The 62,258-nt window shown below is 45.7% G+C and overlaps 1 protein-coding gene across 2 annotated transcripts; it reads right to left on the bottom strand.

Moving 5' to 3' along the window:
* Positions 1–37,857: 37,857 nt before the first annotated feature.
* Positions 37,858–52,874, bottom strand: TRIM65 (tripartite motif containing 65). 2 transcript variants are annotated; one of them, XM_063960571.1, is made up of 6 exons: positions 52,133–52,873; positions 49,642–49,737; positions 44,224–44,454; positions 41,155–41,326; positions 40,943–41,083; positions 37,858–39,066 (listed from the first exon to the last, which is right to left on the bottom strand). In XM_063960571.1, exons 1-6 carry the CDS (start codon positions 52,565–52,567, stop codon positions 38,504–38,506), a joined length of 1,638 nt encoding a protein of 545 aa, XP_063816641.1. In that variant the 5' UTR covers positions 52,568–52,873; the 3' UTR covers positions 37,858–38,503. The 2 variants fall into 2 exon arrangements, with proteins under 2 accessions (XP_063816641.1, XP_063816642.1); XM_063960572.1 differs by lacking the exon at positions 44,224–44,454 and having other exon boundaries at positions 52,133–52,874.
* Positions 52,875–62,258: the final 9,384 nt, after the last annotated feature.

Here is a 62,258-nt window from a genome sequence, read left to right as displayed (position 1 = left end):
GAAGGGCTATTATTATTATCATTATTATCATTATTATTATTAGTACTGGAAATGGGTCTGGGGTGCGGTTCCCCCTGATTGGAGTGGCTGGGCTGCTGTGGGGTAGCACACTATTATATTTATTTAGCACCCCCCTTAACACTGTTATTAATCCTTTAGGTCTTTTAATTACACCGTCACTAGTGTATCACTTTTTGTATACAGATTTTGCGTTCCCTTTAATTAACACATACTAACACTTTACCTTCTCACATGTGTGCTGCCCTGGGGTGGCTGGCCTATGCCGGTTTGTGGGGTTCTGCACCCCAGGCCCAGATATAGTATTAGGTTTAGGACCACCAGCATCAGAGGAGCCTTGTCGAGGCCTGGTGGCTTTGCCATATTTCTGCAGATATATGTAACGAAGACCTCTGGATTTCTATTATATGTAGGTTTTCAAGTCATGTTACCCATATAGTTTGGTGTGCTGGGGGACACCAGGGGTTAATCCCCATCCTGTCTCTTGACACCCAGAAACGTCCACTTCATGTCAATCACTCTGCGGCAGCCAGTGCGACTGAAATGCATCGCTAGACCTGGTGTGAAACTGCATAGGCCGTTGTGAAAGTACGTCGTGCGTGCGCAGTGCGCCGCATACGTATGCGCAGAAGTGCTGCTTTTTTGCCTGATCGCTGCGCAGCGACCGACAGCTAGCGAACAACTCAGAATGACCCCCATTGTGTCCAGACAGTTGTATATGTACGGTATTGAAAAAGTGGTAAAAGTAACATCTAAACAGAATATATCCTATAAAGCAGTGGTTCTCAAACTGGGTGCCTCAGGGCAGCGGTGCCTTGGATTGATGGTCTAAGACCAATTCAAATTATTTATGGTCGGTATAACAGGCAAAACCAGTACTGGTGGTTGTCAATCAGAATTATGTGGACAAACCGAAGCAAATCTTGTCCCTTACCACACAATTGTACCTAAGGAGGGCATATAAACACAATTTCTCATACGTCCTAGAGGATGCTGGGGACACCATAAGAACCATGGGGTATAGACGGGATCCGCAGGAGACATGGGCACTTTAAGACTTTCAAAAGGGGTGTGCACTGGCTCCTCCCTCTATGCCCCTCCTCCAGACTCCAGTTTTAGAATTGTGCCCAGTGAGACTGGACGCACTACAGGGGAGCTCTACTAAGTTTCTCTGAAAAAGACTTATTGTTAGGTTTTTTTTATGTTCAGGGAGGCTGCTGGCAACAGTCTCCCTGCTCCGTGGGACTTAGGGGAGAGAAGTATGACCAACTTCCAGTAAGTTAATGGCTCTGCTTCTGGCTACTGGACATCATTAGCTCCTGAGGGTGCTTATCGCTGGGTACTCCTAGATGCTCACTCCTGCAGCCGGCCGTCACCCCCTTACAGAGCCAGAAGTCAGGTAAGTAGACAGAAGAAAAGAAGACTTCAGTGACGGCATTTTCTGAGGTACCGCACAGCTCCCACATACACACAGCACTGCAGGGCGCGGGGGGGGGGGGGGGGGCGCCCTGGGCAGCTTAAAATCCTCAGCAGACACTGGCAAAAGGGGACATTAGTGCTAAGGCACTGTCCTAACCCCCCGCCAGTATAATCATATTGGAAAAGAAGCGGGACAGAAGTGCGCCATTAAAGGGACGGAGCTTCGTCCTCACAGCTCACTTGGCGCCATTTCCTCTCCACAGGCTGCAGAGACGCTGGTCCTTCCTTCACACTGACAAGTATCAGGGTGCAAAACGGGGGGGCGGGGGGGGGGGCACTGGCTAATTTGGTGCAATATACTTTATATTAAAAGCGCTGCAGGTCTGGGGCATTTATTAGGCGCTTCAGAGCCGCTGATTGAGTGCTGAGGTGTGAGCTGGCAAATTCCCTCTGTCTCTCTGACAGGCTTTCCTGGCAAAGAGCATTCAGTACATAATTGTCGAGGTTAAAGAGGTATTGCATATCACTGAGGACCCTGCTGTTCCAGATAAAAGGGTCGGTATGTATAAGGAGAAGAAACCTGAGATAACGTTTCCTCTCTCTCATGAACTGAACACTCTATTTGAAAAAGTCTGGAAAAGCCCTGACAAAGTTTCAGATTCCCAAAAGAATTTAGATGGCTTATCCGTTTCCCTCTGGGGATAGGGAAAAGTGGGAGTCACCCCCCATTGTAGACAAGGGCCTATCGAGGTTGTCTAAAAAGGTGTCTCTCCCGTCACCTGGCACGGCAGCCCTTATGGACCCTGCGAATCGTAAGCAGGAATCTACGTTAAAATCCATTTATACGACCACAGGCACACTACTCAGACCGGTCATTGCCTCTGCGTGGGTGAGTAGTGCTAATGAAAAATGGGCAGATAACTTGTCATCTGATATAGATACCCTAGATAGGGATAGCATCCTCTTAACGCTGGGTTATATCAAGGACGCTGCAGCTTACCTAAAGGAAACTGCGAGGGATATTGGTCTTTTGGGATCAAAGGCCAATGCCATGGCAGTCTCAGCTAGGCGAGCATTGTGGATTCATCAGTGGAATGCTGATGCTGACTCTTAAGAAAAATATGGAATCCCTGCCATATAAAGGTGGTGTCATGTTTGGTGACGGCCTCGCTGATTTGGTATCTACGGCTACTGCGGGTAAGTCATAATTTTTGCCTTATGTGGCTTTGCAACAAAAGAATAAACACAACACTATCAAATGCAGTCCTTTCGGCCAAATAAATACAAGAAAGGGCGAGGTTCTTCCTTCCTTGCTACTAGAGGAAGGGGAAGAGGTAAAAGATCACCAGCTGTGGCGGGTTCCCAGGAAGTCCTCCCCGACTTCTGCCAAATCCAGCGCATGACGCTGGGGCTCCTCTGCGGGAGTCCCCCCCCCCCCCTGTGGGGGCACGTCTCAAACTCTTCACTCAGTTCTGGGTTCGCTCGGACCTGGACCCTTGGGTTTTACAAATAGTATCCCAAGGGTACAAACTCGAGTTTCAAGACGTTCCCCTCGCAGATTTTTCAAATCGGCCTTACCAGCTTCTCTTCTGGACAGGGATGTAGTATGCAACGCAATACAAAAGTTGTGTCTAAATCAGGTCATTGTCATGGTTCCCCCGTCACAACAGGAAGAAGGCTTTTATTCAAGCCTGTTCGTGGTCCCGAAGCCGGACGGCTCGGTCAGACCGATCCTAAACCTGAAATCCCTCAATTTCTACCTAAAAAAAATTCAAATTCAAGATGGAGTCTCTCCGAGCAGTGATCTCCAGTCTGGAGGAAGGGAATTTTATGGTGTCGGTGGACATAAAGGATGCCTACTTACATGTTTCCATTTATCCTCCACATCAGGCTTACCTGGGGTTTGCAATTCAGGACTGTCATTACCAATTTCAGACATTGCCGTTTGGTCTGTCCACGGCTCCGAGGATTTTCACCAAAGTGATGGCGGAGATGATGGTTCTCCTTCGCAAGCAAGGAGTCCCGATTATCTCGTACTTGGACGATCTCCTGATAAAGGCGAGATCCAGGGACCAGTGGGTGAGAAACATTGCACTGTCCCTGACAGTTCTTCAACAACATGGGGGTAAATTTACTAAGATGGGAGTTCTATTTAAGATGGGATGTTGCCCATAGCAACCAATCAGATTCCAGGTATTATCTTCTAGAAGGTGCTAGATAAATGAGAAGAAGAATATGATTGGTTGCTATGGGCAACATCCCTTCTTAAAGAGAACTCCCATCTTGGTAAATTTACCCCATGGTTGGCTCCTAAACTTGCCAAAATCACAGTTGATTCCGGTGACACGGTTGTAGTTTTTAGTAATGATACTGGACACAGAACTACAGAGAGATTTTCTTCCAGTGGAAAAGGCTCAGGAACTTCAGACTCTGGTCAAGCAAATTCTGAGACCATCAAGAGTGTCAATCCATCAATGCACTCGGTTGCTGGGGAAGATGGTTGCGGCCTACAAAGCCATTCAGTTTGGCAGATTCCATGCCAGAGTGTTTCAGTGGGACCTGTTGGGCAAGTGGTCCGGATCCCACCTGCACATGCACCGGAGGATAATCCTGTCTCCCAGGACCAGAATATCACTCCTGTGGTGGCTGCACAGCTCTCACCTCCTAGAGGGGCGCAGGTTCGGGATCCAGGACTGGATCCTAGTAACCACGGATGCAAGTCTCCGAGGCTGGGGAGCAGTCACAGAGGAGGAAAACTTCCAAGGAAGATGGTCAAGCCTGGAAACTTGTCTCCACATAAACGTTCTGGAGTTAAGGGCCATTTACAACTGCCTTCTACAAGCGGAACATCATCTTCGCAACCTGCCCATACAGATCCAGTCGGACAATGTAACAGCAGTAGCGTACATAAACCGCCAGGGCAGAACGAAAAGCAGAGCGGCAATGGCAGAAGCCACAAAGGTTCTCCACTGGGCAGAAAAGCATACAAGCGCTCTATCAGCGATCTTCATTCCAGGAGTTAACAACTGGGAAGCAGATTTTCTCAGCAGACACGATCTCCATCCAGGAGAGTGGAGCCTCCATCAGGAGGTCTTCACAGAAGTGACAAGTCATTGGGGAATTCCTCAAATAGACATGATGGCGTCTCGTATCAACAAGAAGCTTCAGAGATATTGTTCCAGGTCGTGGGACCCTCAAGCAATGGCAGTGGATGCACTGGTGACACCATGGGTGTTTCCGTCGGTGTATGTATTCCCTCCACTGCCTCTCATTCCAAAAGTTCTAAAGATCATAAGAAGAACAAAGGTTCAAGCGACTGGCCAAGGAGGGCTTGGTATCCTGATCTTCAGGAATTACTCATAGGAGATCCCTGGCCTCTTCCTCTACGCGAGGACCTGTTACAGCAGGGGCCGTGCGTATACCAAGACTTACCGCGGCTGCGTTTGACGGCTTGGCGGTTGAACGCCAAATCCTAGCCAGAAAAGGTATTCCCAGTGAAGTCATTCCCACGCTTCTTCAGGCCAGGAAAGGAGTAACGTCTAGACATTACCACCGCATTTAGAGAAAATATATGTCTTGGTGTGAATCCAAGAAGGCTCCTGAAGAAGTTTCAGCTAGGACATTTTCTCCATTTTCTACAAGCAGGTGTGGAGGCAGGCCTAAAGTTGGGCTCAATTAAGGTGCAGATTTCAGCCTTATCGGTTTTCTTTCAAAAACAGTTGGCCTCCCTTCCAGAAGTTCAGACCTTCATGAAAGGTGTGTTGCACATCCAACCTCCATTTGTGCTCCCAGTGGCACCATGGGATCTTTATGTGGTGTTGCAGTCCCTTCAATCACATTGGTTCGAACCTTTACAGAAGGTGGAGTTGAAGTTCCTCACTTGGAAAGTGGTCATCCTGTTGGCTTTGGCATCCGCAAGGAGGGTGTCTGAGTTAGCGGCCTTGTCTCACAAGAGTCCTTATTTAATCTTTCATGAGGATAGAGCAGAGTTGAGGACTCGTCAGCATTTTCTGCCGAAAGTGGTTTCATCTTTCCACATGAACCAACCTATTGTGGTGCCAGTGGCTACTGACGCTTTAGTTGAGTCAAAGTCTCTGGATGTGGTCAGAGCTCTGAAAATCTATGTCGCCAGAACGGCTCAGGTTAGGAAAACCGAGGCTCTGTTTGTCCTGTATGCTCCCAACAAGATTGGGTGTTCTGCTTCCAAACAGACCATTGCACGCTGGATATGTAACACGATTCAGCATGCTCATTCCACGGCTGGATTGCCGTTGCCGAAATCGGTGAAGGCCTATTCTACTAGAAAGGTGGGCTCGTCCTGGGCGGCTGCCCGGGGGTCTCGGCATTGCAACTTTGCCGAGCTGCTACTTGGTCGGGTTCAAACACTTTTGCGAAGTTTTACAAGTTTGATACCCTGGCCGATGACGACTACCTCAAGTTTGGTCAATCGGTGCTGCAGAGTCATCCGCACTCTCCCGCCCGTTCTAGAGCTTTGGTATAACCCCATGGTTCTAATGGTGTCCCCAGCATCCTCTAGGACGTATGAGAAAATAGGATTTTAATACCTACCGGTAGATCCTTTTCTCTAAGTCCGTAGAGGATGCTGGGCGCCCGTCCCAGTGCGTACTGTTTCTGCAGTTATTAAATTGTGTTACACGCATGTTATGTTAAGTTATTGTCAGCATGTTGCTGAAATCGTTCATGCCGTTGGCTTGTATTCTGTTGAATGCCACGTTGTGCGGCATGCTTGAGGTGTGTGCTGGTATGAATATCACCTTAGTTTAACAATAAATCCTTTCCTCAAAATATGTCCGTCTCCCTGGGCACAGCTCCTATAACTGGAGTCTGGAGGAGGGGCATAGAGGGAGGAGCCAGTGCACACCCCTTTTGAATGTCTTAAAGTGCCCATGTCGCCTGCGGATCCTGTCTATACCCCATGGTTCTAATGGTGTCCCCAGCATCCTCTACGGACTAAGAGAAAAGGATTTACCGGTAGGTATTAAAATCCTATTTTACTTAATTTAATATTTCTTTCTAAATTTCTGAGTAAGAAACTTGGCCTAGGGGTGCCGTGCAAAGAATACTGACACTCTTAGGCTAGGCAGCGGGACCCGCTTGGCAGGGAGGGGGGTTTTGTGTGCACATGGATCCTGTACAGGATCTGGCCAGTGCCACACGCGATTTCAATAGAACACATACCTGTACATTGAAATCCCGCTGTCCTGTCATCTGGCCCAACCGCTGTGCTGTGCAGATGGTGGCGCCCATGTGCAGTCTTCTTCCGGCCAAGCGGAACCTGCTTGGCTGCTATGTGTGACCCTAGCCTAAGGTGCCGTGATTCAAAAAAGTTTGAGAAACACTGTTATAGAGTGTAAGCTTGTGAGTAGGGCATACTTACCTTTTGTCTGTTATTTCCCAGCCTTGTGTGTTATTACTGTGTCGTGTTCCCAATATAAAGCGCAATGTAATATACTGGTGCTGTATAAGTAAATGTTAATAAAGTCAGAACCTTTGGAACATTTACATGCAGTTCACAGCATTCGTCTACCATCCTTTCATTTCTGCACACAGTAAAGTGTAACTGTTGCCACATTAGTTGTGGTTTCTGCAGGGGCAAGTGTGTATTGCTATTATGTAGTGTTAGGACTGCTGATATCGGAGAAGCCGTGAAGTAGCTCAGCAGCTAAACATGCGTTTGCAAACGTGTGACTAATTCTCTGAATTTCTATTACCAGATAGGTTCAGGTATGGTTACAGGTAATTTTTAGTGTCCTTGGGGGATACCCGGGGAAGGGGGGGGGGGAGAGAGAGAACACCCCCCCTCTCTGTCTGCTGTTTGTGACCCCTTCCCTATTCTAGCACCTGATATATAATTATCTCCAGGAATGACCGAGCAACTGCCATTGCTTGTGTGTAAGAGGCATTGAATGAGAGCAATATTTGGAAGGCATGCTGTTCCTTGTACTGCCAATGGGCGATCCTGGGGGTGGCTCCCGGGTAAGTTAGCTCTCTGTCTGGATGTGTTTTAGTAATAGCCTTTATCATGAGGCCTACTGTAGACAAATTACATGGTCCTATGTGGGCACTGCTATTATGTAGTGTTAGGACTGCTGATCTCAAAGAAGCCGTGAAGTGGCTCAGCAGCTAACCATGTGTTTGCAAACGTGTGACTAATTCTCTGAAATTCTATTACCAGATAGGTTTAGATATGGTTACAGGTAACTTTTAGTGTGCTGGGGGGATACCCAGTTGGGGAAAGAGCACCCCCTCTCTCTGGGGCAAGTGTGTAGGCACAGATTTAGAGTTGGACAGAAATGGAAAATGCACTTGCACAAAAAGTCTAATTTCTGCAGTGGGGTACACTGGTATTCCACAGGGAATAACATCGGGGTGTAGAGTTGGATCTTGATCCGAGGCACCAACAGGCTAAAGCTTTGACTGTTCCCAGGATGCACTGCACCGCCTCCTCTATATTCCTGCCTCCAGGCACTGGAGCTTAGTTTGTAAGTTGGTGCCTGCAGTGCAGGCAGCTAACAGGGATGGCTGTGCTAGACAGCCCTGAAAAGAGCTTTTCTGACAAGAAAGAAGACTTCAAGGGCCGCGGCATAGGCACTTGGTGCTATGTCATACTGACATATCGTGCTGCGGCTCCCTCACCTCTCCCAGCGGCGCTGTATACTCCCGCGACCTGGTCGCCGGGTACTTACAGCGGAGGTGCTCCGGTCTCATCAGGCACACATACCGCTGCTCCTCTCCTGAATCGCGTGGCCGCACGATAGGGAGGAGGTAAGAGGGTCCCCCAGGCGGGACCCGCCGAAATTGTGATCTGGCCGCGGTCTCCGGAGACGAACCGCGCCGCTGGCGTGGACACTGTGACCGTGCAGGGACCCCACTATATCCACCAGGGCAAGGAGCGCAGGTCGGATTTACTAAAACCCATTTAGTACAGGCTCCATAGTACCCGGTGGTGAAGTCCAGCAAAGGGGATAAGGCTCTGACCTGTAGACCCTCCCCCAGGCGCCATCTACAGCAGATGTTCCCGCCCTGGAGCTGCATCTCTCTCCCTCACTCCCTGTCAGCGTTTGGGTGCCATTACACAGAGCTGCGCTGATTCTGGGATTGCTGGGCACTGTCTTCTCTGTAAAGCCGCCTGCCTCCTCAGCGCTGTGCATTTACAGGACACTTAAGTATTCTACATGTTGTTTAGACAGTGTTAGTTAAGAACAAGTGTATAACTACAGGGATATTTAGTAAAACTATCCTGTGATATACATCCAGTATTTACTGTGCGTTGTTATATATGTATACATATATAGCTTTACTTAGTATTGCTAGTCCAGTGCAGTTTTATTGTGTGTAATAATTTCTGCATTGTACATTTGACTGTGTGTGCCAATAGCTGCTGTGTGGTTCCTATTCCGTGTATCTCTCACACATTGCTATCCCTATATTCTGTACCCTGACAGGGGCTAAGTGCATCAGGGTCTTATATATAGTGTTTCACAGGATATACTGTTTGGTAGTTTCCTCTGTGTATTTCAGTCACCTAATACCACTTAAATCCTCTGTTTGTGATCTGCATTGCAGTCACACTCCACAGGGAATTTTTGTCAGGTACTGTGTCTGGCTATTTTGTACTGTTACACCCTAGAGCTACATTCTCCAATAATGTCTGCATCACAGGGTGGGAGATCTGTGGCTGATCCTGTGTCATGCAGTGCTGACGCCGCGGATTTATCTGAGGAAAATATTCCAGCTGAGAGTCCAGGTGCTGGGGGCTCTGTACCCCTCGGTCAGCCTGCAGCACCGGTGGCACACCAAGACCCACCTTGGGCTTCTTTTTCTAATTTACTGACTATGCTAGTAACTAGACTTGTGCCCCCTGTGGGACCTCCTGTGCCTGTACAATCACATATTGTCCCTGTTGTAAATCTACCATGGGTGGATTCTCTGTCGACTCAGTTACAGCAGTTAAATCAGTCTGTCACGGTCCGGCAGGTCGAGTTCCGGGAGCAGCGGTACTTACCTGTCCGGACGCTCTGGCGCGGTCCCTCCGGTGGGGGTGCGGGCTGCTGGCGAGGGGCATGACTCTGGGAAGAGAGGTCTCAGAAGCAGCAGCAAGCGTTTGTGCCAATTCCATCTGCAGAGGTCCGGGATGGGCGTCGCCGCCTTCGAAGGGTCAGCTAATCACTCAGGCACCTGCAAGGTTTGCAAAACCAATGGGAAACAGTCTGCAGGTATAAATCTGGGGATTTCTGGGTAAGCAATCGCCAGTGCAACGTCTCTCACACAGCCTTGTGTGTGCTAGTTCTCTGTGCTCCACAGCATTGCTTCTAAAGCATCCTGTTTCCTGAGTTCTCACCTGAATTGCTGGATTTACACCCGGTTATTTCTCCTCGCATGCTGACCTCTCCGAGTCACCATCTCTCTCAGTGAGTCTCAGTTACCCCAGTCTACAGTCTTCCTATCCGGGTTTCCGCCAGACGTTCGTCCACAGATGTACAGGTCCCACCGACGCAACCGCTCTGACGAGTAAACAGCTAGGGCACCCATGGAACCACCTTAGAAGATCTATGAAAAAGACCTTCATTCAGCCTGCTCAGCTAATCCTGCCTAAAGTCACCGATACCAAGCCGCAAATCCGGATTCACAAAACCCAGTCCCCGTGACACAGTCTTTGGTTAAACAAAAGCCTGACCCTCGCCACCCCAGAACCAAACGGCCATCTAAGCGGGCCCTTTCTTCCTCACAGTCCACGCATGTTTCGGATACTTCATCCGATGAAGATGGCTTATATACTGACCCATCAGACACTGATACAGATGTTTCTTGTTAAGTTCGTTTAACTTTCAGGGAAATGCAGTACCTTATTACACAAAGGCTCGGGCCGCTAAGCATATACGATAAACCTCTATAATGTGTATGCACGTTACGTAAACACGCGACACGCTGTGCGCACAATGCAGCGACACGTGTGGCTGGATACACCTTATACCCTGAACAGGAATGGAATGCGACACCAGTAGTTATGTTATGTTGTGGCCCAATGCACCAACAGTATTTACTCAAAATATATACACAGAAGATACAATATTACAGAGAAGAAGCTACAACCAACAGTACATACGTTTGTTCGCCAGCGCTTCCCGGATCCGGCCCTCAGTCAGTCTTAGCAAGATGACCTTCAGAGAATAGACTGAGGCCGGCCAGGAGGCCTTTCTTTTATACAATGGTCCAAAACACAATACAAAGGGAACTGTAAGCTCTTCTTCCATAGGTCAAGGGGCAGGTCATTTACAGTACATGAGGGGTCATAGGTTGGTTTGAATAGGTGGGCGATGCTTGGTCCAGGTGTACTTGCAGAGGTCCGCACTGGGTTCCCGCCGAATATCACGAGTACAGTAATTACAGTAGGTTATGAATATTGTATTCCTGTGCATATCTATGTGCAGGAGCATGCTATAATCTGCAAACTGCGTTTGGAATGTAGCCCTTGAAATACTGTACATCTAGATACCAAACACTATGTCCTAACCTAGTTCTGTCCTCTCACATCCTGTAAAGCTGGATATCTCTATTGTTCTGCCCTTTTGAGTAAACGTAACTTGCTGGCAATGTGTGTGGAGACTATGGGGTATATGCAATTCCGGGCGAATTGCGGCAATTTTTCGCCCGTTTTTAAATTCGACCGTCGAATTCCATCCGGCGGGTGCCGGAATTCGACATATTCAATAGAAAACGGATTCGACAGTCCCGCTGTCGAAAAACGGACCAATTGACGGATTTTGAAACGACTTTTCAGATGGCACAAAAAACGGTAAAAAACCCGAAAAAAAATTGCGTGGGGTCCCCCCTCCTAAGCATAACCAGCCTCGGGCTCTTTGAGCCGGTCCTGGTTGCAAAAATACGGGGGGGGGGAAATGACAGGGGATCCCCCGTATTTTAACAACCAGCACCGGGCTCTGCGCCTGGTCCAAAATATAAGGGGGACAAAAAGAGTAGGGGTCCCCCGTATTTTTTGTACCAGCACCAGGCTCCACTAGCTGGACAGATAATGCCACAGCCGGGGGACACTTTTATACCGCTCCCTGCGGCCGTGGCATTAAATACCCAACTAGTCACCCCTGGCCGGGGTACCCTGGAGGAGTGGGGACACCTTAAATCAAGGGGTCCCCCCCCAGCCACCCAAGGGCCAGGGGTGAAGCCCGAGGCTGTGTCCCCCCCCCCCCCCCCCCACCCAAGGGCTGCGGATGGGGGGCTGATAGCCTTGTTGAAAATGAAAGAATATTGTTTTTTGCAGAACTACAAGTCCCAGCAAGCCTCCTCCGCAAGCTGGTACTTGGAGAACCACAAGTACCAGCATGCGGGGGGGGGGGGGGGGGGAACGGGCCCGCTGGTACCTGTAGTTCTTCTGCAAAAAAAATACCCAAATAAAAACAGGACACGCACACCGTGAAATTACAACTTTATTTCACACATGCCGACACACACATACTTACCTAAGTTGACATGCCGGCTGCCATGTCTCCAATGTCGAAGAATCCGGGGTACCTGAAAATAAAAGTATATACTCGCCTAAATCCAGTGTCCTGTGATATTTGTAATCCACGTACTTGGCCAAAAAAAAAACCGCATACCCGATCCACACGGACTGAAACGGGTCCCATGTTTACACATGGGACCCCTTTCCCCGAATGCAGAGACCCCCCGTGACTGCTGTCACAGAAGGTCCCTTCAGCCAATCAGGGAGCGCCACGTCGTGGCACTCTCCTGATTGGCTGTATGCGCGTCTGAGCTGTCAGACGCGCATCGCACAGCCCCCTCCATTATCTTCAATGGTGGGAACTTTGCGGTCAGCAGTGAGGTCAGCCGCTGACCGCGGGTAACCCCACCGCTTACTGCAAAGTTCCCACCATTGAAACTAATGGAGGTGCTGTGCGATGCGCTGTCTGACAGCTCAGACGCGCATAGGGAATCAGGAGAGTGCCAGGACGTGGCGCTCCCTGATTGCCTGAAGGGACCCTCTGTGACAGGAGTCACAGGGGGTCTCAGCATTCGGGGAAAGGGGTCCCATGTGTAAACATGGGACCCCTTTCAGTCCGTGTGGATCGGGTATGCGTTTTTTGTGTGCGCCAAGTACGTGGATTACAAATATCACTGGACACTGGATTTAGGTGAGTAGAATTATCTTTTCTTTTCAGGTACCCTATGGATTCTACTTGGAGAAGTGGACCGAACATTGTGTCAACATAGGTAAGTATGTATGTGTCGGCATGTGTGAAATAAAGTTGTATTTTCACGGTATGTGTGTCCTGTTTTTATTTGGGTATTTTTTTTGCAGAAGAACTACAGGTACCAGCGGGCCCGTTTCCCCCCCGTATGCTGGTACTTGTGGTTCTCCAAGTACCAGCTTGCGGAGGAGGCTTGCTGGGACTTGTAGTTATGCAAAAAACAATATTCTTTCATTTTCAACAAGGCTTTCAGCCCCCCATCCGCAGCCCTTGGATGGGGGGGACAGCCTCGGGCTTCACCCCTGGCCCTTGGGTGGCTGGGGGGGGACCCCTTGATTTAAGGTGTCCCCACTCCTCCAGGGTACCCCGGCCAGGGGTGACTAGTTGGGTATTTAATGCCACGGCCGCAGGGAGTGTCCCCTGGCTGTGGCATTATCTGTCCAGTTAGTGGAGCCCGGTGCTGGTACAAAAAATACGGGGGACCCCTACTCCTTTTGTCCCCCGTATTTTTTGCACCAGGACCAGGCGCAGAGCCCGGTGCTGGTTGTTAAAATACGGGGGATCCCCTGTCATTCCCCCCCCCCCCCCCCCCCCGTATTTTTGCAACAAGGACCGGCTCAAAGAGCCCGAGGCTGGTTATGCTTAGGAGGGGGGACCCAACGCAATTTTTTTTTCGGGTTTTTAACCCATTCCATTAAAAAAAAAAAAAAAAAAAATATATATATATAATTTTTTTTTTTTTAAATATATAAATAATACTTGTGCCTCTTAAATAGACAAACCAAGTACCTAATCCCTTCTAATATAAATAGATATGCTATTAGCAATAAAAAAAACAACATGTTTTTAAAAATTTTTATTACATTCCACCAGCAAAGTGAGGCGGATTAAAAATGACAAATTTACTGTCAAAAAGCACTGTTGTCGAATTTATATTCTTCAATTGAATATACTTTTGTCGAAAAGCCGCATTTGTACCATTGCAGAAATGTCGAATTTGTCAAATGTCGAATTTCAAAAAGTCGAATTTGAAAAGTCATTTTTTTTTTGACGAAAAGTACTGTATTGCATTGTCGAAAAAAAAATTTGGGCGAAAAAGTCCCATTTTTCGACATTTTCGGGAATTCGACAGCAATTGCATATACCCCTATGTGTAAATTGTGCACTATATGAATTTCATATTGAATATGTCTTTGTAGTGTTTCTGTGCGAATGCGTATGCTACCGTATATACTCATACCACGTGCCAATACGCACGGCTCGTGAACCATTGTACGTAGTGTGCGTGTATGCGTACGCACGGCGAGAACGCGCCCGCACAGAGGCCAACCTGTGTGGTGTTTGCACGTGGTGAGTGTAGGTGTAATATTTTCGACTTCGACAGTCCACCCTTTGGCAGTAAACAATAACTGCCATAAATTACTAACAAACAGAAAATATTTCAAAAACGCATAATGGGTGACCTAGACACATGTATGTACTTATTTCGCAAATCAGACATCGACTATGATGGGGGGAAGACTGGGAGGAGTACGAGACATCCTCTATATGCACTCGGAGGTCAAGGGACCACTGGTTGGGTGTGGGACAACATTCAACCTATAAAGTATGTTGGGGGTAGTGCTATAGCCTAAGATGTCTGATTTGGACGAACGTTGCATACATACATGTACCTATGTCATTGCACACTGATGTCCGGAATCGTGGAAGTTTCGCTGGGTAGAGGGAGAGAACACAGAGATGATGAAAGAAACAGGCCATGAAATTCATTTACATTCCTATCATACCACTGTCTCTATCGACGGATCGTATACCAAATCTGCCGCATTTACAACATACCCGCTCCTTAGACTCATCAAATTTGTATTATGCCTTTTTCGCGTCAAAATCCGAACACATCAAAATATCAGGCCAATAATTATGACGACACCCAGGATACAGAGGAGAAACTTTCCCACACTTGCAATCACACCTTGTGCCCACTCTCCTAACCCTGAGAACCATTTGAGTGGGTTCAACCATGAGGCCCATCCGGTCAATTCATTACCCACAGCCGCTAAAGTGAGATTGTGTTTCCTTCTGAACTCCCACTTCAAGGACATCATGACAGCAGTTCAACAGACTATGGTCATAGACAGATCAACACTCATAGATGAGCATGTCAAACCCCCTCTACATCTTCCAAGGACACACAGTGGGCATTTCTTTCGGGCTTTGATTCCAACCACAAACTCTTTGAACAAATCATAAGAAAAAATTGGCACATTTTATTAGGTGACCCCATATTGAAGGACATTATTCCACCCAAACCGAAATTTATTTATCGCAAAGCCCCGAATTTAAGAAATCATTTAGTACGGAGTGCTCTACCTTTCAAAAAAATCTAACCCCATAAGGACATCAGGCTTCCACCGCTGCGGCATCTGCCTGGGGTGTAGAAATATTAAATCTGAGAATTCAAAGTACATCGAAGTAACTGTTAACGGAACTGTCATGAAAATGTGTGACTTTATCACGTGTAACACCACCAATGTTGTATACATGATCACATGTAAATGTGGTAAAAGTTATATTGGTAAGACATCCAGATCGCTAAAGACCCGAATAGGTGAACACCGCCGAAATATCCGCAAAGGTTTAACACATCATCTTTCCGAACATTTTAGAACAGAACATCAATGCTCCACGAATTCTATATCATATCCTTGGTCTAATTCACATTAAAGCTACCTGGAAGAATCGAAATCTCGATATCAATCTTGCAAAAGCAGAAATAAACTATTTTTAATCTGCAAACCCTCTCATCCATAGGTCTTAACCAAGACTTTGAAATTAATTGTTTTTTATAAACCTCAATATCCTCACATAATTTTCATCTTCCTTCTCATTACCCGACATATCACGTTATTAATGATTTTTATCTTATCTAATTTTTCACCTATTTTACTTTATTTTATTTTACTGAATAAAATGTTTATCTTTTTATCTTTATGGTACAGGTTGAGTATCCCATATCCAAATATTCCGAAATACGGAATATTCTGAAATACGGACTTTTTTGAGTGAGATAGTGAAACCTTTGTTTTCTGTTGCTCAATGTACACAAACTTTGTTTAATACACAAAGTTATTAAAAATATTGTATTAAATGACTACAGGCTGTGTGTATAAGGTGTATGTGAAACATAAATGAATTGTGTGAATGTACACACACTTTGTTTAATGCACAAAGTTATAAAAAATATTGGCTAAAACTACCTTCTGGCTGTGTGTACAAGGTGTATATGTAACATAAATGCATTCTGTGCTTAGATTTAGGTAACATCACCATGATATCTCATTTTGGTATGCATTTATTCCAAAATACGGAAAAATCCGATATCCAAAATACCTCTGGTCCCAAGCATTTTGGAGATAATCAACCTGTATTACGTCGGGAGCAAGATACCCTGGAAGAAGTTTAATCATTTAAAGAACTATATTCGCCTTCCAGGAACTAATCTACTTAATCTGAGATAAGATCAGTTCCCCCAGCATCAGCAGGAGCTATATGCGGCCAACTTCCGGTCAATGGAACGCACATCCCTTCCGGTCGGCGGGTGGAATGCAAACAGACGTCACTTCCGGTTCCGGTAGATGGCGGACAGGAAGTTTCATTTTTGGGACATGTGATGAGCTGCTGGACAATATAAGGGGACACATTCTGTACTGGAGGTACACAGCCTTTAAAAAGGGACCTTGACGCCCCATAACGCGTCAGCGTTTTTGCCTTCCATTGCCTCCGGACATTTAGGACATTTGGACTGAGGAAAGGACCATTGGGAAACACACCTGAAGGAGCCACATGCAGGGTATGTTTCCCAGGAATACCTTGCACATTACACCTGCGACTCCTATTGTCATCTTGGTAGGATTTGTTTCCCATTTGGGGTCATTCTCTGTCCTGTATTTTAGTGTTTGTACAGAATTTAAACATTTGTTTTTAACATATTATGTTGGTATATATCATATCCATATTTTATTGTGAAAACTGAAGTCTATCACGCTTTGTAGCACAGGACTAGCGCCAAGTGGGAGGAGCTATCTCAAGTTTTATAGTTTCTTCAACCATTTGGAATTTTTAGGGAACTCGACTCCCCCCCAGGCTTGCATAAGTCCTTACAGCGCAGTCATCGACCCCTGTTCTTTTTACTAGTATTTGAATGGCGTCTTGTAAGGTTATTCTTGCCTCTTGTGAAACTGGTAAGCCTGATTTGAAGAATCTGTGAGGTGGGAGATCCTGGAACTCCAGCCTGTAGCCCTGGGATAATAAGATTTTAAACCTACCGGTAAATCTTTTTCTCGTAGTCCGTAGAGGATGCTGGGGTCTCCGTAAGGACCATGGGGATAGACGGGCTCCGCAGGAGACATGGGCACTTTAAGAAAGACTTTAGGTCTGGGTGTGCACTGGCTCCTCCCTCTATGCCCCTCCTCTAGACCTCGGTTAGAGAAACTGTGCCCAGAGGAGATGGACAGTACGAGGAAAGGATTTTTGTTAATCCAAGGGCAAGATTCATACCAGCCACACCAATCACACCGTATAACTTGTGTATCAAGTAAACGGTTAACAGTATGAAAAAATAACGTAGCATCAGTCCAACCTGATGGAACTATAACATAACCCTTATGTAAGCAAAACTATATACAAGTCTCGCAGAAGTAGTCCGAACTTGGGACGAGCGCCCAGCATCCTCTACGGACTACGAGAAAAAGATTTACCGGTAGGTTTAAAATCTTATTTTCTCTAACGTCCTAGAGGATGCTGGGGACTCCGTAAGGACCATGGGGATAATACCAAAGCTCCAAAACGGGCGGGAGAGTGCGGATGACTCTGCAGCACCGATTGAGCAAACAGGAGGTCCTCCTCAGCCAGGGTATCAAACTTATAGAACTTTGCAAAGGTGTTTGACCCCGACCAAGTAGCAGCTCGGCACAGCTGTAGTGCCGAGACCCTTCGGGCAGCCGCCCAAGACGAGCCCACCTCCCTAGTGGAATGGGCCTTAACCGATTTCGGTAACTGCAATCCTGCCGTAGAATGCGCCTGCTGAATCGTGTTACAGATCCAGCGAGCAATAGTCTGCTTTGAAGCAGGGCCGCCAACCTTGTTGGCTGCATACAGGACAAACAGTGCTTCTGTTTTTCTGATCCTAGCCGTTCTGGCCACGTAAATTTTCAAAGCCCTGACCACATCCAGGGACTCGGAATCCTCCAAGTCACGTGTAGCCACAGGCAAGACAATAGGTTGGTTCATATGAAAGGATGAGACCACCTTAGGTAGGAATTGAGAACGGGTCCGCAATTCCACTCTATCCATATGGAAAACCAGATAGGGGCTTTTATGTGATAAAGCCGCCAATTCCGAAACTCGCCTAGCCGAAGCCAAGGCTAACAACATGACCACCTTCCTAGTGAGATATTTAAACTCCACCGTTTTAAGTGGTTCAAACCAAGGTGACTTAAGGAAACTTAACACCACGTTAAGGTCCCAAGGCGCCACCCGAGGTACAAAAGGAGGCTGAATATGCAGTACTCCCTTCACAAAAGTCTGTACTTCAGGTAAAGAGGCCAATTCCTTTTGAAAGAAAATGGATAAGGCCGAAATCTGAACTTTAATGGAGCCTAATTTTAGGCCCAAATTCACTCCAGTTTGTAGGAAGTAAAGGAGACGGCCCAGATGGAATTCTTCCGTAGGAGCATTCCTGGCCTCACACCAAGAAACATACTTTCGCCATATTCGGTGATGATGTTTAGATGTCACCTCCTTCCTAGCCATTATCAGCGTAGGAATGACCTCATCCGGAATTCCCTTTCCCGCTAGGATCCGGCGTTCAACCGCCATGCCGTCAAACGCAGCCGCGGTAAGTCTTGGAACAGACATGGCCCCTGTTGTAACAGGTCCTGTTGTAGAGGAAGAGGCCACGGATCTTCTGTGAGCAGTTCCAGCAGATCCGGATACCAGGTCCTTCTTGGCCAATCTGGAACAATTAGAATTGCTCTCACTCCTTTTTCTTATTATTTTCAACACCTTGGGTATGAGAGGAAGAAACACATAAACCGACTGGAACACCCACAGTGTCACCATGGCGTCCACTGCTACCGCCTGAGGATCTTTTGATCTGGCGCAATACCTCTGTAGCTTTTTGTTGAGACGGGATGCCATCATATCTATCTGGGGCAGTCCCCACCGACTTGCAATCTGTGCGAAGACTTCCCGATGAAGTCCCCACTCCCCTGGATGCAGGTCGTGTCTGCTGAGGAAGTCTGCTTCCCAGTTGTCCACTCCCGGAATGAACACAGCCGACAGTGTGCTTACATGATTTTCCACCCAGCGAAGAATCTTAGTGGCCTCCACCATTGCCACCCTGCTCCTTGTGCCACCTTGGCGGTTTACGTGAGCCACTGCGGTGATGTTGTCTGACTGGATCAGAACTGGTTGGTCGCGAAGTAAGTTCTCCGCCTGACGTAGGGCGTTGTATATGGCCCTCAGTTCCAGGATGTTGATGTGAAGACAAGTCTCTTGACTTGTCCAGAGTCCTTGGAAGTTTCTTCCCCTTGTGACTGCTCCCCACCCTCTGAGGCTCGCGTCCGTGGTCACCAGGATCCAATCCTGAATGCCGAACCTGCAACCTTCCAAAAGGTGAGCACTCTGCAGCCACCACAGGAGAGATACCCTGGCCCTGGGGGACAGGGTGATCCGCTGATGAATTTGTAGATGTGATCCGGACAACTTGTCCAATAGGTCCCATTGGAAAGTCCTTGCATGGAACCTGCCGAATGGAATGGCCTCATATGTTGCCACCATTTTTCCCAGGACTTGAGTGCAATGACGCACAGACACTTGTTTTGGCTTCAATAGGTTCTTGACTAGAATCATGAATTCCTGAGCTTTTTCTATCGGGAGAAAAACCTTTTTCTGGTCTGTGTCCAGAACCATGCCCAAGAAGCTCAGACAAGTCGTAGGAACCAGCTGCGACTTGGGGATATTGAGAATCCAGCCATGTTGCTGTAACACCTTCACTGAAAGTGACACACTGTTCAGTAGCTTCTCTCGTGATCTCGCTTTTATGAGGAGATCGTCCAAGTACGGGATAATTGTGACACCCTGCTTGCGCAGGAGCACCATTTCCGCCATTAGCTTGGTGAAAATTTCGGGGCCGTGGAAAGCCCAAACGGCAACGTCTGAAATTGGTAATGACAATCCTGTACCGCAAATCTCAGGTACGCCTGATGAGGTGGATATATGGGAACATGAAGGTATGCATCCTTTATGTCCAGAGATACCATAAAATGCCCCCCTTCCAGGCTGGCGATGACCGCTCTGAGCGATTCCATTTTGAACTTGAACCGTTTTAAGTATAGGTTCAGGGATTTTAAATTCAATATGGGTCTGACCAAACCGTCCGGTTTCGGAACTATAAACAGGGTGGAGTAGTATCCTTTCCCTCTCTGAAGTAGGGGAACTTCGACCACCACCTGTTGAAGACCACTATCTCCCTTTCCAGGGGAGAAGTCGGTAGAGCCGATTTGAAAAATCGGAGAGGAGGCACCTCTTCGAATTCCAGCTTGTATCCCTGAGAAACAATTTCTATTGCCCAGGGATCCACCTGTGAGTGAACCCAGATGTGGCTGAAAAGTCGAAGACGTGCCCCCACTGGGGTGGACTCCCCCAGCGGAGCCCCAGCGTCATGCGGTGGATTTTGCAGAGGCCGGGACGCCGGCTTAGTACTCACCACACTTCTGTCTTCTGGCTCTGATAGGGGTGGCGGCGTGCTGCGGGAATGTATGCTCGCCGTGGTGGGGCTTGCGAATAGTTCCCTCAGGAGCTAGCGTCCTGTCAACGGGGAATGGAACTATTAACCCTTAGTGCCATCCAGTCCTGCCTGAAAATAACAAACAATTCAAATAAATGCAGAAAACTCTTCAGGAGCTTCCACAGATCGGGCACATTTTCTAAATTGAGTCTGGTAGGAGGGGCATAGAGGGAGGAGCCAACACACATTCTCAAACTTCTATAGTGCCCATGGCTCCAAGTGGACCTGTCTATACCCCATGGTACCAAATAGATTCCCAGTATCCACTAGGACGTAAGATAATTAAAGTAAAATAAAGATACATGAAACGTTGAAAACATGCTATACTAACAGAGCCGGCCATAGGCATAGGCAAACTAGGCAATTGCCTAGGGCATTTGATATGTCTAGGGGCATCAGCAGCTTCTGCTGATTAAAATTATATGCGGCATGCCTATATTCTGTGTAGCATTTCATATGCAGATATAGCCAGTCTCACACAGTATATAGGCATGCTGCATATCATTTTAATCAGTAGAAGCTGCCTGTGCATCCTAGCCACATAGCAATGTCAATAAGATGCATTTTCATTAGAAAAAGGTGCCAGACGTTAGCACTGAGGCAAGATTTATGAGGACACATCTGTATCCAAGCAGAGGCAGTGGTCACAGTGTTAGTGGCAGTGTGATTGCTGTGTGCATGTGAGTGGGTTGGTTGTACAGTAGTGTTCTGAATATGTGTAAGGAGCATTATGTGTGTCATGTAAAAAAGTATGAATAATGTGCAACATATGTGTAAGGGGCACTGTGTCATTATGTGTATAAGGGCATTAATAATGTGCGGTATATGTGTAACAGGGTACTACTGTATGTGTGTCATTATGTGTATAGGGGCACTAATAATTTGCAGCAAATGTGTAGGTGGCACTATGTGTAAAGGGGCATTAATAAAGGTTGTCATAATGTGTAAGGCGCATTATGTTTATAAGGACATTAATAATGTGTCTTATATGTGTAAGGGGCATTACTGTGGAATTATGTGTATAAATGCATTACTAATGTGTGGCATTATGTGTATAAGGTGCTCTACTATGTGGCGTTGCATATAGATAGAGCACTACTGTGTCGTCTAATGTGAATAAAGAGCAATAGGGTGTGGTGTAATGTGAATAAGGAGCAATTCAGTGTGATGTAATGTGAATAAGGGGCTTTACTGTGAGGAATAACGTTTATAAGGTAAAGTGATACTACTATGGGATGTAATATGAATTATGGACACTATCACATGATCAAATGTGAGTGAAGTTGCAGTACTGTGTGGCGTAATTGGAATTGGGGTTACTATTGTGTGGCCATGCCCCTTGCCAGCAAAAACACACCCATTTTTGGGCTGTGCATCAAATGTGCAAACTGTTCCTATTTAAAATATAGGGGGTACAAACACCAAAATAAGGACTGCTATGGGTGAGGGGTGATGGTGCTGGGAAAGAGGTGCAAGGTCAGAGGCGGAACCAGCGGTGGTGCTAGGGGGCACCAGCCAAAATCTTGCCTAGGGCATATTGTTGGTTAGGGCCGGCTCTGTATACTAAGATAAAACTATAAGGTTAGCAAAAGAACACGGTGCACTCAATTTCTGCGAAAAAAAACATAAGAACAAACATTAAAGAGCCTACTAATCCAAATATCATATATTATTAAATAGAAAAAAGTTAGTGTTTAAAGAAAGAATAGAAGTGAGAGTAGCGGGGTGGCCACCAGCACCAGGGGAAAGATAAAGGATAATGGAGGGGGGGGGGGGGGGTGATTAGTCTAGCCAGACCTGTCAGAAGTCTCCATTGAGCATCATACGTACATAGAAGATCAGACTTAAAGGATGCTGAAGAGATGATGAAATGAAAGATCCATAGCTTCCACAGTTTAATGAAAGCCTTGGAGGATACTAGTCATGTATTCTATTGTGTTTGCGTGGCATAGGTTACCATCAATTCTTGGAAACTTAGAGTTCTTGCTTGTTTCCAGTACACCACCAATTTACATGTGGTAGCGGATTAATCTGTCTAAACATTTTGTGTATGGGGTATCATATCTGGGACACCTAGTACCAAATGGAAGTACTTATGACAAAGATACGCTTAGTATTACTACAGAGCTAGCTAGGGATCTAATCTCACACAAAATGTGGGAGTGAAACGCGCAGCTCGACCACATCTGCAGAAATGTTCCCACCATGGTGCCACATCTCCAGCACAGGTTAAAACGTTTGTGTTCATTTTGTTCAGTCTAGCTGGGACATTGGGCCTAATTCAAGGTTGATTGCAAAAGCAAAATCTTCCTCTAATGGGCAAAACCATGTGCACTGCAGGGGGGGCAGATATAACATATGCAGAGAGTTACATTTGGGTGGGTTATATTGTTTCTGTGCAGAGTAAATACTGTCTGCTTTATTTTTACACTGCAATTTAAATTTCAGTTTCAACTAGAGATGAGCGGATTCGGTTTTACTCGGTTTTACTCGGTTCTCAAAACCGAATCTTATTGGCTATCCAAAACACGTGACATCCGTGAGCCAATAAGATTCGGTTTTGAGAACCGAGTAAAACCGAATCCGCTCATCTCTAGTTTCAACACACCCCACCCAAATCTCTCTCTTTGCACGTTATATCTGACCCACCTGCACTGCACATGGTTTTGCCCATTAGCGTAAAATCTTGCTTTTGCGATCAACCTTGAATTAGGCCCATAATACTACTCACACAAAAGCTTACAGGGATTCTCCTTGATACACACAGAGCTATATGCTACTGTACATTGACACGTATTTACTCCCATTCGTCCCAGATCTGTCTCCCAGGCTAGCTCGTGAGGATCTTGTGAATCAGGCCTGGATAATGTAAGTTCAGGATACAAAATGGAGACAAGACCCTTAGTGCCAGAATAAGAGACTCACAGAACAATCTTATCTTGGGGAATCTAGCTCAGATTTGAGTTTAGATGACATGCAGAATTCTAAGACTTCCGTTTTCTGAACATTAACCTTATATCTGGAGGGGGAGCCATATTCTTCAATACTTATGGCTACCAGAACACAATCTTAAATTCTTTTCTGCCTACTTTGATACCTTTTAGATTTGGATTGGCCTGAATCCTCACTGCTAAGAGTTCTATGACTAGCGCAAAGGGGATAAAGGACATCCCTGCTTTGTGCCATTTGATAGAAGAGTGACGAGTTCACTTCGTTATTGATGAATATTGGCAATACATTTTGGGCTCTATTAAGTTCATCACCCCCTGTATTCGCTATCAATGTTTATATTCTTCATACAGCCTACCATACTCCCCTTATTCTATTTAAGATGGGTGACAGGGCCATTGCAAATTGCCCTTACTATGGTGCCTTGGATTGTGATTTTTGACATTAATTTTGGACCTGTCTGAGAGTATATGTTTTACTGGATGAGAACATGGTCTGATATCTGGACCACCGTATGCTCTCCCCTACTAGGTTCTGCAAATTACTTTATTGGCCTGGAAGAAACTTATAACATACAGTATCTAGGAAACATTGAAGAAAGAGTCGGTAACTGATGCGCTAAATTATGGAAAGTAAATAAAATATAACTTGTATTCGTAATAATTAAAACATTATTCCATACATATTTATATTAAAAAGAAGCAATGAAAAATTTGTTCAAAAAAGTCACAGAAAAATAGAAAAAAGTGGTATGTAAAGTAAGAAAATAATATTCATTAACATACTACTTCTGGTTTGCAGAGCTAGAAAAATAATTATTTATATTTATGTGAAACATAATCCAGTAATATTTAATTACATACTCAATGAATATTTAGGATTGCCAGGATTCTGGTATCAATTTAAGATCTTTAATTATGAATACTGTATTCTGTCCTTAATAGGAATATTTAATATAGGCAAGAACCATCATTACTTTTACCTTCATAGATTTCATTGTATAAGCCGCACTGACAACCTGGAAACAAAAATGGGAGAAATAGTGACCTCCCATAACGACCTCATTTCCTCCCACGAGCTGTTACAGGCCGAAGTTTCTGCCCTTAAAGATAAAATCTCTGAAGCAGAAACCAGATCGAGACGGAACAATTTGAAACTACGCGGTGTTCCGGAGAATGTCTCCAACAGTGCTTTGAGTGATTTTGCAGTGTCACTTTTCGGCAAGCTTCTCCCATCATACAAACAGGCAGACTTCCTTATCGACCGTATTCATAGACTCCCCAAGGCAAGGAACGCTCCGGACGGAGCTTCCCGAGACGTGCTCATGAGGATGCACTATTACCACGTGAAGGAGGCCCTCTTAAAGGCTGCCAGGCCCTCTGAAGATTCTTCAGAAGTCCTAGCAGAGTTACAGCTGTTTGGAGACCTGTCCCGTGACACTTTGGCTAAAAGACGCTCTCTACACCCCATTACTTCCATTTTACGTAAAGAGAACATTATGTATCGATGGGGCTTCCCTACAAAATTGCTGCTATCCCGAGAGGGCTCCACTGTGACAATTACGAATGTCGAGGATGGTAAAAGGATCCTCGCGAAATGGAACATTGCAAGCCTTCCTCCACAAGCATCTTCTGACGGTGGCCTCCAGCGGGACTGGGCCTAGTCGGTGGCGATTGTTTGAGTATACTTTCTATCTCCTGTTTGCACTGTTCTTGTTCATGTTTACCTTAGTCATGTCTTACTAGTAGCTCTACAATGTTGGGTGTACTTATTGTGGGATCTCATTTTGTTTCAGCACCGGGCTCCAATAATGTTTAGGAAGTTTTGAGGTCCTCATGGGTGTGCTCTAGGTGTCTCTCCTGCCCATCCTGGGTGCCCTCAGTCCCATCTCTCTGTTTCACCCGATTCTCATGCGGAGAGTACCTTGGCTGGGAGTGGGAGAGGCCCGAGGGTACGGATATGGAATATGGTAGAGCTACGTCTTAAAATGTTTGTTTCTTTAAAGGTGAAGGCAGTTAGGCCACTAACCCTCAAGTCTAGTTTAGAGTCGCCATGGTTAGGCATCCAAATGTGCCCCCGAGAGGGGTGAATTTTTCTTTCCTTCTGCTTTGTCTACTCTTTCTTCTCTTCTGTCCCCCCCCCCTCTGTTAGATAGTCCCCCCGGGTTCTCGAGTCATACTGCCAAAGTTGTAATGATTGGTCTGGTTGCATACGTCTTTATTTTATCTTTTGTAATACTACACTGGTTAACATAGTATCTATGAATGTGACGGGGCTTAACTCCCCCCATAAAAGGAAGTTGGCCCTCAATTACTTTCACAAACTTAAAGCGCACATAGTTGCCCTCCAAGAGACACATTTTATTAAGTCTGCACCCCCGCAGTTCTCCAATACGCGATTCCCACACTGTTACTTCGCGAATGGCCCGGGTTGCAATTCTGATTTCTCAGCACTGTCCGTTCTCTTTCACCTCGCAATATAGTGACCCCCGAAGGGAGATATCTAATTGTGTCAGGTCAACTTGAAAATAAGGAGGTAACTTTAGTGTCCTGCTACGCCCCCAATACTAAACAGCTGACGTTTTGTAGAAAACTCTGCGCCAAGATACGACAACTGTCCAAAGGCGCGTTGCTCCTGCTAGGCGACTTCAACCTCACTGCTGACCCTGAAATTGACAACTCCCGCAGACAGACTCCGTGCCCCGGTCAGCTTCGTAGGAATGCGCAGGGATTCCGCCAACTGCTGGCGGAACATGACTTGCTGGACGTCTGGCGCGTTAAACACCCGACCGTACGGGATTACACATGTACACTCCACCTACTCCAGAATTGATTTTGCTTTAGCAGACAAATGGACCTCCCAGTCCATTAGCACCATATCTATCCTCCCCATGTCATGGTCCGATCACTCCCCATTGTTTATTAAGTGGCACGTAGCCAATAGACTCATCTCTCCTGGTCCCTGGCGGTTGGGTAAACAAAGTCTTCTCAACCCAGAAACTAAGCAGGCTATCCAATCTACTATAACCCATTATCTCTCTGGGAACTGCCCTCGGGACACATCAGTCTTTAACTTTTGGTGCGCCCTTAAGGCGGTGCTTCGGGGAACTGCAATACAAATAGCGGCGAGACTCAAACTGGAATACCGAAAAAACCTTGCCTCTGCTGAACGCAAAGTTTCCTCTTTGGAAGTCTCCCATAAAAGAGACCCGCATAACGGAACTCTCTTGAAACAGCTGCAGACTGCTAGAGATGTGGTAAACTCCTTCTATTTGGTAGAGGTCCACCGTAACATACACAGGTTAAATCAAAAGTTCTATGTACATGGAAACCGAGCCAGTAGACTACTGGCAAGCAAACTACGAGGTAAAAAGGCTAGGGGTAAGATACATACTATTTACTCGGATAAGGGTGCTAGATTCCATGATCCGGACGAAATTGCGACAGTGTTTGCGACTTACTACTCTAAACTTTACAATTTAAAAGACGACAGTTCTACCTTTCAGCCCACTAGGGGTGCCATCCGGGACTTTCTTGATAGTCTCGAGCTCCCCTCGTTGTCTCCAGAAATGTGTAGAGATATTGGTTCCCCCTGGACCTTAACCGAGATAGAAGTAGCTATAGATTCTTTACCTAAAGATAAGACACCGGGCCCGGATGGCTATCCCTCAGCTTTTTATAAATCCTTCAGAGACCGTCTGGCCCCGGTTTTGCTTTCAGTGTTCAATGAGGCCTCAGAGAGGGGTAGCTTCCCCAAAGAAATGTTAGAAGCTCAAATTGTAGCCATCCCTAAACCAGGGAAGTCCCATACCTCTGTACAAAACTTCAGACCAATTGCTCTTCTGAACTCAGATCTTAAGATATACGCCAAAATGGTCGCTAATCGTATTAGTCCTCTTCTCCCTTCCCTAATTCACCCTGACCAGGTTGGCTTTGTGCCGAACCGCCAAGCCCCGGACAATACACGGAAGGTAATAGACATCATTGAGCACTGCTCTGCAAAACGGGAACCTCTTCTAGTTCTCTCATTGGACGCCGAGAAGGCGTTCTATAGACTAAATTGGGATTTCATGCAGCTGACGCTGGAGAAGTTTGGCTTCGCCGGACGGATCATGGACTCTATCCTAACATTATACTCCTTGCCCTCGGCAAAGGTTTATGTGAACGGATGCACCTCTCCGAGTTTTGATATTACTAACGGCACCCGACAGGGGTGCCCTCTATCCCCTCTTATTTTTATTTTGGCAGTTGAACCCCTGGCTGCTAGGATCAGATCTCATGATTCGATTAAGGGACCAATTATAGGAGGTGTAGCACATAAAGTTAGCCTATTTGCAGATGTCTTACTATGCTTAACAGATCCCGAAGACTCTCTCCTGACCCTGCACTCGGTCCTTCAACAATACTCAGACGTTTCATATTATAGACTCAACACCTCTAAAACGGAAGCCCTTCCGTTCCACATTTCTTTAAACGCGATCTCTAGAATGAAAGACTTATACAGATATGCCTGGCAGACCCATTCCTTGAAGTACTTAGGGATTCATTTGGCTAGAGAGGAGGAGCTGATTAATCGTAATTTTGACCTTTTATTAAAAGCTTTTGCGGAGCTGACTGGGGAATGGATGATGCATGGGGTCTCTTGGCTAGGACGGATTGCCACGGCTAAAATGGTGCTCCTCCCCAAACTTATGTACTTGTTTCATGCCATACTGAGGCCCCTCCCCAAGCTGTTATATATTCTATTAAATTTAATCAAATCCTAACCAAGTATGTGTGGAGAGGCTCCCGGCCAAGAGTTGCTAAAAAGACCCTGGTTTTGCCCAAAAGTGCGGGTGGCGTTGCTTTTCCAGATTTGGAACTATACCATATGGCCTGTATCTTGAACCAAACTAGGGATTGGTTCACCGTCGAGAATCCGAAATCATGGGTGATGGTGGAGGCCACTTGCATGCACCCGGTTGCGCTCCCTGATCTCTTGTGGATGCCTCCTTCCGCTGCGAAAGCCAAGGGAAGGTCCTGTAAGTCTGTTGAAACTACTCTGGGTGCGTGGCACAAGTTGGTATTGTCTTCAGATGAGATTACTTTGCCATGCTCCCTTCTATCGCTAGACTCCTTCACTACCATGATTTTTAATATAGACCTCAGCGACTGGAGGAGGAAAGGCCTCTCCTCGCTAAGTGACTTGTATGTGGCAGGCTCCCTTCTCCCCTTCTCCCGATTTACAGGAGCTATATGGCATACGGTCTCAAGATTTTTTTAAATACCTACAGCTGAGGAGTTGGATACACTCCTTCCCTAAGTTTGATAGCTCTAGACCCTCTCTCCCAGCATATATTAAGCTCCATTTGATGTCACCGAGGTATAGGGGCGGGATCTCCTGGTGGTATAAACTCCAATTAGCAAACTCCACACATACCAAATTGAGGGCCCAGACTCTTTGGGAGAGGGACTTAAACAGAGCCCTCTCGAATGAGGACTGGGACTAAATATTTAGATCCTGTTTCACAATTTCAAAATGCATAAACCACTCTGAAATGTTCTTTAAGCTCATACAGAGGGCTTACTTTACCCCAGAAAAGCAACACAGAATCTGGCCCTCTCAATCCAAATTCTGCTGGAGAAACTGCGGATATACAGGAGACATCTTTCATGTCTTCTGGAAATGCCCTTTACTCAACTGCCTATGGAGTGATGTGTTCCAACTGATTAATACGGTTTTAGGCTCCTCTATCCCTATGGACCCCGCTTTAACGCTCTTCCACCTTCATACAGACAACCTCCCTCCAGGCGACAGATACGTCTTGGGCCAGATCTTAGTTGCCACTAAAGCTGCTATAGCTCAATTATGGAAAACAGATAATGTCCCGTCCCTGGTAGTTATACAACAAAAAGTCCATAGGCATTTTGTTTATGAAACAGCTGAAGCCAGATACTTGCCCTCTTCTTCCTCTATTCTCATGAAATGGTTCAAATGGTCTACATATAATACCGAACTAGATTCTTCATTTGTAGTTGCCCCGCTATTTGCTGTGACAGAGTTAAATGAGCTCAATGTCCCCTGACCGCCTATTTCTCTCTGTATCCTGTGCATTAGCCTATTTATGCATATGTGCTTATCGTAGATCTTTACAGTATATTCTTGTACACTTCACCAAAAGTATGTAACCATGTATTGTAGTGTATTTCACTTTATGTCTGACTCTGAACCCTCCCCCAATGTTTTCCCTACTTCTTTTTTTTTTCTCTTCCCCTGACTTATTTGTACAAAAAAGAGAGAGGAGGATTCCTTTTTTCTTCCCTCTCACCTTTCAATAAAAATGTAATGTTTAAAAAAAAAAAAAAGATATCGATATTAGGGATATACAAAATGCCTTTTGGTGAATATACTGACTTTTTATAATATTAATATAGAGCACTAAATATATGCAATTGTTAATGTGACTGCATTTCTAAAACTATGTAAAACTATAATTCCTCATAAATGTAATATTAACTAACATACATGGGAGGCCCTAACATACATATCTCGATTTTTGACCGATGGTCACTTTCGCAGTCTCCAAATTTTATAGACCGAAAACGGACCTGCGATCGTACCATAACACATGGGATCCGGGATAAGTTCCCGATCCCATGTGTTATCATGGCTCCAGCGGCTGCTTATTGCAGATTATACTTTGGGCGCCTGAGGTACTTGAGACATAATCCTCGATAAGTGCCAGCATCGGGGCTAACTGGATAGCTCCCGGCGAACCTATTACCACCTATCTGCATGTAACACTTTACAAAGATATTCCCAAAGCCTTGTTTGTCAGTGATTTTACAAATAACTTTTATTGACAAAGGGCCTGATTCAGAGTTGGACGCAGTTTACATCGCTGCTGCGTCTCTGGACACAGCAGTGATAAGAAATATGCTAATGCAGCTGAAGGCGTTTTCTGCAAATAGACCCATTCTGCCTGCTTCTGTGATCTGCTGCTGCGTCCTAAGATGCATCAATCACTCTGCAAAAACATTGGCCATCTGATTGAGCTTGAGGCCACCGCAGCACCGTAGCCTAGGCCAGGAAATTTGCATCGGAAGACGCAGACCCTGGGCTCAACACTCCCCAGTTTTTGGGAATTCTGGCCCTCCCTGCCCCCAGCCCACCCCCAAACGGCTGCCGAGGCTATGGGGAACTACCAGAAGTCTTGCAGAAGACCAGCACATGGAGTAGTATGCAAATACAGGTTGAGTATCTCATATCTAAATATTCCGAAATACGGAATATTCCGAAATACGGACTTTTTTGAGTGAGATAGTGAAACCTTTGTTTTTTGATGGCTCAATGTACACAAACTTTGTTTAATACACAAAGATATTAAAAATATTGTATTAAATGACATTCAGGCTGTGTGTATAAGGTGTATATGAAACATAAATGCATTCTGTGCTTAGATTTAGGTCCCATCACCATGATATCTCATTATGGTGTGCAATTATTCCAAAATACGGAAAAATCCGATATCCAAAATACCTCTGGTCCCAAGCATTTTGGATAAGGGATACTCAACCTGTATCGGGTTTGCATACTACTCTGATCAGGTCCAAAGTAACGTGAAGCATTTTATTTAATATTTTTCTCACAGCCACAAGGTTTCTCCTATTCTATTGGCTACGAGAAATTCAGCCTCTGTAATTTCAATAGGTAGTAACACACAGTTTTTCTAGCAGCTTCAGAGAAGGTGCAAATTTTGGAAAAATCACTGTTTTAAAGGTAAAAATGTTGGGACTAAGGACCTGATTCAGACCTGATCGCTGTTGTGCGAATTCGCACAGTGGCCAATTATCGAATGACTGCGCATGCACCTCAATACGCAGATGCGTTGCCAAACAGTGACAGGATGGTGCGAAAATTTTGATCGCAAGGTGATTGACAGGATGAGGATGTTTGTGGGTGGTAACTGCCCATTTTCTGGGAGTGTCAGGAAAAACGCAGGCGTTCCCAAGCGTTTTCAGGGCAGATGTGTGACATCAGCTCCGGCCCAGATCAGCCTGTTTGTATCACACTGTAGGAGTAAGTCTTGGCACACTATGGAAAAAACATTTAATGGATTTGCTGCTGTCCGCTGTGTGGCTGAATTTTCGCAGGGCGTACACATGCTAATGCGCACTTGCATGGGGCGGGTTTTCACTCTCCCTGGGTGGCGACTATCTGATCACAGACCTCTGTAAATTTGTAGCACAGCAATCAGGTCTGAATTAGGCCCTTGGTTCAGAACCTCTGGGACACCCCCTAATGACTGAGACAAATGGAAGTTTACAATTAGCTTAATTGGGCCAATCGTTACATCATTTTATTTGTTTCTATTTAAACGAAAAAAGTAAACTTTTTTTTATAATTTCTTTTAACTTACTTTAAATGGCTTGTGCATTTTTTTTTATTTTAAAAGCGTAAAATATATATATTTGGCACAGTAATAGACATTTATGCTGTACCCAATATTTATTTAAATTTTCTTAGGGTGCAGGCTGTTCCTCAATTTAAAAAAAAAAAAGTCTTATGGCAGTTTGCTGGAAAAAAAAGCTCACAACCGTTTTTTATCTATCATATAGCATGCAATCGAGAGCGCTCATACACACGGTAATAGGAAATTGGTCATGATGTCTTTGTTAATTTTTGAGGAGTAATGATTGGTGCCAATTGAATATGCCCCTTAGACTTTTATTGTATCATTCATATAAGATTTGTAAGACAATAAGATACGATAATAATAATAATAATAATAAGATTTTACTTACCGATAAATCTATTTCTCGTAGTCCGTAGTGGATGCTGGGGACTCCGTCAGGACCATGGGGAATAGCGGCTCCGCAGGAGACAGGGCACAAAACTAAAGCTTGAGGATCAGGTGGTGTGTACTGGCTCCTCCCCCTATGACCCTCCTCCAAGCCTCAGTTAGGATACTGTGCCCGGACGAGCGTACACAATAAGGAAGGATATTGAATCCCGGGTAAGACTCATACCAGCCACACCAATCACACCGTATAACTTGTGATCTAAACCCAGTTAACAGTATTACAAACGTAGGAGCCTCTGAACAGACGGCTCACAACAAATAACAACCCGATTTTTTTTGTAACAATAACTATGTACAAGTATTGCAGACAATCCGCACTTGGGATGGGCGCCCAGCGTCCACTACGGACTACGAGAAATAGATTTATCGGTAAGTAAAATCTTATTTTCTCTGACGTCCTAAGTGGATGCTGGGGACTCCGTCAGGACCATGGGGATTATACCAAAGCTCCCAAACGGGCGGGAGAGTGCGGATGACTCTGCAGCACCGAATGAGAGAACTCCAGGTCCTCTTTAGCCAGGGTATCAAATTTTGTAGAATTTTACAAACGTGTTCTCCCCCGACCACGTAGCTGCTCGGCAGAGTTGTAATGCCGAGACCCCTCGGGCAGCCGCCCAGGATGAGCCCACCTTCCTTGTGGAATGGGCCTTGACAGATTTAGGCTGTGGCAGGCCTGCCACAGAATGTGCAAGTTGAAATGTGCTACAAATCCAACGAGCAATCGTCTGCTTAGAAGCAGGAGCACCCAGCTTGTTGGGTGCATACAGTATAAACAGCGAGTCAGATTTTCTGACTCCAGCCGTCCTTGAAATGTATTTTCAATGCCCTGACAACGTCCAGCAACTTGGAATCTTCCAAATCGCTAGTAGCCGCAGGCACCACAATAGGCTGGTTCAGGTGAAACGCTGACACCACCTTAGGCAGAAACTGAGGACGCGTCCGCAGTTCTGCCCTGTCCGAATGGAAAATCAGATATGGGCTCTTATACGATAAAGCCGCCAATTCTGATACTCTCCTGGCTGAAGCCAGGGCCAGTAGCATGGTTACTTTCCATGTAAGATATTTCAAATCCACCGATTTGAGTGGCTCAAACCAATGGGATTTGAGAAAATCCAAAACTACATTCAGGTCCCACGGAGCCACTGGGGGCACAACCGGGGGCTGTATATGTAGTACTCCTTTTACAAACGTCTGGACTTCAGGAACTGAAGCCAATTCTTTCTGGAAGAAAATCGACAGGGCCGAAATTTGAACCTTAATGGACCCCAATTTGAGGCCCATAGACAATCCTGTTTGCAGGAAATGTAGGAATCGACCCAGTTGAAATTCCTCCGTGGGGGCCTTCCTGGCCTCACACCACGCAACATATTTTCTCCAAATGCGGTGATAATGTTGTGCAGTCACCTCCTTCCTGGCTTTAACCAGTGTAGGAATGACCTCTTCTGGAATGCCTTTTTCTTTTAGAATTCGGCGTTCAACCGCCATGCCGTCAAACGCAGCCGCGGTAAGTCTTGGAATAGACACGGTCCCTGCTGAATCAGGTCCCGTCTTAGAGGTAGAGGCCACGGATTTTCCGTGAGCATCTCCTGAAGTTCCGGGTACCAAGTTCTTCTTGGCCAATCCGGAGCCACGAGTATCGTTCTTACTCCCCTTTGCCGTATAATTCTCAGTACTTTGGGTATGAGAGGCAGAGGAGGAAACGCATACACTGACTGGTACACCCACGGTGTTACCAGAGCGTCCACAGCTATTGCCTGAGGGTCTCTTGACCTGGCGCAATACCTGTCCAGTTTTTTGTTGAGACGAGACGCCATCATATCCACCTTTGGTTTTTCCCAACGGTTCACAATCATGTGGAAGACTTCTGGATGAAGTCCCCACTCTCCCGGGTGTAGATCGTGTCTGCTGAGGAAGTCTGCTTCCCAGTTGTCCACTCCCGGAATGAACACTGCTGACAGTGCTATCACATGATCTTCCGCCCAGCGAAGAATCCTTGCAGCTTCTGCCATTGCTCTCCTGCTTCTTGTGCCGCCCTGTCTGTTTACGTGGGCGACTGCCGTGATGTTGTCCGACTGGATCCACACCGGCTGACCCTGAAGCAGGGGTTTTGCCAGGCTTAGAGCATTGTAAATTGCTCTTAGCTCCAGTATATTTATATGAAGAGACATATCTCCAGGCTTGACCATACTCCCTGGAAGTTTCTTCCCTGTGTGACCGCTCCCCAGCCTCTCAGACTGGCATCCGTGGTCACCAGGACCCAGTCCTGTATGCCGAATCTGCGGCCCTCTAACAGATGAGCACTCTGCAACCACCACAGAAGAGACACCCTTGTCCGTGGCGATAAGGTTATCCGCTGATGCATCTGCAGATGCGATCCGGACCATTTGTCCAGCAGATCCCACTGAAAAGTTCGTGCGTGGAATCTGCCGAATGGAATTGCTTCGTAAGAAGCCACCATCTTTCCCAGGACTCTTGTGCATTGATGCACAGACACTTTTCCTGGTTTTAGGAGGTTCCTGACAAGTTCGGATAACTCCTTGGCTTTCTCCTCCGGAAGAAACACCTTTTTCTGAACCGTGTCCAGAATCATTCCCAGGAACAGCAGACGTGTTGTCGGGGTCAACTGAGATTTTGGAAAATTCAGAATCCACCCGTGTTGTTGCAGCACTACTTGGGTTAGTGCTACTCCGTCCTCCAGCTGTTCTCTGGACCTTGCCCTTATCAGGAGATCGTCCAAGTAAGGGATAATTAATACGCCTCTTCTTCGCAGAAGAATCATCATTTCGGCCATTACCTTGGTAAAGACCCGAGGTGCCGTGGACAATCCAAACGGCAGCGTCTGAAACTGATAATGACAGTTTTGCACCACGAACCTGAGGTACCCTTGATGTGAAGGGCAAATTGGGACATGCAGGTAAGCATCCTTTATGTCCAGGGACACCATAAAGTCCCCTTCTTCCAGATTCGCTATCACTGCTCTGAGTGATTCCATCTTGAACTTGAATTTTTGTATGTACAGGTTCAAAGATTTCAGATTTAGAATAGGTCTTACCGAGCCGTCCGGCTTCGGTACCACAATATAGCGTGGAGTAATACCCCTTTCCCTGTTGTAGGAGGGGTACCTTGACTATCACCTGCTGAGAAAACAGCTTGTGAATGGCTTCCAATACCGTCGCCCTGTCTGAGGGAGACGTTTGCAAAGCAGACTTTAGGAACCGGCGAGGGGGAGACTTCTCGAATTCCAACCTGTAACCCTGAGATACTATCTGCAGGATCCAAGGGTCCACCTGTGAGCAAGCCCACTGTGCGCTGAAATTCCTGAGTCGACCCCCCACCGCTCCTGAGTCCGCTTGTACAGCCCCAGCGTCATGCTGAGGGCTTTGCAGAACCCTGGGAGGGCTTCTGTTCCTGGGCAGGGGCTGCTTGCTGCCCTCTCTTACCCCTTCCTCTGCCCCGGGGCAGATATGACTGTCCTTTTGCCCTCTTGTTCTTATAGGACCGAAAGGACTGCGGCTGAAAAGACGGTGTCTTTTTCTGTTGGGAGGGGGTCTGAGGTAAAAAGGTGGATTTTCCGGCAGTTGCCGTGGCCACCAGATCCGATAGACCTACGCCAAATAATTCCTCCCCTTTATACGGCAATACTTCCATATGTCGTTTGGAATCCGCATCACCTGACCACTGTCGCGTCCATAAACTTCTTCTGGCAGATATGGACATCGCACTTACTCTCGATGCCAGAGTGCAAATATCCCTCTGAGCATCTCGCATATAAAGAAAAGCATCCTTTAATTGCTCTATAGTCAATAAAATACTGTCCCTATCCAGGGTATCAATATTTTCAGTCAGGGAATCCGACCAGACCACCCCAGCACTGCACATCCAGGCTGAGGCGATGGCTGGTCGCAGTATAACACCAGAATGTGTGTGTATATACTCTTTAGGGTAGTTTCCAGCCTCCTATCAGCTGGATCCTTGAGGGCGGCCGTATCAGGAGACGGTAACGCCACTTGTTTTGATAAGCGTGTGAGCGCCTTATCCACCTTAGGGGGTGTTTCCCAGCGCGCCCTAACCTCTGGCGGGAAAGGGTATAATGCCAATAACTTTTTTGAAATTAGCACTTTTCTATCTGGGTTAACCCACGCTTCATCACATACATCATTCAATTCCTCTGATTCAGGAAAAACTACAGGTAGTTTTTTCACCCCCCACATAATACCCCTTTTTGTGGTACTTGTAGTATCAGAGATATGCAAAGCCTCCTTCATTGCCGTGATCATATAACGTGTGGCCCTACTGGAAAATACGTTTGTTTCTTCACCGTCGACACTAGATTCAGTGTCCGTGTCTGGGTCTGTGTCGACCGACTGAGGTAAAGGGCGTTTTACAGCCCCTGACGGTGTCTGAGACGCCTGGGCAGGTACTAACTGGTTTGACGGCCGTCTCATGTCGTCAACTGATTTTTGTAATGTGCTGACATTATCACGTAATTCCATAAACAAAGCCATCCATTCCGGTGTCGACTCCCTGGGGGGTGACATCACCATTACCGGCAATTGCTCTGCCTCCACACCAACATCGTCCTCATACATGTCGACACACACGTACCGACACACAGCAGACACACAGGGAATGCTCTTATCGAAGACAGGACCCCACTAGCCCTTTGGGGAGACAGAGGGAGAGTTTGCCAGCACACACCCAAGCGCTATAATATATATGGGAACAACCTTATATAAGTGTTGTATCCTTATAGCAGCTTAAATATATATAATATCGCCAAAAAAGTGCCCCCCCCTCTCTGTTTTACCCTGTTTCTGTAGTGCAGTGCAGGGGAGAGTCCTGGGAGCCTTCCTCACAGCGGAGCTGAGCAGGAAAATGGCGCTGTGTGCTGAGGAGAATAAGCCCCGCCCCCTATTCCGGCAGGCTTTTCTCCCGTAGTTTGTAATATCTGGCAGGGGTTAAATACATCCATATAGCCTCAAGGGCTATATGTGATGTATTTTTTAGCCATAAAAGGTATTTACATTGCTGCCCAGGGCGCCCCCAGCAGCGCCCTGCACCCTCCGTGACCGTTGGTGAGAAGTGTGTGACAAACAATGGCGCACAGCTGCAGTGCTGTGCGCTACCTTCAAGAAGACTGAAGAGCCTTCTGCCGCCGGTTTCTGGACCTTCAATCTTCAGCATCTGCAAGGGGGGTCGGCGGCGCGGCTCCGGGACGAACCCCAGGGTGAGACCTGTGTTCCGACTCCCTCTGGAGCTAATGGTGTCCAGTAGCCTAAGAAGCCAATCCATCCTGCACGCAGGTGAGTTGAACTTCTCTCCCCTAAGTCCCTCGATGCAGTGAGCCTGTTGCCAGCAGGACTCACTGAAAATAAAAAAGCTAAAAACTTTTTCTAAGCAGCTCCTTAAGAGAGCCACCTAGATTGCACCCTGCTCGGACGGGCACAAAAACCTAACTGAGGCTTGGAGGAGGGTCATAGGGGGAGGAGCCAGTACACACCACCTGATCCTAAAGCTTTAGTTTTGTGCCCTGTCTCCTGCGGAGCCGCTATTCCCCATGGTCCTGACGGAGTCCCCAGCATCCACTTAGGACGTCAGAGAAAAGAAAATAGGCTGTATTTTAGAATTTTATACTTGCACAAATCTTTAATTTAGTAATTACAGTCAGTAAGTTAGATAATGCTCTTCATCAGAGCAATAAAGAGGAATGTGCTTTACTGCCCTCTATTCTGAAGGTTGTTGTAAATGTTGAGTATTTTATAGAAATCATTTTTCTTCTACAAGCTCTGGAAACTGTAGATCAGCACAACAGGACACCACAACATTCTACATCAGTTTAAGTTTTCTTCACGACTGTATTAAGGTGCATACACACGGTGAGATTTATCCTTGCGATTTTGACTATATAGTCAAAATCGCAAGGAAAGTTAGTGCAAATCGCAAGATGTTACCCACCTTGCGATCCTGATGCGCAGTCCTGCGGGGTCGGTATCGCAAGGCTAGATAGACGGTGCAGGCAAGTAAATCTTGACTATCTAGTACTAAAGTATAGTCAAAATTGGCCGTAGCCAAAATCGCACATAGCCAATATTGCAAGCACACAGTCAATATTGCATAGTCCAAAATCGAAGGTAGCCAAAATCGAAGACTGTGTGTATGCACCTTTAGTTTGCAAAATCTTATCGATTAGTAATGCTACAGTACGTCATCCATTGGACTATCTTGGTTATGTTGGAGTGTGACACTTGCGTCTTCTCCAATCCAAAATACTGGGTACACCTTCTCAGAGAAAAGGCAGGAGAAGCTATGTAGGCACTCCAGACTGCCCTCTCTAATGCCATAAAAGGTTAGACTGCCAGCTGTGCAGTTTAGATGAACTCCAATCTTTTTATATTGTGGAGCATGCAGCTTACTTTCTTTGTTATTATGCCAAACTGAGTGGTGCATCATCATGCTCCGTACTTGTAGGCTCCATGAATAGCTGTTCCGTCCAATTAAGTTCTCTATTTCCGGGGTACGCTTTAAAGAGCCATAAGCTACTCCTAATTCCACAAAGAAAGTTGATAACTCCAACTCCCAGTAGTGACTTCCCTCAGAGAATCCTTCAGTGCACATAACCTGCCAGCTCTGAAACCGCTTTGAGGACTCCGGAACAGAATTCTTCTGGGGACGTGTTCTGTGAGAGGCCCTGCAGTCCTGGTGTGATAACTGAATGTATTTATGGGCCGTCTCAGGGTCAAATGTGAGGTTACGATAATCTGCAATTGTAAACAGCTGTCAGAACTATGTGTCCATAAAAGTTTCACAAAGTGGCCTCATATCACATAAGCATGTTAGTTGTGTATGATTGTGTGTGTTGGCTGTAGCTAGTGTCAATGAATACTGGTGGGCAGAGCGGAGCTGGTTCATGAAAATTCATTGGTTTCAGGATATATTAAATGTGTTAAGAGCAGAATAATCTAATGGTCAGTTGAGAGGAAGGGGGCCAAACAGAGAAAAATATCTTCCATACTGACTAAACCTAATGGGCACTGTACATTATTGTGGTTGAGGGGCAGTGCATGTAGTTTAATATGCAATTTGTCCATCATATTCACATGCCTATACTACTAGCCAGATGATTTGTATCTGCATACTAGAAGTTATACACTATTATGAGATTCATATTTGTCTTGAAGTCAAGGAGGGTAGATGTGAATTTGCTGTATAGTGTAGTAGGGTGGGCCTAATTCAGACCTGATCGCAACATCTTCATTTTTCTCTAATGGGCAAAACTATGGGGGTCATTCCGAGTTGTTCGCTCGCTAGCTGCTTTTAGCAGCTTTGCACACGCTAAGCCGCCGCCTACTGGGAGTGAATCTTGGCTTATCAAAATTGCGAACGAAAGATTAGCAGAATTGCGAATAGACACTTCTTAGCAGTTTCTGAGTATCTCCAGACTTACTCGGCATCTGCGATCAGTTCAGTCAGTTTCGTTCCAGGTTTGACGTCACAAACACACCCAGCGTTCGCCCAGACACTCCTCCGTTTCTCCAGCCACTCCCGCGTTTTTCCCAGAAACGGTAGCGTTTTTTCGCACACACCCATAAAACGGCCAGTTTCCGCCCAGAAACACCCACTATCTGTCGATCACATTACGATCACCAGAACGAAGAAAAAACCTTGTAATGCCGTGAGTAAAATACCTAACTGCATAGCAAATTTACTTGGCGCAGTCGCACTGCGGACATTGCGCATGCGCATTAGCGACTAATCGCTCCGTTGCGAGAAAAAAATAACGAGCGAACAACTCGGAATGACCCCCTATGTGCAGTGCAGGTGGGGCAGATATAATATGTGCAGAGAGAGTGAGATTTGGGTGGGGTTTGTTCAAACTGAAATCTAAATTGTAGTGTAAAAATAAAGCAGCTAATATTTACCCTGCACAGAAACAAAATAACTCACCCAAATCTAACTCTCTCTGCACATGTTATATCTGCCCCCCCTGCAGTGCAACATGGTTTTGCCCATTAGAGAAAGATTTTGCTGCTGCGATCAGGTCAGAATTAGGCCCGATGAATTTGTGGGATCCATTGTAGAACTATGTGTTTCCTGTTATCTTGGCACAGGACAGTATCCTTTGCTCATTTCTTTCATTCTATCATGTTCTTTATACTTGGAGATGCAGGTAATGAAGTGTTTGGCCAGTGACTGGCAGATATCCTGAGCTTTTGGGAATATGAATATAGATATGCTGAAATTAAAAACAAAATATATTTTTTTGGCTATATTACAATGGTCAACCATATATTAGGTGTCTCTTAACAGGCGTTAATGCTGACACTGTTTAACAAATCAGAACTATGTGTCCATAAAAGATTCACAAAGTGGCCTCATATCATATAAGCATGTTATTGGTGTATGATTGTGTGTGTTGGCTGTAGCTAGTGTCAGAGCTTTTATTAAGGGTTAGGTGAGATCAGATGTCCTGCTTTGGAAATAGACCTTGCAAGTATATATGGAAATGCCATGAAGTATTTTTAGAGATTTTTTTGCCAGACAAAATGTATAAGTATCAGTGATGTGGCTGAGCTCTAGATATAGTGTAGTTTTATTTATACCACAGTTTGACAGGCAGATAAATATCTAGATTACCTTTATAAAACCTTACTCTGCATTCACTCATGTTTGCAGGAGCTCTACATGGCTCAGCTTTCAGTTTTCTAGATGTCCTTGAGGTTTCTGCTGCACCACTGGTGGAATTTGTGAGAAAACCACTAGACGTTCTTGAGGTCTCTAAAGTACAGAGTGACAGTCATATAACATACACCACAGAGTTTGTCCATCCAGCAACAACTCACACTAACCTTTATTTTCTTCTTGTAATATCTCAGGGTGCAATGCATTTGGCAATTCATCCTGAAGTAGCCTTGTGATTTCAGGCAGAACCCTATTTACTGCATCCATTTGCAAGGTCCCACACTGCCGGATATTTGGTGATACTGGAGCACACGCAACAGGAACCAGGAGAGGAAGACCCTGGTAGATGAACAAGGTGAGTTAGAAGCTGCAGAAGACCTTATGAAGTTCCATGCAGGCCAGTAGAGAGCCTGGCTGGGCCCAGGTACTTTTAAGGGTGCAAGGCATAATCACAGGAGGCCTGGTCATGCATTCTTAGAAAAACAATATAGAAAATATAGTATATTAAGCACCTCCCTGGCCACACGGCAGCCTAGCACACAGCAGCATGTGCTGGACTGAGGAGAAAAGCTGTAGCTGCTGCTGACAGGTAAGGAGAGGGGGGGGACCTGGGCCCCTCCATCAGACCTGGGCCCGGCTGATTAGTACCACACACACACACACACCACCGATCAGCGTTAGCAGCCTCTAGTGCCAGCAGTATCAACGGTACGGATGGTGTAATGGTTAGCATTACTGCCTCACAGCACTGAGGTCTTGGGTTCTATTCCCACCATGGCCCTAACTGTGTGGAGTTTGTATATTCTCCTCATAACTTGCGTGGGTTTCCTCCGGGTTCTCCGGTTGCCTCCCACAATCCAAAAATATATTGGTAGGCTAATTGGCTCCCAACAAAATTAACCCTAGCATGAATGTGTGTGCGTGTACATGTGATAGGTACTGTAATATAGATTGTAAGCTCCACTGGGGCAGGGACTGATGTGAATGGCAAAATATTCTCTGTAAAGTGCTGCAGAATATGTGTGCGCCATATAAATAGCTGGTAATAATAATAAATATCAAGGTAAGGTGACATGGGGATTGTAGTGCTTAAGAGACCACCAAGGCATTATCTATCTTTATAATAATCGTATAAGGTCTATCCTATCTCCTACATGAATTTGCAGGGGAAGCCAGCCTCCAACGGTTCCCAATGCTGCGCAATGGGAGAGATCTTAGCTGGAGGACCTCATGCTCATCCCTCGGGGAAGGGGGAAGTATATGCAGCAGGTAGGGGGCTGGATAGAGTGGGGAGTTGGGTGGAGTTGCGTGCAGACTGCCATGTTACTTTACTAGTAGTGAATAGTCGGGTTGATTCAAAGGGGTAAATTTACTAAGATGGGAGTTCTATTTAAGATGGGATGTTACCCATAGCAACCAATCAGATTCTACTTCTCATTTATCTAACACCTTCTAGAAGATAAAACCTGGAATCTGATTGGTTGCTATGGGCAACATCCCATCTTAAATAGAACTCCCATCTTAGTAAATTTACCCCAAAGTTGGGAGCAAAAAAAAAAATCGTGCCAAAAGACAAATCATGTTGCAATGCAATGGGTGCAAATATATTTCTTTTATGTGTGCAGGGTAAATACTGGCTGCTTTTGCATTTAACCCATAAATGCTGGACAGCTTTATTTTTACACTGCAATTTTTAATTTGTGCTAGGAAACAGACCCTCACAAATCTAAAACTATCTATCTTCTATATCTTCCGCCTATTTATCCATCCTCTTTCTCTCTCTTTTCTCTTTGCCTTCACACTACATCTGTGTGGGGATTGTATGTTCTCCCTGTGTTTATATGAGTTTTCTCTGAGTGCTCCACGTTTTCTCCCACAATCCAAAAACATAATGGTAAATTAATTGGTTGGATAAAAATTAACCGTAATGTTTATGTCTGTGAGGAGGATACGGATGGCCACCAAATGCTTCACCATAGGTAGGTACTTGACAATGATGGCAGAAAACTGACAGAAACCCATTGATGGTTTGAACTATCTATGGGCATCACTTGCTGTGGACATGGAATGTGACGGGCTAATTGGAAATGGACAGCGTAGCTAAGTGCTGAGTGATGGGAAAAAAACATTGCCACATCACCACTAGACCTCTGCTCTTGATGGCCGAGAAACATCAGATCTCCACCATTGCTGCTAACTATCAGTGATCAATGGATACCTCCAGTAGTGGCCATAGTGCACACAATACTGATGTTCTTGGAGTTGAGTGTTCTTTTGTTAGTGTGTGCGAATATCCCCAAAAAATTGACAGCACATGCATTACACTGTCTGTACACACAGAGCCGCAGTTGTGATTGAGACCCACTGTATCAGAAATGTACTGAGCGTTCCTGGGCAGTGACTGGGAGGTGGCCCATTTTATGTACGTGGGAATGTCACTGGCATGTCGCTGAAGTGGTTGTATGCATAGCTGCTTAACCACTCATATTGGAGGCCTTACTCAAACAGAAAGTCTGCAACTGCTATAGGGCTGGTGCAAGTTTTGAAGACTCACCATCAAGATGCCATCACGAATCGCGACCAATGGTTGCGATGGTGATCCAATGCTGCATCTTCAGACGCAGCACTTAGATGCTGCCTGCATGCATTTGCGAGATCCATCTCCTACAGATATCTCCTGCTGCATTAGAATTTTAATGACACGGAATAGCATAGCTGCTTCCTTGCAATCATGAATTAGGCCTTATGTGAGCACTATACATAAATAACTTGGGTGACATTTGTTCAAAATGGACTTACAGCAAAGTCTAAGGGTCATTTCTCTAATCCTTCAATTCATTATCATTCATATAATTGTTATCTCTTAATATGGGCATTTGCTACCTATTCAACTGCTTTTTCACTGAGTCTACCTGTAGCCTATATTCCCCTGCACGGCACCCCAATACGCTGCTCAACATCGCCAGGAGAGTCAGCAGGAACAGCAAGCTCACAGGGGATTAGCCGGGTCTAGGTAACCCATACTTGGTTTTGCCTTATAAATGATTGCTGCTATAAAAATACGGCATTCTCACGTGAAGTCCCGCACCTCCGGCTTCTCACACCCTATTACATTTACCCCTAAATATTAATAAAATATGCCCTTTTATAACCACAACTCTTACCCATTCTCTCATTACAGCCAATCAACCTGTCTGGAAGGTGCCTAACAAAGGAGTTAGAAATACTGTGTTCACCTGTAGAAATGCAGTATCAGTGTCCTGTAGTAGCTGTTCTGCCTCCACACGATGCTTCTTTAGTTCCCCCAGGTGTCTCTGCAGAAGCATCAGATGATCCGATGCCTGTTCCATCGCTGCTTGCTCTTCACACTTCACAGACTCTATGACAAGTGTTTGACACGCTTCCAATGCTTTTTGCACTTGGCAAAATTTAGTACATATTCCAGAAATTAGTTTATCATGAAATTCCTAAAAGAGAGTGTGATTGGAAAGTCTCATAAAAACTGTGCATCATTTGGTTGGACTACTTGCTTTTTTCCTGGATGTCATCATACTTCATCAGTATAAGCTTGATTTTGCAGCAGCTCTATACTCGGAGCTCTTCCCCTAGATTGTAAGCTCTTTGGAGCAAGGCCCTCTTCCCTCATGTTCTCACAGCCCTCTTCTCCTGCACTTCAATCACAGCTCTCTCCTACTCAGTAACTGTCTATACCTGCATCTCCTCTCGCTTGTGACCGTTCATCTCTTCCTATGGCTGCCCGCCCCCATTAGTATGCCGATTACTTCTTTGCTTCCTGACATCTCGGCTGTAGTGTGTACTGAGAACAGTGGTGCCGATTGTTACCTGTGCTCTATTTTAGTTTTCTGTGATGTTAAGTTCTGTGTATCCTGTATTGTTCTAATGTGTGTTGTTTGTACGGCGCTGCAAAACACTTGTGGCGCCTTATAAATAAATTATAATAATAATAATAGAGACCCATCTGATATCAGACAGATTTCTGGTACACACAAAGGGGCATAGCCCGCAAGTCTCCATGCCCTCGCTAAATTGAGCCAATGGTGGTCATTCCGAGTTCGCTCGCTAGCTGCTTTTAGCTGCATTGCAAACGCTAGGCCGCCGCCCTCTGGGAGTGTTTCTTAGCATAGCAGAATAGCGAACGAAAGAGTAGCAGAATTGCTACTAAATATTTTCGTGCAGTTTCTGAGTAGCTCCAGACCTACTCGCAGATTGCGATCACCTCAGTCCGTTTAGTTCCTGGTTTGACGTCACAAACACGCCCTGCGTTCGGCCAGCCACTCCCCCGTTTCTCCAGACACTCCCGCATTTTTACCTGGCACGCCTGCGTTTTTTAGCACACTCCTGGAAAACGCTCAGTTACCACCCAGAAACGCCCCTTTCCTGTGAATCATTCACCGATCAGCAGTGCGACTGAAAAGCGCCGCACGAACACCAGCAAATCTACTAAGTTTTGTGTAAAATGACTTGGCGCATGCGCCCTGCGTACCATGCGCATGCACATTTAGCAACAAATCGCAGCATAGCGAAAATCGGCAACGACCACCAATGTGCGAATGCCCCATTAGCACCCAGTTACAAGGACCTGATTTAGAGGTGGACGCTGCTGCATCCGTAATAGCGGCCGTCGGTACAGCTGGAGCGATACTATGCAAATGCTAATGTCAGCCTTGCCCTAGGGTACCAGCATGTGATGGAGAGTACAAGCAGGTGTGGTATGCGTGACCGGCAGGATCCCGGCAGCGAAATGCTGGCAGGGATGGGGTGGCGAGCCCAAGAAGCCCCGTGCTGGCTTGCTTCACTCGCCACACTGCGGGGTCGGTGGCGACAGGTTATATTCCCACTCTATGGGTGTCGTAGACAATAGTCCCTGTTGTTCGACATGCCGACCATCGGGATTGTGCGTGTGCGGGATGTTGGATGAGATATAGTGACCGGAGGCCTCCTGACCACCGGTCACATAACTACATCCCCACTGAGACACCCTTTTCTAGTGTTTGAGGGCATTGCAACAACATTTGGTGGTTCTTAGCACACCACCATCAGCGCACCATCGACAGCGAGGGCCTATGGGGTGCTCAGATAAGTCTGTGGCTGTGATCTTTGTTTGGGAAGGCAGACGCGTTCTGACACATCAGTGACAATCCCATACAACCCATTAAGAACCTAGCAATCTGGTGGACCTAGCACTCTCTTGGACCATTATGCAATAGATAGCATCTATCCTTGTGTATCAATGCCTATTTCCCTATAGATTGTAAGCTTGCGAGCAGGGCCTTCCTACCTCTATGTCTGTCTGTTTTCACCCAGTTTTGTTCTATTACTGTTGTTCTAATTGTAAAGCGCAAAGAAATATGCTGCGCTATATAAGAAACTGTTAATAAATAAATAAATAAATAAACAAACATGTCCATGAGAAGACCTTTATTTGCAAACACTTCAGGACACTTCCCAAGAACACCCATGGTCAGGGCTGGATTAAGGGCTGGTGGGGGCCCAGGGGCAATGAAGTTGTGGGGGCCCCCCACTGTTGAGAGTGATGTCAAATCCTGAGTGCACCTCCCCTACACACACACAGACATACAGACTGGACGCAGTGTTGTACCTGGATGCTACAGCAACAGACGGCTCCGGGTCACTGTCTCGCGGGATTCTACATCCATATCATGGACTGACTCTAGACGGAGGAGCTCCTCGGCAGTCGCTGTTAATAAATGGCTGAGCCAACGAAGGGGACTCCTCCACTTCACAAAGCACTATGTGGGGGCCCCTAATGTGTGGGGGCTCGAGGAAGACCGCCCCTCCCCATGGTTGTTCAGTGTTCACAAGCTCCATTTACAGCTGACACTTCTATTTATTGTGATAGACTCAAATTCTTTTTTTAATTGATTAAAGAAACAAACACACACAATTCAATCCACATACTATGGTAAATACAAGTGCAGTGTTTTATAGTATCACCACAGTATTATGACCAACATTAATATTGACTAAGAGTAGGATTTAAAATTATACCATACATGCATAGTATATACATTTGGGGACGTGTACACTACATAGTTGCCGACTTCCTGGTTCCTGGGAGAGAGCAACCAGGGGGGCAGTGTGGGGGGTGTGACAGTGCAGGAGGGCGGGTGGTGGCGTGACAATGCAAGGAGGCAGTACAGGGAGGCGTAGTGGTCACAACTGCATCATCCTAGCCATGCCCCGTGCCAGGGAGCTGGGTGCTACACTGTGACATTATTGTGCACCACTCAGCTACTGTCACTGAGGAGCTGGCAGTGCCGACAAGTTTCCAGGGGCAGCCCAGCATCCCAGAGTGATGAAAACGTGCTTGGGTCGTGAGGCCACTCCCCCTTCCCATTAAGTTACACCTTCTTTTCAGCCCACTTCAGGGGGGAGAGAGGCTGTTTATTGCACCAGGTGTCACTTACCCAAGTGACCACCCTGAACTGCAACATAAATTTCCTTCTCTGGTTCTGATTATATTTTGCACATCTCTCAGACATGTGTTCATCTCTAATACAGCACATACTTGCCTACCTATGAAAAAGCATTTTAGGGAGATTGGGAAAGTAACACCTATCAGCACGGACATGTACTGCTACATTTGAGAAGCGTGTCATAAAAATGACTGACATCCAAATGTAAATGAGCCCCAAACAGTTAGTAAGACCTACGTGTGGATGAAATACTCTGATACTTCTCATGATTGCTTCTGTATGGTGTTAGCTTTTTATTCGGCCAGCTTCTTATTCACTTCTAACTTCAGCCTCGTGTTTTACAAGAGGTTTCATATAAGTGGCCACGAGAAACCTTATTTTAAAATGCATGTAGCCATAGGGACTGTGCCTTATGACCAATGCAGGGAAATGGCACTTCTACTGATCCAAGAATATAACAGCCACTCTGCAGGGAGATTGGTACTATGTCAGGGAGTCAGGCATTCTACAAGTGCTGGTATTATAAGGTTTCTAAGTCATACTGAGCAGCAATAGTGGCGTAACTACAGTCCCCACAGCCACTGCGGAGGCTTGGAGGCGCAGCCACTGATTGCTGCAGAGACTGAGTCCGGGAAGGAGCCGGAGGGCAGAGCGCGCGCCTGTGTCCCTCTTGGCGGCGGGCGGCAGCGTGTCAGTCAAATGAAGTGCTGGTTTGTGAGCCAATCAGAGCTCGTGGACCGGCAGCTAATCAGGAGCTGCAGCTGCCGGTCCGCGAGCTCTGATTAACTCATGAACCGGCACTTCATTTGACTTATACACCGCCGCCAAGAGGGACACAGGAGAGGTGCGCGCTGTGCCCTCTGGCTCTTTCCCGGACTATACCACTACCCTCCTTCCTGGACAGCACAGCAGCGGGGGAAGGGTATGTAGGTGGCACTGGAGGGGGCATATTTGGCACTGCGGGCATATGTGTAGCTGGCACTGGGGGGGGCATATGGGCCACTGGGGGCATATGTGTATCTGGCACTGGGGGGGGGGGCGGCATATTTGGCACTTGGGGCATATGTGTATGTGGTACTGTGGGGCATATGTGGCACTGGGGGGAATATATGTTTCTGGCACTATGGAGGCATATTTTTATCTCGCAATGTGGGGGAATATCTGGCACTGGGGGCATATCCCTAGCAACAAGCATTACCCCCTGGTAACAAGCACGACACCCAGCTCATGAAATCCCTGGCAACAAGCATTACCCCCTAGCAACGAGCATGACACCCAGTGCATGAAACCCCTGGCAACGAATATTACCCCCTGGCAATGAGCTTGACACCCAGCACGATACCCCTGGCAACAAGCATAACACCTAGCACATGAAACCCCTGGCAACGAGCATGACACCCTGAGCATGAAAACCCCTGGCAACGTGCATAGAACCAAGGGCATGAAACCCCTGGCAATGAGCAGGTAATTTAAAAGTAACTAGAAGCCTTACTGTAGGGCTTAATGTGTAATGGGCATTGCGGTGTGTGGCATAATGTATCACAGACATTGCGGTGTGTGGTAAAATGTATCACGGACATTGCAGTGTGTGGCATAATGTATCACGGACATTGCGGTGTGTGGCATAATGTATCAGGAATATTGCGGTGTGTGTTATAATGTGTCACGGACACTGCTGTGTGTGTCGTGTCAAAGGCATTACGGTGTGTGGTATACTATATCACGGTCATTGTGGTATGTGGTATAATGTCTCAGGAGCATTACAGTGTGTGGCATAATGTATAACGAGCATTGTGGTGTGTGTCATAATGTGTCACAGACATTACGGTGTGTGGCATAATGTGTCAGGGGCATTACGATATGTGGCATAATGTATACTGGGCATTACTTTGAGGAGGAAAAATTACAAATACTGTTAGGGGCTTGAATCAGGATTATTTTTTTTCCTGTGGTGGCCAACGTCTGGGCGTGCAGGTTGCAAAACTGGGGTATAAGGTAGTCTTTTCCTGCAATGCGACGTCCCTTTAAGCAAAGCTACACCCATTTCAGCAAGGCCATGCCCCCTTTTTTGTGGCACGCGCATATTCATCACTTTACTAGTGGCAATTATGGGTGGGAGGATGCCAGAGAATGTTTTGGCTTGGGGTAGAAAAATTTCTAGTTATGCCCCTGGGCAGCAAACATGCACTTCAATACCTTACTGTCCTGTGTTTTCAGCGTCCATTCCTCAATTTGTTCTTCTATGGACTTCTGCTGGCAGTCATTGGCAAGCAGATTGTTTGCGAGTTTCACCTGTAGTGGGAAGAGGGTACAGGAAAAATACATATACAATTTTTCATCACAGGCTCTACAACGTATATTTACTAAAGTTGGATTTGGGTCGATTTTTAGCGAATTTTGGTCGATGTTTTGTTGATTTTGTGTTTCAGGGTCTAAATCACACATTTACTAAAGGATGAAAAAAAAATTCAAAAATCATCTGTTAGTAAATGTGGGATTTAGGGTTATATTTACTAAAAGTTGATCTGGGTCGATTTTTGGTCAATTTCGTGTTTCAGGGTCTAAATCCCACATTTACTAACAGATGATTTTTGAAATTTTTTCTTTAAACACTGACAAAAAAATTGTTCAAAATCAACCCAAGTCGACTTTTAGTAAATATACCCCTAAATTCCATATTTACTAACATTATTTTTGACATATTTTTTTTAAAATGATGTCAAAAATCATCCGTTAGTAAATGTGTGATTTAAACCTTGAAACCCCCACATGTTTAAAATGGTTTCAGGAAGTGAAATATTATTCAGCAAGTTAGGGAATTTCCTATTCGGAGAAATACAATGATCCAGCGAAGGAGGATTTGCGCACATGACCATAACTGACTCATTTAAATACAAAACTTAGCAACTAATTCCACTTTTCAACTAAAACACAGAGTGGGGTATTCAATTATCCGCAAATTCGCGGCAATTTTGCGCCCGAAAATTTTTCGCGGCAATCGGACGAAAATTGCCGCGAAAATGCTCCGTTTTTCGACCTATTCAATTCCGACCGGGTTTCACGTGAAAATTCTTGCAGTGAAAAGTGCAGGTGAAAATGGGGAAATCAGCCTGTACCCCAAAAAATGCTAAACTAACATAGGAAAACAGAAGAGAAGTGTGTTAGAGATCACATTAGAGCGTTTTTGGGGACTTAAATTGTGTGAAATGGCTGTTATATGTATTTTTTTAAAAATGCAACAAAATTATAGAAAGCTATTTTTTTTTAGCAAAATAAATGCTCTCATTAAATTTGGGGTACATGAAAATGGGTATAAGTATATATTTGGGTAATTTTAGGGTACTTAAAAAAAAAAAGTGGAAACAGACTGATTACTCCCATCTGCAAGCCTAAAAAACACCTGTCCCACTCATAAAGCACCCCAATATACCTGTCCCATACCTTGAACCCCAATTTCCATGACTTTTTACTTTTTCACCACAAAAATGACATGTCATTATTGGTCAATTAAAAATAATTAAAAACTTCAACGTGCCTAATTAGTCATTAAGGGGGGTGTCCCAGGAGTTCTGTACCGTATCCAAACATTTTTACCTTAAAATAGTGACTTTTCCCAACTTTTCACCTGCTTCAGAGAAGGTGAAGTGAAATTAGTGAAAAAATGATCACCGATAAATTTTCCAGGATAATTGAATAGCCTGTAATTGCGTTTCACGTGAAAAGTCAGTTTTTTCACCCGAAAACCGGACTTTTCACGTGAAAAGTCCGTTATCACTGCTAATTGAATATACCCCAGAGTCTGACACGGTATTTGGAACACGGTTCTAAGCTGGGTCAGGTCCGGGACTTAGATTTGGGTGGGGTGTGTTCTAACTGAAATTATGGGACGTCACACTGCCGTCCCAAAAACGGTCTTGGCCTGCCACCATTTGGACCCTCCCCTCAACGCCACAAGGGTGTCGGGGACACAGAGCCTAGCTCCACCCCTGACAACCATGAAGCCACGCCCCTGTGCCCTGATTGGCCCGCAACTCACTCAATATTAAAGTAGGATGACCATCGATGGGTAAAACATCGATAGTTCCCTTACAGATGGTTTCACCCAATCAAGGTTGTCCATCAATGGTACAATTGATGGTAACCATCGATGGCCATCCCTAATTTCATGAGTGCTCTACTGCTTGAACATACTGTGACAGCTCGGCTGGCAACAGTCAGTGTGTATGTGTACCGAGATGGGTGGGGTGGGGCTCAAGGCTGCCCCGCCCCCTCTATCTTTGTAAATAAATATACTGTGGGAGTGAAGCCTCAGGAAGCCTCGCTGAGTCTGTGACTCCTCTTCCAGCATTCCTGTCACTTTGTGGCGCACAGGAGACACCAGGTGATGGGGAGGCTAGCAGAGGAAACAGTAACTTCCGAAAAAGTGAAATAAGACAAGAAACTAACTAACTGCTGCAGCTCAGCACCAGGCCAGTACTCAATGTACAGAGAAGCCGGATATTGCTGAATCTGCAGCACATATCCTTACAAGGCGATGGTAGAAACCATTGATCACGTACCGACGATGGATCAGTTTATGTTTTCCATCGATGTGAAACACACCGATGACCATCTCTATCTCACTTCTGCAGGAACGACATATACACAGTATGAGATACTTTCAATACAGTACTATATTGTTTCTCACCTTCTCTTGCTTACTTTGTATCTTAATTCTCTCTACGTCATGAGTGCGGCAGCTCCTTAACATGCATGTGCCGCAGGTGCAGCGATTTTCTGTGCGGCAGTAATAAATCAGTTCTTCATTGTGCCTCTGACATAGCGCATTTGAAACATTGTGGCTACCTTCTTCTGGGGTTGAAAAACTTCTCTGTTTCTGCTCTCTTAGTACTTCCACCACCATGGAGAGACTGACATTTTTACATGGTTCTGGACGCGCCGTAAAGGAAGACCTACAATCAGGACAGGTAAAGGGTATCTGTTGGAGCTCTTCATTGTCCCAGTGCTCATGAATACATTTCTGACAGTAACTGTGCCCGCATATAAGGGATAGAGGGTCCAAGTACAAATCCAGACAAATGCTACATTGCAAATTTTTCCTGAGACTAGCAGCATCAGACATTGTCTGGCAGGAGAGATCTTAGAAAGGGCTTGAAATAGGAAACTGTAAAATAAGGCGACAGACTAAAGACAAGAGCAGGATGTTCCTCTGAGAGCAATGTGGCAAACAGATAAGCACAAAACAAATTGTCTGAAAGAAAACTGAAAACTGTGTTCCAGGAAAGCAGCTGACAGCATGGAGAGGAGGAGAGAAGGACTGTCAGCTGATAGTAAGGGGAGGGGGAGAGAGAGAGGAGAGAGAGAGAGAGAGAGAGAGAGAGAGAGAGTGTGTCTGCATGAGGAGGACACTGAAGGGAAAAATAAGAAACCAGGGGGCAGATGTATTAACCTGGAGAAGATATAAGGAAGTGATAAACCAGTGATATGTGCAAGGTGATAAAGGCACCAGCCAATCAGATCCTAACTGTTAATTTACATATTGGAGCTGATTGGCTGGTTCCTTTATCACCTTGCACATATCACTGGTTTATCACTTCCTTATGCCTTCTCCAGGTTAATACATCTGCCCCCAGGTTTCAAGAGAGTTTAAAAAACAAAAACTTTCTACACAGTAATGTAATGAATATTACAATTTATTTGAAGTTTAGTATTTCCAATTCTATAAAAAGTATATTTTTACTGTTTACTTTTAAACTCTAAAGTGACGGGAGATCGCAGGGCAATATTCATTTGCCCCCACTTATCGTGTGCCCGAGCATGAAAAGGTCTGTTTGGGCGCCCAAACGGGTGTCTTTACACGCATTTAGTGAGCTAAAATGAACTTCTCGCACCCGTCAGCAGCAACATTTGAATAGCTGCCGGCGTGCGCTCACGGGGGCGGGACCCGCAATAAGAAATGAATCCGACCCCTTGTCTGCATCCATCAGCATCGCTGTAATGCTGCTGCTGCCGCCAGTAAGAGGAACTATGCCAATTACGAGGTAAAACAAGGAAACAACTTTTAGGTATGTAACCCATGGGGGTTTCTGAGTGACTACAGACAGTACAGATCTTACAGACCAATTTGTGGTTTGCACTTGTAAACAACATAATAGGAAAAACACAGGCACTGGGCACAATTACAGTACATACGGAGGAGGGGGGTCAGTAATGAGCTTACAGATGGGGGGATGGAACACAATAAGAAGCATACAAATGTGTGTATATATTTGTATGTAAACACATACAATTAACATGACCGACCGTAGCATCCCGAAACCGTGAATCCCGACACCTCTTGCGGTAAGTACACTAACCCGGCCCCTACCCTAACCCTCCTGGGGTGGTAGCTAGTTAAACCTAGCGGTTGGTGGCTAGGGCTAAACTTTGGGAGTGACAGAGAGACCTTGCACCGGCTCTGTGGGTTTGCAATAAGTTTCCGGATGTGAAGTGCATAGGTACAGTAGATACAATCTGACTGGGTGTGAGCTGTAGACTCTGACTAGAGTTCTTGTGAAATGTCAAGATACAGAACCATATATAAGCAGCACTGCACATGAGAGTAGTCAGCATGTCCACTTCCATCACAAACTCATCCTGGAGCCGACTGAAGAGCCATGATCTTCTATGACTACAAGGGTGGTCTGTGACAGCAGGAGAGTTTTGACCACTGTGTTGGAGTAGTTTGCAGAATATTGGCGCTGGAGATGGTCCTTGGAAGATGTGAAAGCACTGCAACCTACCTTGCTCTGCCATCACAGAACACAATGCTGGTGCTGTGCAGGCCACAGTTGAGAAGGCGATCGCTCAATCTCTGTCTGGGAGACCATCAGTGGTGATGAATCCTCAATCTACAGTTTCACTCCCGAGTGTCCACCACAGAAGTTCCAACTTCAGCGCAGTGTGGCCAAGCAGATGGTGGCTGTTTTTATGGCCAAGACTGGTCATGTAGCTACAATATCACTCGTGCAGCACAAACTGTCACTGGTGTTTAGTACACCAACCAATGCCTGACACAAGTGCTGTCACACTGTCACAACTGAGGGCCTGAGCTGACGGGAGGCAGCCTCAGTTGTAGGGGCTGAGATGTACCGGAACCTGGGAGGTTGTATCAGACCCCTGGACATGTAAGTAACATGAATAATAACTGCCCGAAGGCGTGACCACGACAACTTGGATAAAAGTCAATGATGTTTATTATGACAACTCCGCAACACAGCAGCAGTAAAAGAAAACGTAAAAAGTCAGCAAAGAATAAATACAGTTCCTGGGTACTACAGGATGGCAGGAGCCACAGGGCACTGGTAGTGTGAGATAGTTCTTATGATCTTCTAGATGGAAAGTCCTTACCAGGCCCGACTGTAGCAATGGAGATAACCCAGGATTGTGCCAGCTGGTGTTCTAGGAAAAGCTGGGTTGCTGAAGATAAAACAGCTGCTGTGGATACTGGCTGGAACCAGACTGTTGTTAGCACGGAGTGGATACTGGCTGGAACCAGTTAAATAATAAATGAACTTGGGAGCGATGAAATATGAACTGAAATGTAGGACTTGAGAGCGGAGAAATAATAATACCGGTGGAGAGTGGTAAAGTGTAGAAAGGACACCGGCCCTTTAAGGGAAGCTGAGCTGGAAGCAGGTAATGTTGTAGCTGGAAACAGATGAATCCACAATGGATTGGAGAGTCAGGCTACACCGCAGGTGGAATGCTGGTGCGGGTCTCTATGGTGGAAGTCTTGAGACAGGAGCTGGAACCTGGAAGACAATCACAGGAGAGAGACAAACAGGAACTAGGTTTGACAACCAAAGCACTGACGCCTTCCTTGCTCAGGCACAGTGTATTTATACCTGCAGCAAGGAAGGGATTGGCTAGGCAATTATGCAGATTATCAATACTGAGAACAGATTGGTGGAAATGATCAGCTGACAGAATCCAAGATGGCTGCGCCCATGCAGACACTTGGAGGGAAGTTTGGTTTGTAATCCATGTGGTAATGAAAACAGTAATGGCGGCGCCGGCCACCGGAGACAGGAGGCGCCAGGCTGACAGATGCACATCCAACCACGCGGACACAGCGGAGGCCGCGGCTGACGTAATCGCCACTCAGACACTCCGCATGCAGAAGTCCAGGGACGGCGGCGGAGGCCGCGGGAGACGCCATGCCAGGTGTAATATGGCGTCCACTGTGACAGCGTCCCAGAGTGACAGGAGAGGATACAGGAATGTACACATCAGGATAACAGATGGGATCCGGTCCTGGAGCGCTGAGCCAGCTTTAGGAGGCATCTGATGGGTAAGAAATGGCGTCCAGATACCCGGATCGTGACACACACATTTCCAGGCACCAAGAACTTGCGCAGGTTTTTGTTACTCAATTAGAACTCAGAAAATTGAATGCAGTGATTTCTATAGAAATCACTACATGCTTTTTCTCGCATCTCCATAGCACGCCTGGTTTTTCCTAAACTAGTTAACATTAGCAAAAATCAGCACTAATTAAGCAATTAGAAGCTTCCAAACTAGCCTCCCAGCAGCCCCCAGGACTCCCAGAAACCCCCTCCCCAGTCTGAAGATGGAGAGGAGCGCACTGGGAGCCCAGGAGACCACTGGACAGGTATGTTTTGTTTTATGCGCCGCTGGGTTTTACTACGTTTTTTTAAATTGGATACCGCGTCTATCGGGAGCGCACATACCTGCGGTAATCCAAAATTGGGCACGAGGTGAGCAAGGTTTTATACCTCGCACCCAATTGGATTCCCCCCACAAGTGGTTTGAGTGCATGCAACTATGCATAGACTCCTCTGGCGAATACTTTGAAAAAAATGTAACGTTCACTTTGTTTGGAAATCTAAAAATTTTTGTGCATCTGGAAACGTATTGCACACCCTTCGTATGTTTATCTTGGTTCCGAATTAGGTGCATATTCAGAACTTTCCTTAAGTTGCCATGAAAAGGAGAGAAATCTCCTCAGTCTGCAACTCACTGTTCCAAGCTGGTATCCATTTTGCACTCCTATACTAAAGTACGATGGCAAACCTTGTTTCTTCGATTCACCCTCCTCATAATAAACTCTCTTGGATTCTCTCTCATTGAGCTCCGCTTCAACTATGACCAAGGAGGACTGAATTGCTTCAACCAAGTTCAGAGGTTCTCAGTTGCGTTCCTCAAAGCACCCTAACGGTACAAGTTTTTAGTATATCCATGCTTGGCCACAGGTGAATTAATTAGTACCTCGGTCAATTTTATTTAACAAACTGTGCTGAGCCATGAATACACTTAAAATCTGGACTGTTGAGGTGCCTTGAGGACCACGTTTGAGAACCTCTGACCAAGTCTTTATTTGTTGATGCCTTTCTCACCCATTCTAATAATACTATTTTTGTACCTTTTCTTATTTTTGTATCTGTCCCTACTTCCGCGCTAGCTACATTTCTTCAGATTTATTTCTCAGTTCTTTTGAACATGCATTTGGTTTCATAAAAAGTAAAAATTAAGAAAGGTTCTCATTGCATTGTGCTTTGACTTTTTACTGTATATTTATACTATTCAATTGGTGTGTTGTTTGGGCCGCTAATAGCTTGCTCCTCCCACTTGCTGCGACAAATTAGGGCAGTTCTCAAACCTTTTCAATATGCCTAGCAATCATGAATGTAGGAGTTGGCAGCAAGGATGGTGTAATGGTTAGAAATAGATTGTAAGATTGCGAGCAGGGCCTTCCTACCTCTATGTCTGTCTGTCTGTTTTTACCCAGTTTTGTTCTATTACTGTTGTTCTAATTGTAAAGCGCAACAGAATATGCTGCGCTATATAAGAAACTGTTAATAAATACATAATTACTGCCTTGCAACACTAACGTCTTGGGATTAATTCCCACTGTGACTCTGTGTGGAGTTTGTATATTCTGTAAAACGTGTCTCAGAATGTTGAAGGCCAGTATTATAACAGATTGCCACTTTAAATTTAGCAGCAATTTTGCTGAAATCCGCCAGTCCTGTAAAGTCAGAACTTACTACGTAAGCCTCAAAGAGTTGCACCACATCATTGGCTTATTTGATATTTGTGTTAATGAACAGGTGTGCCAAACAGAATGGCATCTTACCCTTTGTACATCATAGCTTCTTTTACTGGTAGTAGTATGAGCTCCACACCTGTAATTTACTTTATCGGTCACCAGAGTGCTCCATATAGTAAAGTAGGGATGGGGAACCTTCGGCCCTCCAGCTGTTGCTGAACTACACATACCAGCATGCCCTGCAACAGTTTTGGAATTTGGTCATGCTAAAAAAGTTGCAGGGCATGCTGGGATGTGTAGTTCAACAACAGTTGGAGGGCCAAAGATTCCCCATTCCTGTAGTAAAGGATCCCCAAGGGCGTAGAGCAGCAGGTGCTCTTATTCGTTTCACTCCTGCGGGAGCTTTTTCAAAGACGCTTCTTGATCATACCACTACCACGGGCGGCCGCTTGATCCGGACAGAGCCGCTTGGAGTGACTGCAGCATACCTCTGATTCTCTGTGGTAACAATCCTGAGTGATTAAGGATGCCAGTAAGTGCGGGCAGCTATCCCCTTGTATGCTTGCTTGGCAGAGGGTGATACCTTGCTGCAGGAGGCATCTTTCGGTAAGCACTACGGGAATCACCCAAAGTAACTGCTATATTACCGCTATAATGGTCTATCTAAGCGCTACACAATACTCACCTTGTAGACTTCAACTAATACTCAGTTGGAGTGTTTTATATTTGGACATTTTCATTACACAACTGGACTCTTTATTTTCGTCAGGTGTGTTGTCAAGAGATAGATACTGTATATATAATATATTGAATGATTATTAAATTGTAAAATAATAAACAGTATGTATATTTATTTTAAAATAATTGTATGTATTGGTTATTTCAGCCATATCAATTTATTTTGTAGCGCAGCTCTACATTTTTTATACATCTATTTTTAGGCAGAGAATCCAGCCGAAGATAGTGCGACTCTGAATCAGACCCTTACTATTTAAATGGTTTTATATTTCTGGACAACTAATGTTTAAGATTGTTATCAGGAATGGTGGAATGCATTTATTTTATACACATATTTTGTTATGCACTGTAGTTGTTGACATTTTTCTTATAGTTGTAATAAGTCCTAATAAAAAGGAATTCTATAAGTGCTTTTCTCCTTTCTTCCTATTCTATGATTAAAATAGCAGACTAAGGGGCAGATGTATTAAGCCTGGAGAAGTGATAAAGCAGTGATAAGTGCAAGGTGATAATGCACCAGCCAATCAGCTCCAATACGTAAATTGACCATTAGGAGCCGATTGGCTGGTGCATTATCACCTTACACTTATCACTGCTTTATCACTTATCCAGGCTTAATACATCTGCCCCCTAAATCTCTATGTATTTTCTAACTTGGGTCAAACTGGCAAAGATGCAACAGTTCTTTATTAAATCAGACCATCAGCATTAAATGCTTATATATTATCCAGGCAATAGGTTCACCTATGACTGACTGGTCCAACAGGTAAATAAGGAATTGCAGATGCACACTATAGTACGAAGCACTGCTAATTAGAATTATAATAAACTGTGAAAGAAAAATAAGATTTTACTTACCGATAAATCTATTTCTCGGAGTCCGTAGTGGATGCTGGGGTTCCTGAAAGGACCATGGGAATAGCGGCTCCGCAGGAGACAGGGCACAAAAAGTAAAGCTTTTTCCGATCAGGTGGTGTGCACTGGCTCCTCCCCCTATGACCCTCCTCCAGACTCCAGTTAGGTACTGTGCCCGGACGAGCGTACACAATAAGGGAGGATTTTGAATCCCGGGTAAGACTCATACCAGCCACACCAATCACACCGTACAACTTGTGATCTAAACCCAGTTAACAGTATGATAACAGCGGAGCCTCTGAAAGATGGCTTCCTACAACAATAACCCGAATAAGTTAACAATAACTATGTACAATTTATGCAGATAATCCGCACTTGGGATGGGCGCCCAGCATCCACTACGGACTCCGAGAAATAGATTTATCGGTAAGTAAAATCTTATTTTCTCTATCGTCCTAAGTGGATGCTGGGGTTCCTGAAAGGACCATGGGGATTATACCAAAGCTCCCAAACGGGCGGGAGAGTGCGGATGACTCTGCAGCACCGAATGAGAGAACTCCAGGTCCTCCTTAGCCAGAGTATCAAATTTGTAAAATTTTACAAACGTGTTCTCCCCTGACCACGTAGCTGCTCGGCAAAGTTGTAATGCCGAGACCCCTCGGGCAGCCGCCCAAGATGAGCCCACCTTCCTTGTGGAGTGGGCCTTTACAGATTTAGGCTGTGGCAGGCCTGCCACAGAATGTGCCAGTTGGATTGTGCTACAGATCCAACGAGCAATCGTCTGCTTAGACGCAGGAGCACCCATCTTGTTGGGTGCATACAATATAAACAACGAGTCAGATTTTCTGACTCCAGCTGTTCTTGCAATATATATTTTTAATGCTCTGACAACGTCCAGTAACTTGGAGTCCTCCAAGTCACTTGTAGCCGCAGGCACTACAATAGGCTGGTTCAGATGAAATGCTGACACCACCTTAGGGAGAAAATGCGGACGAGTCCGCAGTTCTGCCCTGTCCGAATGGAAAATCAGATATGGGCTTTTGTAAGATAAAGCTGCCAATTCTGACACTCTCCTGGCAGAAGCCAGGGCTAGAAGCATGGTCACTTTCCAAGTGAGATATTTCAAATCCACCTTATTTAGTGGTTCAAACCAATGAGATTTTAGAAAATCCAAAACTACATTGAGATCCCACGGTGCCACTGGAGGCACCACAGGGGGCTGTATATGCAGCACTCCCTTAACAAAGGTCTGGACTTCAGGGACTGAAGCCAATTCTTTTTGAAAGAAAATCGACAGGGCCGAAATTTGAACCTTAATAGATCCCAATTTGAGACCCATAGACAATCCTGATTGCAGGAAATGTAGGAATCGACCCAGTTGAAATTCCTCCGTCGGAGCACTCCGATCTTCGCACCACGCAACATATTTTCGCCAAATTCGGTGATAATGTTGCACGGTTACTTTTTTCCTTGCTTTAATCAAAGTAGGAATGACTTCTTCCGGCATGCCTTTTTCCATTAGGATCCGGCGTTCAACCGCCATGCCGTCAAACGCAGCCGCGGTAAGTCTTGAAACAGACAGGGACCCTGCTGAAGCAAGTCCCTCCTTAGAGGTAGAGGCCACGGATCTTCCGTGATCATCTCTTGAAGTTCCGGGTACCAAGTCCTTCTTGGCCAATCCAGAACCACTAGTATCGTTCTTACGCCTCTTTGCCGTATAATTCTCAATACTTTTGGTATGAGAGGCAGAGGAGGAAACACATACACCGACTGGTACACCCAAGGCGTTACCAGCGCGTCCACAGCTATTGCCTGCGGATCTCTTGACCTGGCGCAATACCTGTCCAGTTTTTTGTTGAGGCGAGACGCCATCATGTCCACCATTGGTCTTTCCCAACGGGTTACCAGCATGTGGAAGACTTCTGGATGAAGTCCCCACTCTCCCGGGTGAAGATCGTGTCTGCTGAGGAAGTCTGCTTCCCAGTTGTCCACTCCCGGGATGAACACTGCTGACAGTGCTATCACATGATTCTCTGCCCAGCGAAGAATCCTTGCAGCTTCTGCCATTGCACTCCTGCTTCTTGTGCCGCCCTGTCTGTTCACATGGGCGACTGCCGTGATGTTGTCCGACTGGATCAACACCGGTTTTCCCTGAAGCAGAGGTTCTGCCTGGCTTAGAGCATTGTATATTGCTCTTAGTTCCAGAATGTTTATGTGAAGAGACGTTTCCAGGCTCGTCCATACTCCCCTGGAAGTTTCTTCCTTGTGTGACTGCTCCCCAGCCTCTCAGGCTGGCGTCCGTGGTCACCAGGATCCAATCCTGTATGCCGAATCTGCGGCCCTCCAATAGATGAGGACTCTGCAACCACCACAGAAGAGACACCCTTGTCCTTGGAGACAGGGTTATCCGTAGGTGCATCTGAAGATGCGACCCTGACCATTTGTCCAACAGATCCCTTTGGAAAATTCTTGCGTGGAATCTGCCGAATGGAATTGCTTCGTAAGAAGCCACCATTTTTCCCAGGACTCTTGTGCATTGATGTACAGACACCTTTCCTGGTTTTAGGAGGTTCCTGACAAGCTCGGATAACTCCTTGGCTTTTTCCTCCGGGAGAAAAACCTTTTTCTGAACCGTGTCCAGAATCATCCCTAGGAACAGCAGACGAGTTGTCGGCATTAACTGGGATTTTGGAATATTCAGAATCCACCCGTGCTGTTTTAGCACTTCTTGAGACAGTGCTAATCCCATCTCTAGCTGTTCTCTGGACCTCGCCCTTATTAGGAGATCGTCCAAGTATGGGATAATTAATACGCCTTTTCTTCGAAGAAGAATCATCATCTCGGCCATTACCTTTGTAAAGATCCGAGGTGCCGTGGACAATCCGAACGGCAGCGTCTGAAACTGATAGTGACAGTTTTGTACAACGAACCTGAGGTACCCCTGGTGTGAGGGGTAAATTGGAACGTGGAGATACGCATCCTTGATGTCCAAGGATACCATAAAGTCCCCCTCTTCCAGGTTCGCTATCACTGCTCTGAGTGACTCCATTTTGAACTTGAACTTCTTTATGTACAGGTTCAAGGACTTCAGATTTAGAATAGGCCTTACAGAGCCATCCGGCTTCGGTACCACAAAAAGAGTGGAATAATACCCCTTCCCTTGTTGTAG

This window comes from Pseudophryne corroboree, chromosome 3 (assembly GCF_028390025.1).
Source record: "Pseudophryne corroboree isolate aPseCor3 chromosome 3, aPseCor3.hap2, whole genome shotgun sequence".
Taxonomy (NCBI): domain Eukaryota; kingdom Metazoa; phylum Chordata; class Amphibia; order Anura; family Myobatrachidae; genus Pseudophryne; species Pseudophryne corroboree.
The sequence above is the reverse complement of the archived record's forward strand: the minus strand, read 5'-3'. Positions and strand labels throughout refer to the sequence as shown.

Bases quoted from the DNA above. Each gene is read 5' to 3' on its own strand.
- TRIM65 (XM_063960571.1), bottom strand. From the start codon at position 52,567: ATGTCTGATGCTGCTAGTCTCAGGAAAAATTTGCAATGTAGCATTTGT. The intron at 41,327-44,223 runs GTGAACACAGTA...TTCATCTACCAG, and splicing joins CTGATACTGCATTTCTACAG to GGTCTTCCTCTCCTGGTTCC. The intron at 41,084-41,154 runs GTTAGTGTGAGT...TCTGTACTTTAG, and splicing joins ATTACAAGAAGAAAATAAAG to AGACCTCAAGAACGTCTAGT.